Source organism: Panthera tigris, chromosome E3, assembly GCF_018350195.1.
Source record: "Panthera tigris isolate Pti1 chromosome E3, P.tigris_Pti1_mat1.1, whole genome shotgun sequence".
NCBI classification, from domain to species: domain Eukaryota; kingdom Metazoa; phylum Chordata; class Mammalia; order Carnivora; family Felidae; genus Panthera; species Panthera tigris.
The window spans coordinates 9,101,329-9,169,718 of record NC_056675.1 but is presented as its reverse complement, the minus strand read 5'-3'; the positions used below and the strand labels follow the sequence as shown (position 1 = coordinate 9,169,718).

Sequence of the window (68,390 nt, the reverse complement as noted above, 5' to 3'; positions counted from 1 at the left end):
CAATAGGTGGCCTTTTGTGTTGGCTTCTTTAACTTAGCGTAGTTTTTAAGGCTCACCCATGTTATAGCACGTATCGGTACTTTATTCTCTTTCTAAATTTTATGTACATATGTATTTAAATATTTATTTCCATATCATCATTTTTTCTTTCTTTAAAAAAAATTTTTTTTTACCATTTATTCATTTTAGAGACACGGAGGGTGAGCGGGGGAGGGGCAGAGAGAGAGGTTCTAGGCTCTGAGCCGTCAGCACAGAGCCCGACGCAGGGCTCGAACTCATGAGCTGTGGGATAGTGACCTGAGCCACAGTCAGACGCTTAATGACTAGGAGCCACCCAGGTGCCTCTCTTTCTTTCTTTTTTAAGTAGGTTTCATGCCCAGTGTGGAGCCCAATGCGGGACCTGAACTCACAACCCTGAGATCAAGACCCAAGCTGAGACCAAGAGTCGGATGCTTAACTGACTGAGCCACCCAGGTGCCCCACATATCATCATTTTTTAAAAACGATGGAGTACATTTTTTTAAGTTTATTTATTTAATTTATTTTGAGAGAGCACAAGTTGAGGAGAGGCAGAGAGAGAGGCAGGGAGAGACAGAGCAGAGAATCCCAAGAAGGCTCTGCACTGTAAGTGATGTGGGGCTCAAACTCACTAACCGTGAGATCATGACCTGAGCTGAAGTTGGACACTTAACCGACTGAGCCCCGCAAGCGCCCCTGGATGGACTACATTTTATTTATCCAGTGAAGTCATTCTTTCTGTTCTTTTTCTTGCATCTGGCCATCAGCATCCATTTCATCAGAAAGTCTTTTCAACCTTGCATTCAAAATATATCCAGAACCCAGCCCCTTCCTACCTCCTCCATGCCAACTCCAGTACTGCCATACATTTCTCAACGGGCTGATTTTGCCCAAAGGGGCATTTGGCAACTTTTATTTTTTTTAAGTGTTTATTTATTTATTTTGAGAAAGAGAGAGCACGGGCAAGTGAGCAGGGGGAAGGGCAGAGAGAGAGGGAGAGAGGGAACCCCAAGTGGGCTCTACCCTGTCAGCACAGAGTCCAATGCGGGGCTCGATCTCACAAACCCTGAGATCATGACATGAACCGAAATTAAGAGTCATGTGCTTAACTGACTGAGCCACCCAGGCACCCTGGCATTTGACAAGTTCTAGAAACATTTTTGTTGTCACACTTGGAGAGGGTAGATCTGGGGTTGTCACAACTGGATAGATGCTACTTACGATGCATAGGACAGGCCTTCGCAACAAAGAATTATCTGGGCTAAAATGTCAATGGTGCTGAGCTCGAGAAATCACACGCAGACACACACCTCCATCCTATCTCGCTTGAACTGTGGCAGTAGTAATATCCATCAGTATTAACCAAAGCCCAGACTTCATGTGGTTACTTCCAGTTTTAACATTAATGTCTTTTTTTTTTTTTTTTGTTCCAGGATCCAATCCAGGACCTCACATTGCATTTGGCAAGTGTAATTTTTTTAAGCTTATTTATTTATTTTGAGGGCGAGAGAGCACAAGTGGGGGAGGGGCAGAGAGAGAGAAAGAGAGAATCCCAAGCAGGTCCATACTGTCAGCGCAGAGTCCGACATGGGGCTCCAACTCATGCGCCATGAGATCATGACCTGAGCCAAAGTCGGACACTCAACCAACTGAGCCACCCAGGCCCCCCAGTAAGTGTATTTTTGAATGATTATATATGCATATAATATAACGTCTGGGAAAAATGTCTGGAAGGATCCACCACAAATTGGTAACAATGATTGTGGGTGGGAGGGAGTGGGTTCCATTTTTACTTTAGACTCTTTCCCTTTCTTCCTTCCTTCCTTCCTTCCTTCCTTCCTTCCTTCCTTCCTTCCTTCCTTCCTTCCTTTAAATACTTATTTTTGTAAGGGAGAGAGAGAATGAGAGGGAGAATCCCAAGCAGGGTCCACCCTGTCAACACAGAGCCCTACGCAGGGCTGGGTCCCACAAATTGCAAGATCATGACCTGAGCTGAAATCACGAGTCAGATGCTTAACCAACTGAGCCACCCAGGCACCCCAGACATTTCTTTATTTTTTAAAGGTAATTTTTAATACCCTATAATAAAAAGCCAAAACATGGTACAAAATATCCATTTTCTTTCGCTGTAATCAAGGTCACCTATTGGCTCAAGTGGGCTGTAAATTTTATACATCATTTGACATTTAATAATGAAATAGTGGGGGTGGGGCACCTGGCTGGCTCAGTTGTGGAGCATGTGACTCTTTTCTCAGGGTTGTGAGTTCAAGCCCCATGTTGGGTATAGAGATTACTTTAAAAAAAATCTTTAATAATGAAATAGTGAAAAGTTCCCCCCCACCACCAAAATTCCCCCTTCACTTCACCCCCTGCACAAAAAATGTGCCAAATTCCAGCCCATCAGGATCTCTCGAGTCTGACTAAAGTCTGGCTGCAGAATTAAGCAGTAGAATCAGCAGCATGTGGATATGTGTGTCTGGCAAATTCCAGCTGCCCCACAATTTATGGCTGTTCTTATTCTCTATTACGTATCAGCTATTTTGTCTTCCCAGGGTGACAGGCGGAACGGAGAGTCCTATATTTTTAAAAAGATTTTATTTTATTTTTTTTAAGTAATCTCCACAGCCAACATGGGGCCTGAACCCGCAGCCCCGAGATCAAGAGTCACACACTCCACCTCCTGAGCCAGCCAGGGGCCCCAGGAAAGTCCTGTTTTTTAAGCACCTGCTGAATGTGTACTATAAACTAGTTGGGGAGATGGGCACATCAACCCTAACACTCATTCATATTGGAGTTGTTTATCTGAGCGCATCTCCCCCATATACACACTGGGTGTTATTAACTCTAAAGTATCAGAGAGACAGTAAGGTGTAGACAGAAGAACAGGAACTGGAGTCCAGTAGAGCTGGGATTGAATCTTGGTTTGGCCTTGACTGGCTGTGTGACCTTGGGCACAACTTCTCCGACTGCTTGTTTGCTCATCTGTAAAAATGGGGCCAATAATGCTTCTGTAGATGGGTATGAGGATGAGGGCCCTTAGTCTAGTCCCGGCGTATGGTGAGTCAGTGATAAATGGTAGATTATTGTAGTTATTTTTATCACTTATGCAAATGTCCTAAAAAGTCACTTTTCCTTTCTTAAAAAAATTTTTTTAACATTCATTTATTATTGAGAGACAGAGAGAGACAGAGCATGAGGATGGGAGGGGCAGAGAGAGGAGGAGACACAGAATCCGAAGCAGGTTCCAGGCTCTGAGCTGGCTGACAGCTCAGAGCCCGATGCGGGGCTGGAACTCACAAACCTCGAGATCATGACCTGAGCCGAAGGCGGTCGCTCAACCGGCTTAGCCACCCGGCACTCCAAAAGTCACTTCTCTTAAATGGTGTGTGCTTTTTTTCTTAGGAGGGGGCGGGGGAGGGGAGGGGAGAGTAGTGGGAGTCAGGTTAACAAATACCCCTCCATCTCACTCCGTCCTGAGAGGTTATAGTTCCTTCCACAGATTTTAAAGTTTTGTTCTTACACATTCAGCTCCTCCATTGATCTAGAATTCATTTTTATGTGTGAAGTTGAAATCCAGTTTTTTTCCCCATATGGATAATGACTGTCATAGCTCCTTTTATTAAGTTGTCCATCTGTCCCCTCTGTCATGTGTCATATTTCACATATGCAAGTGGCTGTTTCTGGGCTCACTCATCTATTCCACTGCTGTTGTTTTTCTGTCCTAACAGCACCCCATTTAAATTACCATGGCTCTAGAATATGTCTTCATAGCTGCAAAAGTGTGTCTTTCATATTGTTCTTTTTCTTCAAAAGACTTGATTTCTTTCAGGGTGCCCTGGTGGCTCCATTGGTTGAGCGTCCGACTTCAGCTCAGGTCATGATCTCACGGTCCATGAGTTCGAGCCCCGCATCGGGTTCTGTGCTGACAGCTCAGAGCCTGGAGCCTGCTTTGGAATCTGTCTCCTTCTCTCACACTCCTCCCCTGCTCATGCTCTGTATCTCTCTCTCTCGAAATAAATAATAAAAACAGTTAAAAAAATTTTTTAAAACGTCTTGATTTCTTTGGTCCTTAGCCCTTCCATATAAATTTTAGAATCAGTTTGTCAAGTTCTGTACACCGTACACACACACACACACGCACACTCACACACACACACACACACACACACACACACCTGTTGGGATTTTGATAGAGATTATCGATTAACTTTTGAAGAATTGATATCTTTATGATAAATGTGTTTCCCATTCACAAATATGGAATATCTCTCATTGCATTTTGATATCCTTTGATGACTTTCAATAAAGTTTCATAAAGTCATTCCTCAAAGATCTTGCACGATGGGGTGCCTGGGTGGCTCAGTCATTTAAGCGCCTGACTCTTGATTTCAGCTCAGGTCATGATGTCACAGGTTGTGAGTTCAAGCCCCACATTGGGCTCTGTGCTAACAGTGCAGAGCCTGCTTGGGATTCTCTCTCTCCCTCTCTCTCTGCCCCTCCCCCACTGGTGCATGTGTGCACACACACACACTCTCTCTCTCTCAAAATAAATTTTAAAAAAATTTCAAAAAAGATCTTGCACATTTTTTGTTGGTATGTTTTATGCCCAGTAACCTCACATTTTATTTCAGCAATTGCTTTTGAGAACTAGTTAAAAGCCTTCTTCTGAAATTGGATCCCATTGACTTCTCTTTCCCTTGAAACTGACCTAGAGGGGGCTTATTTTTCACTTTTCATCTTGAAATCCTGTTTACCCTTTACCCTGATTTAGCAAATATGAATATTTTGCTGCATACACTTCTCTGTATCCCTTTATATTTGTATGTGTATATATGTACAAAGACGTGTATACACACATGCACATGCGTGTATACACGCACATATATGTATACACATACAAGGGTATGCACACGCATACATATACATACTTTTCCCCCAAAACCGGGCATCGTCGCCTCACATCAGAAGGCACACGATGTCAGTTTATCCCACTAGTGGGACAATTTTTTTCCCACTAATTGTTAACTTTGACAATGTGGCTAAAGTGGTGTCTGCCATATTTATTCACCATGAAGTAACCACTTATTCCTTTGTAATTAATACAGAATCTTAAGGGAAAAATTTTGAGACTGTGCAAAGCTTCCATCCACTGTTTTTTTTCCCCCGTGTTGTTTTTATTGTGTCAAAATGTACATAAAATTTACCATTTGGGGACACCTGGCTGGCTCAGTCAGTGAGGCATGCAACTCTTGATCTCGGGGTTGTAAGTTGGAGCCCCACATTGGGTATAGAGTTTACTTAAAAATAAAATCTTTCTAGGGGCGCCTGGGTGGCTCAGTGGGTTGAGCGCTCGATCAACACACTCGATCAGAGAGCTCGATCTCATGAAACCCATGAGATTATGATCTGAGCTGAAATCGAGAGTCACCTGACCCACCCAGACGCCCCACTGATGGTCATTTCTAAACTATCATTCTTCTTATGATTGTTAGTTGGCATTCTACTGTAAGGAAGTTACTTCCCTTTTCTGGAAAAATTTTCCCATGTATGTGTATTTATGGATCATCAGAATTGGATGCTCATGGATTCTTACTTTATTCGATGTGGAGTCCCCAATTTGGCCAGTGGGATTCCCCTCCCCCCACCATTCAATTTGGCTTGTATCCTTTTTTAAATTTATTTTTAAATGTTTATTTTTGAGAGAGAGAGAGTGCACGCGTGCACGCACAAGTGGGGGAGGGGTGGAGACAGAGAGGGACAGAGGACGAAGCAGGCTCTGTGATGACAGCAGCAAACCTGATGTGGGGCTCGAACTCACAAACCTCAAGATCATGACCCGAGCCGAAGTTGGATGCTCAACCAACTGAGCCACCCAGGCACCTCCTCGTTTGTGTCCTTTTGACAGGTCCTCATCATTTTGTGAGTTTTTGCCATAACAGGATATTCCAGATTGACCTTGTACTTTGCTGGCTCTAGTCCTGCAATCAGCCAGTCTTTTAAGGAGCCCTAGGTCCCCCTGTTAGAGAGGAATTGTATTTAGGAACCAGTATCTGGGGGTGCCTGGGTGGCTTAGTGAAGTGTCCAGTTTGCGAATCTGAGCCCTGTGTTGGGCTCCGTTCTGACATCATGGAGCCTGCTTGGGATTCTCTCTCTCTGTCCCTCCCCTGCTTGCCCATGCCTGCACTCTCTCTCTCAAAAGACATAAACACTTTTTTTTTTTTTTTTTTTTAAAGAAAAGAAACCAATATCTGGCCTCTACCAAATTGTAAGGAAAATGCTCTGGGCTGGTGGCCGTGCCTTTGGTGAATTCTGGCCACCAGATGGCAGCACTTCTCAGAAAAATGCGAAAGACCCAGAATCTGGACTGGCCACGCTCCCCGCTGGGAATGTTTTTGGTCCTCTTTCTGGAAAGGGAAAACACAACCTTACTACCACCTCATGTGCATACAGACTCCTCACACCCTCACCAATTTCTTTATGTCTTATTTGTTTGTAAACTCTAAGCCCAACGTGGGGGGGCTCCAACCCATGACCCCAAAATCAAGAGTCACATGCTCCACTGAGGCAAGTGCCCTATGTCCTTCTATCCTGAAGCTTTCTAAAAGGGGTTAGCTCCAGGGCAGAGAGGGAGAGGGGACAGATCCCAGGCTTCAGGGAGGCCCTGATCTCTAGTCCCCAGCCCACCCCACCCTATTTCCAGCACAATCCACAAACACAGCTGTGGGCAACAAGCATGGAGAGGCCCCTCCCCCTGAGGGCGCCACTACTAAGACACAATGTCTCCAACTAGCTGTTCCTTGGGGCCTCAGGCTACAGCTGGCTCCCTCCCTCTGGGACTGGGTAGGTAAGTTAAAAAGAAAACTACAGGCCCAAAATGGCACCACTTGTGTTAAGGCAAGACTTATACCTAACCTACCTGCAGTTTCAACCCCTCAGAAAGGTAACCTTTAACCAGCCAACATAGGAATTTCCTGCACTAGTTTAAGTACTCGGAACTTTACTGAAAGACCACCTTCCGTTCACCCTAGGAGGGCAACCTTGACTAAAACAATGAATTCTTTCATAATAATTTCCTTTATGTCACTCCCTCTTTATTTTTTTAAATTATATTTTCTTTAAAAAAATATTTTTAATGTTTACTTCTTTTTTGGGGGGGTGGGGTGGGGAAGGGGCAGAGAGAGAGGGAGACACAGAATCCGAAGCAAGATCCAGGTTTTGAGCTGCCAGCTCAGAGCCCAACACAGGGCTCGAACCTAAAAACCGTGAGATCAAGACCTGAGCCGAAGTCGATGGCTCAACCGACTGAGCCACCCAGGCACCCCCTCCCTCTTTATTTTATTTTTAATTTTATTGGTTTTTGAGAGAGAGAGAGACAGAGCATGAGCCTCAGCACCTTCCATGGCCTCCCTTGCCCACACAGCAAAGTCTGGCATCTTAGCCAGACACTTTCAGGTCTCTGCCCCACCCACCTCCCCAGCCCCCCCAACAGCCACCAGGGATCCGAGGCTCCGGCAACTCTGAGTTCCTAGGCTTTTCTCCCAAGCCTCCCCTGTGCCCTCTCTTCACCTCTGTTCACCCAGCTGCCTCTGCGGGAACGGACCTCCCCTTCTATCACCCATAAAATTGGGCAAGAGCCCCTAAAATTACCTGGTCTTTTTTTTTTTTTTTTTTTTTTTTCCTGGTCTCTTAATGATGCTTCCTGTTCTCTCACTTGGAATAAGCTCCCTGCCACGCCCTGATTAGTTCTCCCGACCCTTCCGGCCATGAAGGCCTTTCTCCTGGTCTCCCCCATCGACCTGGGGCAGCTCTTAACTCCCTCGCAGGGCTGGCAAAAGGATAGACACGTGGGCGTAGGGGCGGGGCAAGACGTGACTGAATAGGCTGCCAGCCCACGCTTCTCAGATTTAACTAGTATACAAATCACTTGGGAAGAGAGTAAAACACCAGATTCTGACTCGGTAGGTCTGGGGTGGGGCTGAGCGGCAGCAGTTCTAACAAGCTCCCAGGTGGTGCTGATGTTTCTAGATGGGGGACTAGCCCACTGATTGGTTGGGGAAGGGAAGCAGGTGGGAGCCCAGGTGCAAGTGGCATCATCCGGGGTATAAGACCACTGGGTGGTGGCTGTAGTTACCAGCGGGAGTGAGCGTAGGCGCCATGGGGCTGAGCTACGGGCTTTTCATCTGCTTTCTGCTTTGGGGAGGCACGGGGCTGTGCTATCCCCCAACCACCGCTGGGGATAAGACCCACCCCTCTTTGCCATCAAGCCCCTCTGTGATTACGGTAGAGTGTCGGCATGCCTGGCTGGTGGTTAACGTCAGCAAAAACCTTTTTGGTACTGGGAGGCTTGTGAGGCCTGCGGACCTCACCCTGGGCCCGGAAAACTGTGAGCCCCTGATCTCTGGGGACTCAGATGATATGGTCAGGTTTGAAGTCGAGCTGCACAAGTGTGGCAACAGCGTGCAGGTGAGACTTGGCCTTCTGGGCGGCGCTGGGGAGGGTGGATGCTGAGTGGATGTCCGGTGAGAGATGGGGCTGGGCCAGATCCCTTTCACTGGGGGCAGGCTGAGGCCTGAAGCTGGGCATTGGTGACACCGGGCTGGGGTGGTTGAAAGCTCTTGCCTCTAGTGGCTGGAATCAGGTCGGGGGTGGGGGGCGGTGGAGTCCAGAGGTGGCAGTGAACTTTGGTCCAGATAGGGCATCCCCCACTCTGATTCCTGAGGATTTGTGAACCCCTGGAGAGCATCCAGGAGAGATGTGGCTGATTTGGGGGCTGTTTATGACCTGCGGGTGGCCCAGCATTTGCAGGAGCCCTAGGAACTTGTGGGGAAGAGGTAAAGCTCGAAGCAATCACAGGGGGGGAAAAAAACCCCTAATGTTGGCCTCCCTCATTCATGTTTAATGCCTCGAAGCCTCGAACTAAAAGAGGGAGGGGGCGAAGGGCATCATAATCCCCTCTGTGTTGAAGATTTTACAGGCACAAACGGGGCAGTCCCAAGTGGGGGATAGGGAAGCTTAATGCAGGAGTCGGGTACAAACAAGGGAAGAGCTGAGTAATTCAGGCTACAAGGAGGGGCTTCCAACAAAGCAGGGCTGGACTGGACACAGGATCCCTAGCTGGTCCACAATTTTCTGGACTGACTTCCTGGTACCCCACTGAGAGCCATCTTCTCTGTCCTCGGCCCCTGCTCCCGCCCACCAGGTCTCAGCTTGGCAAGGGTGGGTACAAGCTCAGCACCTGGAACCCTCCTGGGACTCTGATCTTAGGTGCGTCCCCCCCACCCCCACCCCACCAGGGCTTGCCCCAAGGCCTTCTGGCACTTGCTTCCCCGGGGAGAGGGGAGAGAGACCAGAGAACTGCGGGAGTTATTTGAGGAATTATTCTAGTTGAGTAACCCTCAATCTTTGAGCATTGGAATCACCTGGGGAGCATTTAAAAATTCTGATTCCCACCACCTATGCTAAATCAGACCCCAGAAGTGGGAGCCAGACATCAGGATCTTTAAGGTCCCCAGGTGAGGCCGGTGAGCACAATCTGGCCACGCCTTTCTCCTGGGCAGGGTCTCCCAATCTTGCCGGACAATCACCTACGGCCAGGACCTGTGCTGTCTCCCAGGGCCATGATTGCTTTAACGCCCTGAAATTCTGAACTTCTGAACAAGGGGACCCACAAATTATGCAGCTGGTCCATTTGGGGCCCTCACTAATAGCAAGCTAGGGCTCTCCCCTGAAGATTGAGCGGTTAGGGGCCAGGCAGCCTCACTGTCCCCTTCTGGGTGGCCCACTGGAAGGTGCAGATTTCCCCAGTAGCACCTGCCTGGCTCTTCCTGCCTCAGGCAATCCCTGAACAGTTTCCCCTTCTGTGAAATGGGTGTGAGAATAAGTCCGAAGAGGACGGGCAACTTGAGTGTCCATTGCTGTGGCAACAAGTTAAAGTTCCTGGTAGTTTCTGGCTTCTTCCAGGGAGCTTTTTGGTCCCAGACCTCAGCACCCCCCGAAGGAAGCTGCGTGTGGGGATGGGGGTGGCAGCCTGAGCGGGAGCCCGTGCCCGACACCCCTGGTCACTGGGCACTGCTTAGTGCCAGACATGGAGCTGATCCTGACCCCCTACGGGGGTGTCAGGAGTCAAGTCTGAAAAAACGGAGGTTCCAAGGTGGTACATGTTCAGGCTTTCCCATGGGTCAGCGGTAGGTGAACTTTGGGTCCAGGGCCTGTGGTCCCTCCATCCCCAGTGGGCTGCCCCTCCCTGTACCCTCACATGGGTTGGCAAACCTAGGGCAGGTGATGCCGGTAGGGTCAACCCCGCCCCCTCCCTGCAGGTGACCGAAGATGCCCTGGTGTATAGCACCTTCCTGCTCCACAACCCCCGCCCCGTGGGAAACCTGTCCATCCTGAGGACCAACCGCGCGGAAGTTCCCATCGAGTGCCGCTACCCCAGGTCAGTGTGGGTGGGGGCCTGTCGCGGCCCCTCAGCGAGCGCGTCAGCCTCCCGGCAGCATGACTGCGATAAGGTGGAGGTACTTAAGCCGTGGTCCCTGCTCCCTGTCCCAGCTGGGAGTGGGGAGCCTGTGGAGTCTCCTCTGAGCCTCCGGAATGCATCTGGGCCACAGCTGCCTCTCGGTGGAAGCTGCAGGGCTGCCCAGACCAGGCCTTGGAGTTCAGAGAGCCTCTGAGTAAAGCGAGAAGTTCTAGGCTCCTGTGATCCCTGCTTGCCCTTTGCCCAAGTCTTCCCCCCAGTACCCGAGTGCAGGTGGCGGGAGCCCCTCAAGCCTTAGCCCTAAGGATGTGCCTGTGAACTTGGGCACTGAGGCATGAGGAGAGGGCGACTAGGCTCATAATGACAAGGCCATGATGGCGAGTCTTATGTGGCTGAGTCGAGTGCAGAGTGCATAGGCTTTAATCCTGCCCCTCCATCTGGGAGGAGGTCAGGAAGGTCCGTGCTGCTACCACAAGGGCATGGAGATGAGCCATGGCATAGGCCTGGGGAGGAGTCAAGGTAGAAGCTCCCAGAACAAGATCCTGGGAGGGTACATAAAGGGGCAGGTGGGGGTGAGACCCTCTGGGCAGGGCCACACACTCACGCACACCAGGGAGGGCAGCGTGTCACTAATAGAGGCTGTAGCCCAGGGCCCCTTCAATAAGGGAAGGGGGACAGATAGGTTCTAAAGGCCCAACAGATCCAGAGAAGGTGCTCAGGCTGGCACCTTAGCAGGCACCCCCTGCCACCCCAACCGCTGACCTGTGGCAGCAGGGGTGGAGGGGTGGGCTGGAGGCAGCTCAGCGCCTGACCGGGTAGGGTAGGGGAGACGGAGGAGCCAAGGGCAGGAAGGCTAGCTGCCCCCTCTCTCGCTAGAGAGGCCAAAGCCCTCCTCGGACCACAGCGGTCTTGCTCCAGAAGGTCTCTGCCTGGGACAGACCTGAGAATGTTGGCTTGCCTGGCCCCACGGGGGTGGGCAGTGCAGGGGGCCTGCCACAGGCTGGGGTGCTCGGACTTCCAGATGCCCGAGGCCTGGTTCTCAGATGACCTAGCCTCTTCCTTGAGTCCCGGTGGGGTGACTCCCACTGCTTCCGAGGACCTTCCCGTCCTGGTCTAGGCTCAGACGGTCTCCGTGGCTTCTCAAGGACCTAGCTGTATTTGTATTTCTGAAGGACTGCACTAGATCTCAGCTCAAGAACGCTGAGGGGTACAGAGAGGGAGGGCTGCCTCAGACCCAAAACCTGAGCCCTGATAAGCCCAGCTGGGTCTAAGGGCCAGACTCCTCACTCAGGTGTATCCCATTTTTGTGCCTCCGCCTGGGTCATGGCTGCACGCACACATGCACGCACACATGCACGCACACATGCACGCACACATGCACGCACACATGCACGCACACATGCACGCACACATGCACGCACACATGCACGCACACATGCACGCACACATGCACGCACACATGCACGCACACATGCACGCACACATGCACGCACACATGCACGCACACATGCACGCACACATGCACGCACACATGCACGCACACATGCACGCACACATGCACGCACACATGCACGCACACATGCACGCACACATGCACGCACACATGCACGCACACATGCACGCACACATGCACGCACACATGCACGCACACATGCACGCACACATGCACGCACACATGCACGCACACATGCACGCACACATGCACGCACACATGCACGCACACATGCACGCACACATGCACGCACACATGCACGCACACACACACACGCACGCCTCCTCCCCCACCACCTCCCATTGAAGACTCCCCTGAAGCCAGATGGGGTGAGCTCGGGACAGGTGTGGGCAACTGCTCTTCTCCGTAGGCATAGCAACGTGAGCAGCGAGGCCATCCTGCCCACCTGGGTGCCCTTCAGGACCACAATGCTCTCAGAGGAGAAGCTGGCTTTCTCTCTGCGCCTGATGGAGGGTGAGCACAGGGGGATGGCGGAGGGGGGCTGCAGGGAGCGCTCTGGCGGTCTCTCACCCCTGGCTGTGCCTTTCAGAGGACTGGGGCTCCGAGAAGCAGTCCCCCACTTTCCAGTTGGGAGACCTAGCCCACCTCCAGGCCGAAGTCCACACTGGCCGCCACATACCACTGCGACTGTTTGTGGACTACTGTGTGGCCACGCTGACACCAGACCAGAACGCCTCCCCTTATCACACCATCGTGGACTTCCACGGGTGAGGGCTGGGCCACCTCTGGGGGAGCCCTTGTAACGTGACCTTTACCGCCTTAGCCCCTGACTCCGTTGTCTCCTCCTCTTCAAAGCTGTCTCGTGGATGGTCTCTCTGATGCCTCTTCTGCCTTCAAAGCCCCCAGACCCAGGCCAGAGACTCTCCAGTTCACAGTAGACACCTTCCACTTTGCTAATGACCCCAGAAACATGGTAATAGCCTCTAAAAAAGAAAAAAACACTTTGGGGTACCTGGCTGGCTCAGTTGGTAAAGCATGCAACTCTGATCCCGGGGTTGGGAGTTTAAGCCCCACATTCTGAAGTTTGGAACAGCTGGTCAGGAAGTGATGAAAAATCCCTGTTACCGACTGACTCTACATTAACCCCCTGGAAAGGTCACCTAATACCATATATTTTCACTTAATTGGGGTGGGGGCCTGGCATTACTTCTTGAACATGATTATGGAAATCCTCATAGAATTTTACGGCAAATACCTACACACCTACCATCTAGAGCTCTATTAGACTGGTAAGTGAATGTGAGTAAAGTACTATCCGGTTGTTTTTTGTTTGTTTTTTTTTTTTTTAACGTTTATTTATTTTTGAGACAGAGCATGAACGGGGGAGGGGCAGAGAGAGGGAAACACAGAATCAGAAGCAGGCTCCAGGCTCTGAGCCATCAGCCCAGAGCCCGACGCGGGGCTTGAACTCACGGACTGCGAGATCGTGACCTGAGCTGAAGTCTGACGCTTAACCGACTGAGCCACCCAGGTGCCCCAGTACTATCTGGTTTTACTTGGAAATCCTCAAAAGCTACTTAAGCTCCTAGAGGACTCTAAGCAGCTGGGTTTGCAAGCCACTGAACCCGAGGCTCCTATGGCTGGGGGGGGGAGGGGGTGGGCATTAAGGGGTGAGCACAGTGAATTTGTAGAAGATGATACTGAAGCTACCTGCCCCCACCCCCCGCAGTTCTATTGAACAGGAAGCTTGAAACAGACTGGCAGGTAGCAGGATGGGTATGAATTGAAGACATGTCCTATTGGTGACATGTCCTAAAGCTGATGGTAGGTCCTGGGGTGGGGGATAAAGGAGAGCAGACTGAGAAAGGGTCCTGGTCCCCAGATCAGTGACCTTGTAGGTCCTAGGGTAGAGGAGCCCAGTTGGGGTTGGGAATGCCGTTAACTTCAGAGGCGGTCTGGTGGAGGGGAGGGGGAGAAGTTTTCATATGGGGGGTGGTTCTCAGCGCAGGAGCCACCAGAGCTGGGATCTGTATCTTGCGGGGGGGAGGAGGCAGGGCGGGTGCCAGAGGACAATGAAGAATGAAAGGTAGCCTGAGTTCTGGGAGCGTTCCCCTCAAAGGTGGATAGGATGGTTTGGCTGACTGTGGCCACCGCATGGGGGAGGGGGGGCGGGTGTAAACCCTTATTTATGAGGATCAGGGAACCATTCTACGGTCACGGGCCCCAGTTAACATCAAAAAAAAAAAATGTCCTGGGAGAGAGCTGAGGATAAAAGCAGTACTTTCCTGAAATAAGGATTCTAAGGGACTCTGAAGCCCGTCTCTGCTGGGGCAGATACAAGGCCAGTGGCCAGAAGTGCCTCCCGGCTCGTTGGCGTTTCTGGAGTGGCTTCCTTGCTGGTATACTCAGCCACTAGGTGGTGGCCAAGGCTTGTGGCTTTGCGAAAGGCTTCAGAGAGAAGGTGGTAGAACTTCTCTGCCCTTGTGGGGTTGGCAGGGGGTGTGAAGTGCACTACCTAGAGTATGAAAAGGACCTCTGCCAAATGGGCCAGGGCTGACCTGAGCCCCAGTTTTGTCAAAATCTCCCCTACCCCAGGTGGCAGGGGAAGCCATCGGACAGGGTTGGGGAAAGACAGCAGGGAGTAAAGCTGGTGGGTTTTAGTCCTAGAGTCTGGTCTGCCACTTCCTCCAAAATCTTGGGCAAGTTCACCTCTGACCTTCCATCTGTGAAATGGAACTGAGGGTTAAGAGAGAATTGGCTTCCTGAAGTCATTGGTAGAGCCTAGACCTCCACCCTGTAACGGCTGCTCTTACTTCTAGATCTATATCACCTGCCATCTGAAAGTCACTCCAGCTAGCCGAGTCCCGGACCAGCTAAACAAAGCCTGTTCCTTCATCAAGTCTTCTAACAGGTGAGGCAACAGGTTAGACGTGGCTGGGGTAGAAAGCCTGCCCAGCTTCTCTGGTGTGTAGGTCATCAGCAAGCTGCTTCCTGCTGGCAACCTAGCCGTCCGATCTTTTCGTCTTCCTCTGCTCAGGTGGTTCCCAGTAGAAGGCCCTGCTGACATCTGTAACTGTTGTAACAAAGGTAGCTGTGGCCTTCCAGGCCGCTCCTTGAGGCTGTCCCACCTAGACAGACCGCGGCACAAGATGGCTTCCCGAAATCGCAGGCATGGTATGGCTTAGGACTGCTGCGGGGCTACGGCTCTCCCCTCAGTATAGGGTAACTGCCTTACTGCAGAGGGACATTCCTCCTCTGTCCCCCATTCAAGGCTGCTCACCTCTGGGGCAATGCTGTTCATGGCCTTCCTAACATAGAAGCCTTGGGGCTAATAGGGGGCTCTAACCCCCCATGCCAGTGTCAGCCGGGGGGTCCTGAGTAGGGCATAATGACAATTGTGGGGGGATAATACAGCTGTTAGAATAAAACCTAGTTCAGTCTACTGGAACAGAGCAAAACCCTTTATCTGACCCCAGGTGTCCTGTATCTTTCAGTGACTGAAGAAGTAGATATCACCGTGGGGCCTCTGATCTTCCTGGGAAAGGCTGCCGATCGTGGTGCGGAGGGGTCGACCTCACCTCACACCTCTGTGATGGTGGGCATAGGCCTGGCCACGGTGTTGTCCCTGACTCTGGCTACCATTGTCCTGGGTCTCGCCAGGAGGCATCACACTGCTTCCCGCCCTATGATCTGCCCTGTGTCTGCTTCCCAATAAAAGAAAAAAGCTTTTTGGGTATAGCACAGTGATGTCAGATAGGGGTGAGCTGGAGGAGGGGGGCAACGGTACAACAGTGTCATAGGCTCAGAGGAGCCCAACCCAACAAGGACGGTTGTACTTCCAGTGTGGGGGTGATGTACCAGTGGAGAGGGTGGACTGATTTGTGAGGGCAAGCCTGCATTTTCCTGGCTTTGGACAACGTGGCCTTCCTGGGGCAGGAGTTGGGGTGGGGGGTAGGGGCTCATCTTCCCTGGTGACAGTAATCTCATGCCTCCCAGGAGGCCAGGGTGTAAGCTGTTGGAAGCCAGGCCTCCTCCTGGGCTAGCAAAGGGTTTGTGTCTCTGGACCCCATGCATCTGAATTGGGGGTGGGGGCAGGGAGGAAAGGACTGAGTCTTCTAGGGGCAGCAGGCTAGAGGCCCAGAGGTCAGAGGTGACTAGGTCCAGGGCAGTGGTCTGGACAGTGGTCCCCTTGGGCCTGAAGCTGCTGTAAAGGAGAATGTCATGGCGGGGCGGGAGCGGGAGCTCTGGACAGGTCGCTGGCTTGGGGGTGGGCACCTCAGGAGGGCTGGGACTGCCTGAAACTTCTTGTCACTGACAGGAGCTGTCTTGCTGCCTCTCTTGCTCCCAGGTAGAACTGCCCTCCTCTCCCAGGCCCTGGGAATGTCCAGGAGAGGATGTGGCCCCTTGTCTGAGAGCTGTGGCTCTTGGCTGGTTCCATTCCCCACCCCTCCGCCAGGCCTGGCTCATTTTCCTGAGTGCAAATCACCTTCACCGGGACTCCCCACCTTGCCAGTTACCTGCTGTGAGCCTGAGGGTCCTCGTGGGCAAAATGGAGCTGGTAACTGTTGGGCAGTCCTGTTGGACATAAATTGATTGGAAGCGAAAGGAGCTGTGTGTTTCTGCAGCCTGGGGCCTGGCTGGGGGCAGGGGCTCAAGTGTGTTGATAGAGGCATAGAGGCAGTTGGCCAAAGTCTTGGGATTCTGGGTCTACTGAGAACAGGAAGCCCCTTGACCTTGGCTCTTGCCCCTCTAAGTGTGGCCTGTGAACACTATTAGCATCACCTGGGGATTTGCAGAAAGGCCAAGTTTTGGGTCCCATGCCAGACTGAATCTGCATTTTAAAATCTCCAGGTGATTCAAGTGCACCAGGCCCGGGAGTTTGCATCCCGAAAGAATCCTGCTCCCCCCCTCCCCCAGCAGGTCAGAGTGGGCTGTGTGAGGAAGTAAAAGGCTGGAGGTAAGAGGGGTGGGCCTCCTGGAGCTGGTGACCCTGGAGCAAATCCTTCAAGAGCGGGCAGGCCCTAGCTGGACAAAACGGGATGTGGGTGTGGAGGGAAGAGAGAAAGGGAGAACACTTCTCCCTGGCAGAAGGGAGGGCTTTGATGGTCTATGAGCCGTGGAGTAGAGAGGGAGGCCTCCTAGGGCCGCCAACAATGAAAAGGAGCCACTGCATGGAAGGTCGTGTCAGGAAGACCCATAGGGACAGAGACTGGCCTGGAGGCAGAGAAAGGACCAGCCCGGCTCCCCGCCACTGCTGCCTTGGCAGGCCACTTCATCTGTAACATGCACCGTGAGCGGAGTGGCATCCGGGCTTGGGGACTTGGCCAGAGGGCCTGTGTCCCGTCCCACGCAGCTTGACTCCTCATGAGCATGTTTCCTCCTCCGCGGCATCGTCCCCTTTCAGGAGGTTTGAGTTCTCAACTTCAGCATTCCTGGGAGGGGTAATGTGTTACTTGGGGCCCAGTACAGGGGTTAAGAACAAGCTCCTCCCCACCCCCCCCCCGCAAAGTGTGCTGCTTTGCCTGTAGCTCACGATCACCTCTGTGCCCATCAAGACCCAACAGTTCAAGAGAAATTTTTGCCCCCTTAACTACCTAGAAGAATTGAAGTTGGGCGTCTTTCCCACAATGGGGTTCTTACCAGAGCTAAATCTCCTCTAAGTGATCCATCTGGGGGGGGGAGGGGGGCGGCGCACACATTCACTCTTCCTGGTCTGTGAATCGCCTTCTGTGCCTTTGAAGCCCCAGGCTCTCATCCCTTTTGGTTCAGGAGGGCATATGTACTTCCTTTTAACTTTGGGAACCCCATATTTGTGAGAGATTCGCACAAGCAAAATTAAACCTGCTGTTCTCCTGTTAATCTGTTTCCTGTCAACTTTTAGCCTAACCAGCGTGAGTTTGCTCCTCGGAGAGCCAAGGAGATCATAGGGAATGGCTTCCAAAGCAGTGACTCCCCGAGAGAGACGGCGAATGGGTCCCTTCTGTTTAGGGTTAGGATGGCTATTTAGACAGGGAGGCCTAGGTAGAGGTGGGCGTGATGCATGTGCCTTAAGGAAACACGCCTGTAGAGACCTTGTATGTTATGTAAATGAGGCTGAGGCTCCTCCCTGGGGGAGGGTTTTAGTATTCTAATGAGGTAAACTTAAAGTTGGGTCATTCCAGAGGCCACTCTGTGGTCCATCTGCCCCAGTGCAAGTCAAGTTTAGCTCAAAAGGTCTGGGTGGTCTGGGAGGCCTTGTCAGGGCCTTCGCCATCCCCTGAGGGGTGGTTTCGGATTTCATTTGCCTGAGTTTATTTTTTTATTTAAAAAAATTTTTTTTTTTTTTTATCATTTATTTATCTTTGAGACAGAGACAGAGCATGAACGGGGGAGGGGCAGAGAGGGAGACGCAGAATCGGAAGCAGGCTCCAGGCTCTGGGCCATCCCAGAGCCTGACGCGGGGCTCGAACTCACGGACCGCAAGATTGTGACCTGAGCTGAAGTCGGACGCTCAACCGACTGAGCCACCCAGGGGCCCCTCATTTGCCTGAGTTTAGAGATAAGCTGGAAAGAAGAGTTTAGGGGAAGATGTAAGACAAAGGTTAATGGGTGCAAGCAGGTAGGCAGCAACTGTCGGGTCTTGAGGTCTAGCTGGCGACCAACTTAATTCTTAGACCGGCCAGAAAAACCTGTGGAAGATGAGGCTTTTCCCTCCCCAACACCAGCATGTGTTCAGACAGAACCACACTCTATGAGCTCCGGCTGCTTCCACAACCCCCGGGGGGACTGTCCATCCGCTACTTGCCCTCCTGTTTCTGGGGCTTGCAACATCCTGGGAAGTCCTCTCCAACTTCCGCTGTCCTTGGGAACAGGAAGTGGTTGTAGCTGGTGTGAGGAGGAAGTGTGAGGAGCAGGTCAGCTCCAACCAGTACCAGATGGGCCTCCTCTCTCTGGGTGCCACCGAGAGGCAGCCTCCAGCACTGAGATCCGAGGGCCCTGCCTCCAGTCTCAACTGGAGGCTTGAGCGGGGAAAGGGAGGGAGGTGGCCGGCAGCTGAGGGTCTGGATTTCCATTGCCTACGGCCACCTGTTTCCCTGGTGTTTGGGGCAGCTGCCTATCACATCCCGTGAAACTCTCCGTGGACGAACACTCCATGGGTTTAAAACTTTGTGCTTCCTGGTGGCCAGGGGAAAAAAGGACAATGCGGAGGAAGGGGGGAGCCGGGGAGTAAAATCATGTTTGTACAAATACAAAATGAAAATGTGTCCAAGGTCTTTTTTTTAAGATTATTTTGAGAGCGAGCTCTCGTGTGTGAGAGCGGGGGAGGGGCACAGAGAGAGAGAGAGGGAGAGCGAGAAAATCCCAAGGAGGCTCCCTCCACATGGTCAGCGCAGAGCCCGATGCGGGCTGGAACCCACAAACTATGAGATTCCCCCCCCCCCCGCCCCCCGCCGCGCCCAAAGGTCTTGTTTTAACTCCTTCCTTGAGGGGAACTGCCAGAGGCGAAATGGGTTCAAAGGAGAATCTGAAGATTTACATAAAGTAGTCAGGAATGCAGAAATGAATTTGTTGATAGATGCAAGTTTGGCTTCCTACAAAGGGCAGAAATCCATTACATTTCCCCAGACAAGACTTATTTGCAATAATTTGCACTACTGATTTTCCACAATATACAGAATTGCAAAATATCTTCCGTCAAAGACCAGGAAAGGCAGACTTTTACAGAGTCAGGGTATCTGGAAGGGTGTGAGAGGACATTCCGTAATCTCTTTGTTCATGTCTGTGTCTGAGACTCACGCTTTTTCCTGATGGGTGTTAGATTTATCACGTATTTTTAGCAATCCTAAGCAGCAACTAGGGACTATTGGAAGTTTTCCGGGGGAGGTTGGCTACCACCAGAAAGACAACTTTGTCTCTCGGGGGGCGCCTCTTGCCCTCAGCCTTTAGGCTAAAAGGCCTGCCTTGTCCACGCACAACTGACACCTCTCTTATGTGGATCTCAAACCAGGATGCCAGAGTACTAACTTACAATGAGTAAGTAACTTACAATGGGGTGGAGGGCATAGATCCAGTGAGATTGCCTGGTGTGAAAGCAAACTTCTCGGATGAGTTAACTGTGAGTACACATCAATTATTTCAGACTCGCAGCAAAGGAACCAGCAAAAAGGACAAGCCAGTTCAAAACGTGTTCCAAGGGGCTGGGACTTACATAAGATGACGAACGCTTTTAGGGGCTTCATCCTGGGGCTGCAGAGCCATCACGCTTTTGTTGGCCTTGTAGGTCACACCTGGGTCCTGAGTGGGCACTGTCGCCCAGAGATGCCAGGTGCTGTCTATTAATCAGAAATAATGAGCCAGGCAGCTGTGGCTTCTAATCAGACGGTCCCTCCAGAGCGTCAGATGGAGGCCAATTAGCCGAGTGGCACCAAGCAACAAAATTCTGCCTTTCCAAGCAAAACCTCAGAAAGTGCTTGAGTCCCTGAGCGGTGATGCTGGGCCCCTATGTCATGGATCTTTTCTTGCTCCCGAGTGAGCTGGGGCTGTTCCAGGATCGGAACCTTCGGAAGCAGTAAATCCTGGCACCTGGAATGGAGTCTGAGAACTTTTGGGGGAAAAAAAAAAAGAGTTTCTTTGGCCACCGTCACTCCCCATTCCGTGGCCAACAGCCACATTCTTTCTTGGGCCACGCCATTCATTCTTAGTTGCTAGGGAGCCTTCGGAAGCCTGCGTGCGAGCAAGCTCCATTTGAGACGTTAAAACACACACACAAAGCTCCCCTTCGGGGCAGATGATTTTGTGAGGACAAAGAGCCCATGCCAGGAATGTTTCCGTCCCCGTTCATCCCTATGTGCCCTTTGTGCCAGGCGTACCTAACCTGCCCTACTGTGTGTTCACATTTTCCAAACCAAAACCACAAATAGGTGCATGTTCCCTATGCTGTGAAAGTTTCTTTTTTGCTTAACCATAGACCTTGGCCATTGTTCCCTTAGTACCTGTGCATCTTCCTCATTCTTCTTCACTAGTGTTCCAAGGTCATTTAACCCGCCCTCTCCTAGTTGCTGCGGATCCTTTGCTACTATATTGGTTTCAAGTTCAGTTTGCAAGTGGCCGATCCCGGGCCCCTCATTTCCAGCTTCCTGAGGGCCATCCTGCTGCAGTCTCAGAACACAGCACACTCGCTCTGTCCTGCCTAAAAATTAAAAGTCCGTGCCCCCGCACATGCTCCCTCTTGCTGCTGCCCTATTTTGCTGCTTTTTCACTACCAGAACTCTCTATTTTCCCCAAATAAAAATAGTCTTTCTTTTCAGGTTACAAAAAAGGAAACCATTCATTGGGACACACTCAAATGGGGCAAGAAAAGTACAAAGAAAGTGAAAATCACCTGCTATCCTGCCTCTCAGACTTTACCGTGTTGTCTAGCGCCCTTCCAGGCACACACAGCCATGGGCAACCTTATGTAAGTAGCCTCATTCCACACGTGTGGGTTTATCCTCTCCCGCCCCCCCCCCCCCCCCCCATGCGTGGAACACAAAGACTGTCTTTGGAACCTTCCCAACCTTCCCAAGCACACACACCTGTGTGCATCTCTGTGCTCAGGCCTCTGCTTCTCAACGGAAACCACGAGGGACACACCAGTGGCCTCTGTGTAGTTAAGTTGGAAGTTTGGGGCGTTTCCTGGAGCCCGCGAGGCGAGAGAGCCCAGAGCTGGGAGACAGGAGCCCTCGGTTCTGGTATAGTCTTGCCTCCCGGCCGGCCACCTTGTTGGGCCTCTCAGAAGCGTCTGTCACCACTGAGTACCACCTCCATGGGACACTCCCCTTGATTCTCTGATTCACCAGGCTCGCCCCAGTCCAGCCTCCCTTCAGACACTTCTATGTTTCATCTGTCCTTCAAAAGTCAGTGTTCCTTAGCCTCGGACTAACCTTGCTTATCTTCTGAGGTCTTTCCACGTGATCTCAGTCTCATTGCCGGTGACTCCCCAGCCCTTGCCTCTACCCAGGCGGCTCCAGAACCTCCCATCTGGCTGTTCTTGCCGGTCTCCCTATCTCACCCTCACCTTGTTGACCGGACACCCCCCCGCCACATTTCTAGTGTCCTCTACCTCATGGAAAGGCACCCCGTGCACCCAGCCTTCCAGGTTGTGTCCTTTGTGAAGCTCCTCTACCCTGGCTTTCCCTCTGGTTCCCACACTGGTCCCCAACCTGGGCAGCCCCCTCAAGCCTTCCTCAGCGCTCTGGCTCCTCCTGCTCTCTGAGTTGAGATGTCTTCCCCTCTCCAGAGCCTAGGTTCCAGAACCTTTGCAGCCCGGCCTGCCACCACAGTTCTGTTTGAGCCTGTAGGTGTGTGTGCAGTGGGATTTTTGGACAATATCAGGCAAGCATTTCACTGAGGAAAAAGGAAGCACTTAAGAAAATATCTTTTGAGTGTTGAAAGGCTTTTCTAATGCTTCAGACCGTTTCACCTTGTACCACCCTCCCACCAGCGAGGCCACTCATATAGGGGTGCTCAATCTGGAGTTAGACGCCACCTTGATTTTAAGACCAGCTCTGCCAGTTGCTGGCTGTGTGACCTTAGACACATCGCTTAAACTGTGTCTCAGTGACCCCATCTTTAAAATGGGGATAACGAGGGGGCTGGCTCACTTGGTAGAGCATGCGACTCTCGATCTCAGGGTTGTGAGTTCAAGCCCCACCCCTTCCATGGCATGGAGCCCACTTAAAAAATAAATAACATGGGGAGAATGATAATACCTACCTCATTGAGGGGCTTTAATGAAGTGATGCATGCCAAGGGTTTGGCACATACGAAGTGCTTTAGAAATGTTTGGTGTAGGGGTGTCTGGGTGGCTCAGCCAGCTGAGCGTCTGACTTCAGCTCAGGTCATGATCTCACCATTCATGGGTTCAAGCCTCACATTGGGCTCTGTGCTGACAGCTGAGAGCCTGGACCCTGCTTTGGATTCTGTGTCTCCTTTTCTCTCTGCCCCTTCCCCTGCTTGCATTGTGTCTCTCTCGCTCTCAAAAATAAATAAACAGTAAAAAAATTTTTTAAAAAGAAATGTTTGGTGTAGATGGTTATGGCTGAGAAAACTGATTCTGAAAGAAGAGGGGAAATGTTCGCATCCTAATCTGTAGCCACTGCAGTCACATAGTATAAATCACAACTAGAAAGTTACCCTTCAGTTCTAGAAAGAGGGCTAGCTCTGGGTGTAATTGGGAGAAACTGACTTTGGTGTGTCCCCAAACCAAGGCCTGTGTCCTGTAAGTCAGGTCCTGGGTCATAAAGAGTCCTGGTCTAGGGTACCAGAAGTGGGGCCACAGGCACTCCTTCCCCTCCTCTCTGGGCCTCAGCTTCCTCTTCTATAAAATGAAGTTTTGAACTGAATGATGGGGGAGTTAGGGGAGCGTCTCTTTCTGAAATCCCTGATGAAGTGTGAGGGGCATTAGTGCGAGGGACACTACTCAACTAGAGTCCAAGATTCAGAGAACTCTGAACCCCCTGAACCTGTGTGCAAGATTGTACATGTAACATGTGTGTACGTATGTGTGAGCATGTACATCTGAGCATATTTTGGGAATAGCTTTCTTTAGCTTTGAAAGGGAAGTCTGTGATCCCAGAAGGGCAGTCTCCAACCTGGTTCAGGCCTTGTCACCTTCTATCTGGACTACAGCAATGTCCACCAAACTGGTCTCCTAGCTCTTTTCTCTGTCCCTTTAACCTATCCTCTACCTACCGCACACGGTATCCTTCTACAGTGCAATGCTGACTGTCATCCCCTTGCTTTGAATCTTTCTATTGGTTCCAGCTGCCTAAATTCCTTGCATGGCATTAAAAACGATCATAATCTTACCCAGCCTGCTCCCCACACTCCTGTCCTGACACACCCTAATCTATTTTCTCTGTCCTCAGCCCCTCCATATACCCTTTTCCCTGACCACAGAGAACATTTCACTGCTTCCCGATTGTGTCAGGCACTTTCACACGTCTCCTCCTTTGCAAGAACTTCTCTGTACTCCATCTGGCAAACCCCTATATATGCTTCAAAATCCAATTCATGCAACACCCCTTTGTGATGTCTTCCTGACACCCCCTCTCAAATTAAGCACACCCTTCTGCGCTCCAACTCCTGTGTTCAAACTCCCATTTATCCCACTGTACTGTAATTCTATGTTTGAGTATCTGTCTCCCCAAATAGATACGAAGCTCTCCCAGGAGAAAAACCAAGTTCATAACTCACGTTTTAATCCCCGGTACCCAGCACAGGGCCTGACATCACCTACGTATCGGTAAAAAGTACCTAAAACGAGTCAGTAAGTTAACGAAGTCAGTGAGTGAACAGACTGAGGAGGAATAGATACACCTGAACAGGTGCGCGACGGGTTGGGCCCCGCCCCGCCCCCAACCCACGGAACTACATTTCCCAGAAGGCCCCGCGTCCTGGGCATGCGCACCGGGGCGCTAGGAAGCTGCGACGCCGAGTTTCACTCTGGCTGCCTCCTCAGAGTCGGAGCTTCAGCGGGAGCGGTGCCCAGGCCGAACCCCAGCTGTAGCCCGAGCGCGGCGGTGCCCTCAGCCTGCCCCCTCGCCTTCCTCAGCCTCGGTGAGAGGGGCGGGCAGGCCACCTGCTTGTCGTCAGGGCTGGGGTCCCGGGGACGCGGGGCGGGGTGGGGGGAGGACGGGGGGCGAGCCGAGCTGGGACCGGAAGGGGGCGGGCGTGCGAGTGAGGGAGGGCCGGGCCGGGGAAGAGCCCCGGGGTGAGGTCCGGGGGGGATTGGGAGGACGGGCCGCCGCGTCGGGGAAATCGGAGGCGCGGGCAGCTTAGGACAGGACTGGGTGCCGGGTGCGAGGGTGAACGCCGGGTGGAAGCCGAAGGGCTAGCAGGGGGAGGGGCGCAGACCCTGGGAGTTTGGGGCCGTCGCGAGGTGGGTACCCCTCCCCACAGGACCGGGAGGAGGCGGGGGTGGCCTTGTCACCGGGCTTCGCGGTGAGGGCGTGGATTCTCCCGGGGTCCGGGGTCTGCCTTCAGGTGGACGACTTCGCTGGAGCCCGGGGCCGTACTTTGAAAGAGTTTTTGCCCCGTAACTCTGCTTCCCTCGCCTCAAGTAGGGGTCGCCCTCCAGGAAACAGGAGTTTGCTGGGGCCCTGGGTTACTTTTGAGGGGTGCATAATGTATGTGGAGGAGGATTTAGAAGACCTTCTTTTCTGAAGCTGGCCTTCCGCCCGCCCCCCTCCCCTCAAGCCAGCTGCTCCCCTCCACACTGGTTCCACTTCCCTAAGTGCCAGTAACAATGGAAATGGTGTGTGCACGGGCGCTTGGCCCCTTAAGAATGAACTCCGAATATTTCTGCCTGCCGTCCTAGCTCCTCTGGAGTTCTGGAAGGTGAACTTTCTGATGAAGCCAACATCAGGCTTTACCATCAGGGTAGCTGTAACTAGGCCCCTTGCTCTTTTGCTGTGTGACCTTGGCCAAACTTCCACCCTCTCTGGTGTGTTAATTTTCTGGATACTTATCACCGCAGAGTGGCTTATGGAGTCCGTTTAGGCCTTTTCGTGAAATTGCTGAGGTGTTTGTTTGTTTGTTTGTTTGTTTGTTTGTTTCCACCGTTCCCTTGATGACTGAGTGGGTGGAGGGAGACCGTTGTACCTTCTGCCCTGCCCAGGCTGTTGGAAAATAAACCTGGTGGTTTCCAGTCCCCAGCCGCAGCACACAGACCCAACATCTGTGCGTTCGCTTTCACTGACTGCTGTTTCTCAATTTAAAACCTGATCATCTTTTTCCTTGTTGGCAAAGGTGCCTTGGAATTTGTGTTGCCGAGTCAGCAGGCCTTTCGGATTTGCTCGGCTTTTGTTGTTTGCGTTTATATCAAGATGGGAACTCAAACAAGTCAGTCCTCCTAAGGATCTACTGTCTCCATCAAGAAGGGACAGTTTGTGCCAGCTCTCCAGAGAGAAAAGGTAAGAGCCCCGGGGATGTTACAATGCTCCCTTCTCAATCTGGTTTTCGGTAGGGGAGGCTGGACTTTGAGGTCTCCGGGATGAAAAGTCAGCCTTGGGAGTTGATAGTTGATTGCCAACTGTCTTCAAATAAATTCAAGTGCTTTCTTGCCAAGGGCTTCTCCTGTTTAACCAGTCTTAGAGGATACTTTCCACGTGGTTTCCATTAGGGCATGCTTTATGGGATGAAGGACACAAGTCATGTTTTCTGCATCTGACCTGGAAAGGTTTATGTCTTTTTTTTTTTTCCTGCACAAACAAAACCGGGTACCTCCTTTGTGTCAAGGCCCATGCCCAGTGCTGGGGTCCACTGGTGGGCAACGGTTCTTTCTGTCACCCGGGAACGCATGGTTTGGTGGAACAGACAGACAAACCACAGATAGTGGCAAGGTGTTGTTGGTGCGATATGTGTGGAGGGGGAGAGGGGGGAGTCGCAGGGCAGAGCCCCAACCCCCCCCCCGACCCCGTTTGTCCAGGAAGGGGTAGGAGGGAAGAGGAAAACTAAGGTGAGTCGTGGAGGAGGAGTAGGATTTGGAAAGGAGGGAAGAAGCCCCACAGAGGAGTTGACGTCTGCAGAGTCCAGAAGTTGCCTGGTGTGCCTGGGCCCCTGTACGGAGCTCCCTGTGGCAGAAGCAACAAGAGACGGGTGTGGGGTAGAGGAGGCTGGTGAAGTAGGCAGAGGGCTGAGCGCGGAGGGTTTTGGGGGCCCTGCCAAGGCTCCGGGGAGCAGGATTTTAGCAGAAGAGGCATTTTGTTTTTTAGTTTATTTTTTATTTTATTTTATTTTATTTTTTTTATTTAAAAAAAAAATTTTTTTTTTTAACGTTTATTTATTTTTGAGACAGAGACAGAGCATGAACGGGGAGGGTCAGAGAGAGGGAGACACAGAATCTGAAACAGGCTCCAGGCTCTGAGCTGTCAGCACAGAGCCCGACGCGGGGCTCGAACTCACAGACCGCGAGATCATGACCTGAGCCGAAGTCGGCCGCTTAACCGACTGAGCCACCCAGGCGCCCCAGAAGAGGCATTTTAGATGAGCACACTGGCTGGAAAGTATGGGATGGATTCGACTGGGTTATTCTCTTTGTGACTGTTTCCTTATGCCATGAGATGTGGCCCCCAGTTTGCTCATAGTCTCCTTGGAGAGATAGAATGGACGTAGAGAACTGTGGAGGGCAGACAGGTGCTGTGGAAGTTGATAAGCGGGTGTTTTCTTTCATTCGGGCACATCGAGGCATCTTGGAGGTGCTGTTTAAATTGGGTCCTGGGGCGCCTGGGTGGCTCAGTCTGTTAAGCGTCCGGCTTCAGCTCTGGTCATGATCTCACGGTTCGTGAGTTCGAGCCCCACGTTGGGCTCTCTGCTGTCAGAGTGATGCCCACCTCTCAGATCTTCTGTCTCCCACTCTTTTTGCCCCTCCCCCAGTGGTGCTTTCTCTCTGCCCCTCTCTCTCTCAAAAATAAATAAACATTAAAAAAATAAAAAATAAATAAATCGGGTCTTGAAAGTATGGGTAAGGTGAGGATGTGTGGCTACGTGGGTGGGATTCTGCACAGAGCCAAGGTATGGAGGTGGGAAAACTGGATGTATATGGGGGTAGCAGGTATGGATTGGGGGAAGGGGAGGCACAGACAAAAGTAAGGTATTGAAGGGAAGCTCCCTGGCAAATACAGTTGATAGGAAGGGACCAGACTGTGATGGGCTTTCAGTGTCAACCTAAGGAACTTGAACTTTATTCCGGAAGTATACTTCGGGAGGCTCAATCTTGCACTTGCCTCTCAGGTGGACCAGAAGGAGAGACAGATTTGGGGAGGCCACTTCAGAGAGAATACTTATCAGGGTGAGAGGCATATAAGTCCCAAGCAACAGGGCCTGAGGAGGGAGGAGAAAAAGGAAGCCGTGGCAGCTGCGGGGCTGGAGGGGAAAGGTTGTGAGGATGTAGAAACCCAGCTTTTTCTCGTAACTGCCTGGGGCCAGGGAATCCAGGGGGAAAGGACAATCAGGAAGGAAGATGAGTCTGGGTTCAGACATATTAAACTAAAAAAAAAAAAAAAAAAAAAAAAGCTTTGTTAATGTTTGTTTATTTTTGAGAGAGAGTGCAAGCAGGGGAGGGGCAGAGAGAGAGGGAGACACAGAGAATCCGAAGCAACTCCAGGCTCTGAGCTGTCAGCACGGAGCCCAACGCAGGGCTCGAACCCACGGACCATGAGATCATGACCTGAGCTGAAGTCGGTTGCTTCACCTTCTGAGCCACCCAGACGCCCCCGGGTTCAGACATATTAAAAGTACCTAAGAGGCCAGCAGGAATGGGGCCATGGGCCACACAGAAACCCTGTGTCAGGGGTAGGGCTTGGTACTTGGGTTAAAATGTGTTGGTTTTCATTTCTACTTTGGGTAAACACAGAGCTAGATTAATACATGCTCATCACTGTTCACGCGTGGCTTGCTTTTACTTATTTCCTAAGTGATTTGTAAGGAATGTAGTAAGTTACCGCGTTCCACCCACCCAGAACAAAAGCTTGAAACGAAAGTTTACCTGTAGTCATTTTATCATTCTCCCCATCCTGAGATAACCATTTTCCCCTCGCTTTCATGCTCATGTAGTTTTATGTGTTTCTGAGGAAAGTAAGAAAACGTTGCTAAGATTTCCCATCTTATCGCATGTCCTCTGATTCATTCGTATTCACTACTGAAGAATCCGTGAACACACCACAGCTTATGCATCTAATCTTCCACTGATGGGCACTTAGTTGTTTCCAGATTTTTGCTGTTGCAAATGTGCTGCTCTGAACATCCCCATACACGTCTGTAGTACAGGTGCAAGAGGTTTTCTCGGGTATGAATTTAGGGGTGATATTTTGCTGGGTCATCCATCATGTGCAACTTTCATAGATGTAGCCAGACTGTTCTCTGAAGTGGTCCTACCAGTATCCACTCCCTCAGCACCAGCGCATGGGACTCAGTTGCTTCACGTTTTTGCCAACACTCACTATAGGCAGACTTCACTTTTCCTGATTGAATGGATATAAAATGGGATCGTTGGGATCTTGATTTCTATGTTCCTGAGCCCTGACATTGAATATCTCTTCATGAGCTTATTGGCATGTGTGTTTCCTGTGAAGTATTTGCTTATGATTTCTGCCAACTTTTTATTATTTACCGGCTGTAAGAGTTCTTTATATATTCTTGATTTCGATCCTTTGTTCATATTGTGATCCTGTGTTCGATTGTCATTTTCTTCCAGCTTGTAATGGGTCATTCTACTTAAAGACGTCTTTTGTTGACCAACCATTCTTTTAAAAAAATTTTTAATGTTTATTTTTGAGAGAGAGAGAGAGAGAGAGACAGAGTGCGAGCAGGGGAGGGGCAGAGAGAGAGAGGGAGACACAGAATCCGAAGCAGGCCCCAAGCTCCAAGCTGTCGGCACAGAGCCCGACGTGGGGCTTGAACTCATGAACCATGAGTTCATGATCTGAGCCGAAGTTGGACGCTTAACCGATTGAGCCACCCAGGTGCCCCATGTTGAACAATCATTCTTAATTTTCACATAGTGAAATGTTTTTGTTTTTTTTTTTCATGTTTGTTTATTTTGAGAGAGAGTGTGTGAGTGGGGGAAGGGCAGAGAGGAGTGATAGAATCCCAAGAAGGCTCGGTGCCGTCAGCACAGAGCCTGACGTGGTGCTTGATCCCATGACTCTGGGATCATGACCTGAGCCAAAATCAAGAGGCAGATGCTTAACTGACCAAGCCACCCAGGCGCCCCCCCACCCTTTTTTTTCTTTTTTGTTTTTGTACTCAGCGTTCTGTATCTTGTTTAAAAAGTCTTTTCCTGACCTTAGTCCTTGCCTTAAGGACCCTATGCTCTAGTAGAGGGCCAGGTAGGTAATTGCACTCAGATATTACATGGACATTGATTGTTACAAGTGGCCTCTTCTGCCAGAGTGGAGGAGTGGGTGTAAGTAAAGATTTCACAGGGTAGAGAGTCTCAAGCTGCCCTCAGGTACTGGGGGAAGACTGGCATGTCGGCAGAGGCCCTTTCCTACTTTCTGATAGAGATGTGGGTTCAGAGAAGTATTTCTCAACTATAGGACGCTGTGAGCACGGCGATGGGTGTTGGGGAAGCTGTACACTGATCACTCTGTGGTTAGTTTGCACATTGTCTGTGGCTGTTTTCACACTGTCGTGGCAGAGTTGCATAGATGCGACAGATGCCTTGTGTTCTGCAAAACCTAAAATATATGTGTACTTTCTGGCCCCTTACAGGAGAAGGTTGCTGACTCCTGCCGGGGGTGGGGGGGGGGGTGTCACGGTAACCGTTGTGACCTGGCGAGAGTGTGTCCCAGCCACCACAGTGGTTTAGTGAGTTGTTGCTGGATGGATAATGAATCTAGGTCAGCGCTGCAAATGTTGCCAACTTTTCTGCTTTCTAAAAGCTGGAAATCTGGAATTTTTTTTTTAATGGTGAATATTCCAATTTTTAAACATCAACTCAGTTTTTAAAAAAATTGAAAACTGTATAGGCCAGGAAAAACACATCTGGCAGGCCGATTTGTCCAGCATCAGTGGACCCCTTCTGTCTCAGTGGACCCTGGGAACAGATTTGGGTTTCTTTATACCCGTGTATTCTTGGGCGGGTTGGTCATCCTTTTCTGCCTCCTCTTCTCGTCTATAAAGTCAGGAGAAGACCCGCCCCAGGACTCATGTGAGTTTCTTAGTGCCTGGTGCCTCGTAAGCTCTTGGTTGGTAGCCATCACTGTTACTCCTGCCACTGCTTCCATTGCTCCCCCATTTTGACCCCTGGGTGGGCCTGGGGACCAGGGCTCTGTCCTGACAGGTCGCCAGTGGTCACATTGCTCCTGGTAGAGAAGGATCAAAGGGATCCTTCGATACAGGGGATCGAAGATTGCTAGTGCCTGCCATCTGCTAGTGCCTGTCGCCTGTGGCTTTCGGTGCCCTATTTGAAGGCTCTGCCCTGACCAGCCCCTGGAGGGCTCAGGTAGGCACAGCTAGAGGAGGAGTTATCACTTCCCTTCCAGCGTGCAAGGGACAGATCATGTATTAGTATCCTTCCATAACTCAGAAACCTAGTAAGTTCTGGGCGGCACCGGCTCGAGCCATCTCTCTTCAAGACAAAAGCCTCGTCTTGCAGTGCCTACCGCTTGCAGTAGTTCAGGCACCTGGGTGGTTGCACCTTTTCTTGCAACTCAGAGATGGGGATGTCTCTTGGCAAAGAGGTGCCATGGTACTCTGACCAGGTCTGTTGTTTGTGAAACCTGCTGGGATAGTCAGTGGCCGTCTAAAGTAACAATGCTAAGTCATGACGGTGGTGCTGGTTTGGTTTCTATTTATGATCTTGTAAAGGTGTTGGGCATATTAAAGAGACGTGTTACTGCTAACAGAAGTAATACTTTCTCACTTTAGAAAATGTGAAGAGTTCAGGTACGTAAGGAAGTTGAACAAAAGGCCTCCTGAGGTTTCTCTAGTCAGTGGCCGCAGCTGTCCCGAACATTTTAGTGTTTCTGTTGAGTTTTCTCTCTGCTTCTCTTTTACCTGGTCAGAATAGTGCTACAGCAAATACCTTTATGTCAAAGGTTTTCTATAATCTCCTTAGATTGTTGGGTCAAAGTGAGTAAGCATTTCTAAACCACTTGATACCTATTACCACACTTTTCTGGAAAGGGTTTATCCTTCCCAGTGGTATGAGGACTCTGTACTCCTGCCAGCACCAAGTATTGAAATTAAGGGGTGTTTGTGTGTGTGTGTGTGTGTGTGTGTGTGTGTTGTTTTTTCTACTATTTTGATAGGCCAAAAAATAATGTTCCGTTGTTTTTAATTTGTATTAAAAACGTTTCTAGTCAGGTAGAACATTTCTTTGCTGGGCTTGTGTGCAGGATTGGACTTTCCCAGGTCTGCGGGAGGGCTTCCTGATGGGACCCGGGGGGCTGGCTGCACTGTGAGAGGTCTGGGAAGGTTATACTCCCTGGGTCAACTGGTGGGTATGGAGTTTCAGGCTGAGCTTCTTGGAAAGGGTCCGAAGAAGAGGTGGAATAGAAAATAGGCCTCCTTGGGGCACCTGGGTGGCTCCGGCGGTTAAGTGTCTTGATCTCTAGGTCGTGAGGTCAAGCCCCGTGTCGGGCCTGGGTGTGGGGCCTACTTAAAAAAAAAAAAAAAAAATAGGCCTCCTGGTTGCCTGCTCTCGCTCATTTCCCATCCATGCCCTTCAGAACTCTTCTGCAGAAGAGCATCCTGGGCGTTTCGAGAAGAAGGAATGAAGACCATTTCTGTGTCAAAAAGAACACCTCGTGTTCCTATATTTTATTCAGTGGGCGGCCTGTGATCACATTTGGAAACAGGTTCCACTGCTTGTAACAGGCTGGCAAACCCATCTGACCGCCTGAGTGGTGGAGTCTACAGACAGGGAAGTGACTGCCCCAAAGTCATCGAGTGTGGAGCACATGTGTGCGCGCGCCGAGGGGGTCCTGACAGATCTCTCCGTTTCCATCTCCTCTCGGGACATTGGGGGGTGTGGGACAGCCACTGTCCCAAGCATGGACTGCAGGGTGAACTGCTGAGCCCGGCACGGGTGGGCTTTGGAGGGATGAAGTGGGGTCCTCACGTGTTGGCAAGGTGGTGATCATCGCTCAGTGTGAGCACTGCTTTAAAAACCACACTCGAAGTCTTCTGCCCAGAGGCCGCAGCTGTGGTGGGATCCCTTCGTGTGGTTCACCCACCTGGAGGCCCACAATTAGGCAGGATGGTTTTCACTCACGTTCTTGTGCCAGCTCAGATCTTGTTCGAAAGCTTTTCTAAATCCTCTGGGGATAGAAAGACTCTGGGACACATGTAACTTTTTTTCTTATGTGTGAAAACTCCTCTCTGGTAGAACAGCAAATTTCCTCTGTGCCTCGCAGCCACAGTACTGTGGACAGGATTTGCAGCTAAATTGCACAAGAAAATGCGAAGGAAAGCAGGAAGGTTTTCTTCGTGGTCAAGGTTGTTGATATTTTTAATTTATTTTTTAAGTTTATTTATTTGGAGACAAGGTGAAAAGGGGAGGGACAGAAAGAGAGAGGGAGAGGATCCCAAGCAGGCTCCGAGTTGCCAATGCATAGCCCAACATGGGGCTTGAATCCATAAACCATGAGATCATGCGCTGAGCTGAAACCAAGAGTCAAACGCTCAATCGATTGAGCCACCCAGGTGCCCCGTTAATATTTTTTAAAATGTTACTTTGGTCTCATAAGAAGTAATATGACCATTGTAGAGCATTTGTATGTACAGAAAGAGGTAAAAAAAAAATCCCATGATCCATCACTCCTATTACCATTTCAGAGATCTTCCTTCCAGTCTTTTTTCTCCTTTCAGCCTTTTTTTTTTTTTTTTTCTAAGTTTATTTATTTTTAGTAATCTCTGCACCCAGCATGGGGCTTGAACTCATGGTGATCAAGAGTCTCAGTCAGGCTCCTCCAACTGAGCCAGCCAGGAGCCCCTTCCTTCCAGCCTTTTAAAAATTAGTTCATGCAGGGCAGAAAGGACATAGGTTTTATGGCATCATAGATTTTGGTAAATTCTTAATTTCTTTTTTTTTTTTTTTAAGATTTTATTTTTAAGTAATCTCTCTATCCAATGAGGAGCTCAAACTCACAATCCTGAGATCAAAAGTCACATGCTCTTCTGACTGAGCCAGCCAGGCACCCCAATTCTTAATTTCTTTTGGCCTCAGTTCTCTCGTCTATAAAATGGGCATAATTCCAGTTGAGGGTTGAGAGCTGGATGACAAGAGCACCAGGCAGAGTGTGTGCCCCGCAGTAGGTGTTCAATAAAGGGCACACCCTCCTGCCTCCCCACCCTAACGGCAGGGCCTGTGCAGTTCCATATCTTGTATTTTTCATTTGTCGTGAACATTATCTTAGGTCTGTAAGCCTTTCTTTTTTTTTAAATGTTTACTTATTTTGAGAGACAGAAATAGAGCGGGAGCAGGGGAGGGACAGAGGGAGAGGGAGAATCTGCTCTGTCAGCGCAGAGCCTGACGTGGGGCTCAAACTCACGAACCGCAAGATCATGATCTTAGCCGAAATCAAGTCAGTTGCTCAACCAACTGAGCCACCCAGGTGCCCCAGGTCTGTAAGCCTTTTGTAAACATTTTTCAACACTTATATTCCATCATTAGAATGTACTGTAACTTATTCAAGAATTCCATTATTGTAGGTGTTCAGGTTACTTCCAGATCGAGGACTATTTCTATGGGCAATTATAATAATTATTATTTTCATAATTAGGGACACCCTAAATAGCCCCCATCATTAGGAGCCGAGACAAATTAGGTTTTTGGACTGCAGCTTTGTGATGGCTGAGGTTGTTGCAGAGAATGGGCGCATTGACATGGCTGTTGGACATGGGTGATTGCTCTGTTCAGGTGCCACGCCAGTGGGCATTTTTGGGCATTGCTTCAAATGTGCCCCAGGCCCCTGGAGCAGAAGGTTCACCTCTCTTCTGTCCGCTGGGGTTTTAGACCCTCTGGGATATTAGGCATTTGAAGAACTGAAGCCCCAGCTTTGGGCCAGCACTAGCTCTGTCCTCAGAGAGTTCCTGTTCCGGTGGGGAGACAGACACCGAGACCAGTGGATGTCGTCGTGTTCGTGTTTGGATAAGTAGGATACACAGTGAAGACTCACAGGTGGGTGGAGTCAGCGCTTTTCTGATGAGGTGTGGGTCAGAGGGCTCAGGAGAGGGGTGCTGTGACTGATTCTGGAAAGATGGGCATGTTTGGGTTCTTGGTGAAGAGAAGACTGGAGTCTGGACACACGTAGCAGCAGGATCTACAGCTGTGAGGAGGTAGGAAATGGCTTGGAATGTTCTGGCACTTGCTAAAGTTTGGTATGGCTGGATGTAAGGTGGAGGCCTTGGTTTGAGGGGGGACCAGCGGCCGTGTCTTCTTCATCTCTGGGTCTTTGGGACCCCAACAGTGCCTGAGGAGGGTGCGCCCTTGGTCGGTGGAGGCCGAACACGTTCAGGAAAAACTTGAGCTGCAGCACTAGCCTGCATTTCTCTGGCTGTTTGGCAAAGTTCTGCGAGTTGGTTCATCCGGGGATGTGCGGACATGCTGGAGCGGACCATGGGTGCTGATCTGTGGGAGGCCCCCGCTGCCTGCCGGGTGAGTGATGCCTGCCAGGAGGTGCCAGGAGGAAAGTCCGGGCCGGGAGTAGCTGGCTCTGAAACCGGTCCTGTGATTTGTACCTGGATGTGGTTACAGAGACTTCTAATTGTAGTCACGGAGCTAATAAGCCAGCCAGCCCAAGGGCATCCCAGGTCTGATCCTCCAGAGTGGGACGTGTGCTCTCGTTGGAGCAGCTGGCGGCTCACTGGCGGCCCTGGCACCCGCGGGCGTGCTCCGCGTTCTTGCAGGCCTGACTCATCGCCCGCGTTCTCGTGCTGTGTAGCCCAGTGCCGCCCCAGGCTGCCGCTCCTCACCCGGACTTGAGGGGTGGGAGGGAGGCCCCGGGGGATGGGGGGCAGGGGTGGGCAGGGAAAGGGAGGGAGGACAGGCTCCGCGGATATCTGCTGTGTGCCAGGTGCTGTGCTGTGTGCTCTGTACCACCTGTCTGTCTGAATGCCCGTGAAAAGCACAGAACATGGATGTTGTTATCATCATTGTCAAGTAGGGGAAAGCAAACTTGGAGAGCTCGGGTACTTCTGTCAGGATGACACAGCGAGTGGAGTAAGTAAGCCTGTGCCTGTTCCTTTCACCTAGGGCTCCAGCTCTGCCTTCCTTGTGGCGGGTGTCGTTGGCCTTCTCGACACCTTGACAGTGCAGTGCACTCGCAGGGACAGCAGCAAAAAGCCCAGGGTCCCACTGTGTAAGCAAGTCCCCACAACTGCCTGGGCCTTGATTTCCTCATCTGCAAAATGGGGAGAAAATTCAGCGTGTTCACTTAAGGGGGTTGTGTAGGAATCCGAACAGATGGTGTGACTGGGAACCGTACTGGCACCGGGGCCCTGGGTGGACGTGCTGTAACTGCTGAGGGTGCTGGGGGACTTGGGACACAGCTTCCTCTCTCCTTCCGCCTTTCTCAGCGCGGCCTGTAAGTGGAGCCCAAGGTGGAGTCAGGCTGAGTTTTCCTCTCTCAGAAATGGACATTAGAGCCGGTTGACCTGGGCTTGTTCTCTGCCGCCACTCAACAGTATTCATGTGACCTTCAATAAGACCTTGACCTCTCTGAGCCTTGTAAAGTGGGAGAAATGCCACCTTGTCAGTCTGTTAGGCGTACACGAGACAGGTATATTTGGCGTTTGCCACTACACTGGTCCTGTTCCTCCTGAACTCCGGGTGCTGGTGCTCCGGGCGCCTGGCGCGGTACGTTCACAGTATAGCGCCCTTCCTCAGACCGCTGCAGGCGGCTTCGCGTTCAGCCGTGTTGTCGACTAGTATGTATACAACACTTAGCACATGACAGGATCTCTGCTGGAGCTGCCGATATGACTGTGGACAAGACAGACTCCCTGGCTCGCTGCCGTCTGGAGGAGCAGAAAAATCTGGAACGTCCTCCTCCTCATACATATATAGAGGCATTAGCATTCTGGCCGGTGCTGCAAGGCAGAAGCTCACGTGAGCCAGGGAAGGGCTCCCTGAACCACACAGGCTGGGCCTCAAGGCTGAGTAGAGTTTACAAGAGAAGAGGATGGGCGAGGGTGGCTGAGAGAAGAGTGTCTCAGGAGCTGGGTGTAAACTCTCTGGGCCTGACTGATGGTCAGCTAGGCCCAGACACGGGTGTGGAGAGGCCGGCCTTCTGCATCTGTGAGATCTTAATGTTTATCTAGGGCGCCCTTCATGGTTAATGAAGTCTCCTGGGTACCCTGGAGACCTGGGCGGAGCTAGGACCAGGCTTTCAGCCCTGCCATTGACCCTCTTGAGGGTCCTTGAGCCCCCAGTCCTTTCTGAGACACAGGTTTTTCCCATCAGGAGCATAGCGGTATCTCCCAAACCTGCGTTGGAAACCATAGAGTGTTCACATAATTGTAAGGGGTCATTGTGGCCTCAGTGCACGAAGGATTTGGGGTGATTCACAAAAACAGTATACAAGGATATACTCAGTAGTTAGGTCAGAGGGAAATGATTGGTAAAAAGAAGCTGGGCTGTTGATTAGCACCCAAAATTCACTCCACAGTATCTTGCTGAACATTTACAGAGGCAGGTACGTTGCTTGATTGACTGAATTCTTCCTGGCTGCCTGAACAAAAAGACAGGATCAGGTACTTGATTCACAATGCTCTTTTCTTTTAGGGAAAAAAGTGATTGTGGGAAAATATTTTTTTTCCCCCTGCATTGAGGCCAACTCTCAGGGACACCGTGTATGTTGATAACTGTTTGTCCTGTTTACAGGTCTGCTGGAAGCACTGGGCAATGAACCCGAGACTTCAGCCCAGAGTGGTCTGAAACCATTTGGGAAGGAAGAGGGAGTCCTGGGGAAGATGGCCATGGCCCCAGGCCCTTCCCTGGCTCAGGTGTACACCAGCCCCGTGGCAGTGGCCGTGTGGGAATGGCAGGACGGGCTGGGCACCTGGCACCCCTACAGTGCCACTGTCTGCAGCTACATCGAGCAGCAGTTTGTCCAGCAGAAGGGCCAGCGCTTCGGGCTGGGGAGTCTGGCCCACAGCATCCCCTTAGGCCAAGCTGACCCCTCGCTGGCCCCTTACATCATTGACCTCCCCAGCTGGACCCAGTTCCGCCAGGACACTGGTAAGACACTTCCTGCCTCTAGTACGTGTTGGAGCACCCGCTTTGGGCCAGGTGCCATGCTGATGGTGGAGTTATATATAGAATTGACTCTCGGCCCTTCATCCTGTCCCCGACAGGTGCTGTGAGTGGTACAGGTACCACAGTATAGGATGTACCTCTTAGTAGTAGGGAGTGCCTTGAGAGCGCAGGGCAGAGGCCCGCCCCGCCCCTTCCCCCCTGTTTCCTAAACCCAAACTGCCTGCTTCCACCTGCAGAAATGGAGGGGCTTGTGGGCAGAGAGGCCAGCACAGAGGAAGAGCGCCGTGCTAGTTAAGAGGGCCTGGTGATGAGTTCTGCTTCCGCTGCACAGTGTCCGTGTGACCTGAGCAGGTTACTTTATTCTCCTGTGTGCTCACATTAGGGTTTGTTGTGTGTTTTGATCAGTATTACTGAGAATGGGACCACCAAGTTCCCCTCGGAGTTGTTCCCCGTCCGTCTAACCCAGTGGTTCTCAACTGGGGGTGTTTTGTCCCCTAGGACATTTGACAACGTTTGGACACATTTTTAATTGTCACAAGTGGGGCAGGGAGCCACTGGCGTCTAGTCAGTAGAGGCCAGGGATGCTGCTAAATGCACGGGACTGGCCCCACGACAAAGAATTCTTGGCCCAGGATGTCACTGGTGGGGAGACTGAGAAACTCTACTCTGATCCCTACGGCAGCGTCCTTGGGTGTGTGAGGACTAAGCCTTCCAATCAGTTGGATACAGAAGAAAGTCCTTGCCTTCCTGATGCTTAGAGTCCACTGAGAAAGGCAGCAAACAAGATATGTAATGTGGAAATTGTGTATTGTGTTAGATGGCAGTAAGTGTTAACCAGGGAATGGAGGTGTTGGGAGAGGTGGAGGTCTGAGCCAGGGTGACCAGGTCACCAGGAAGGGGGTCTAAGACAGACCTGAGGGAGGGGCAGGTTGTCCCTTGAAGGGACTTTGGCTTTGGCTTTTATTCTTTTTTTTATTTTTTATTTTTTTCATGTTTATTTATTTATTTTGAGAGACAGAGAGGGAGAGGGAGAGTACAAGCAGGGGAGGGGCAGAGAGAGAGAATCCTAAGCAGGCTCCGCACCGTCAGCGCGGGGCCCGATGCAGGCCTCGGTCTCACAAACTGTGAGATCATGAGCTGAGCTGAAATCAAGCCAGACGCTCAATTGACTGAGCCACCCAGGCGCCCCTTGGCTTTTATTCTGAAAGGGGGAGCCGTGGGAGGATTTGGGCGGAGGAGTGCTGTAATCTGATTTGGAGGTGAAGAGTATCCCTCTGGCTGCCAAGGATGGAGGCGAGGTGGGGGGTCAGGAGACCAGTAGAAGCAAATTGCAGTGATCATCTTTTGGCAAGTACTCTTGGAAACATGGCCCGAATTAATTTTTCTCTGTAATCATCAGGTTTGGTTTAGTAAGAATATAAGCTAACCACAGGGTATTTCCCAGTAGTTGCTGCTCGAAGAGTCAAAGGGTATGGTACATCCACGTAAGAGACTTACGTAACAATGAATACTGAGTTACGTATAAAATTTTAGAGATGTAAGGAAAACTGATGGCCTAACAGAAGAAAACAGCCCGAAAAGTTTTCAATGTGATTGTCAGCTTCCTAAAAGGACGTGTCTAGAAGATGAGATGGGAAGAAATGCATTGTGATATAAGCTGTGTGGTTAGATTATGGACGGTTTAATTTTCTTAACTTTCCTTTTTTTTTTTTTTTTTTCCAGTTTTTTAAGTGAGGCTACATACGTTTCATCATTAGAAATATTTTGAAAAAGCCTGGAATCTGAGCCATAGCTGTTCTTTGACCTAAGCTCCTGGTATCCCCTACTCCTGCCGAGGAGCACAGATCCCCCTCTGCCATTAGGTCCCTTTGAGCCATAGTTTCTTTACAGAGAGGGAGCTTTCTACCCTTCTACCCTTCGCCCAAAATTTGGAAGGAATAACCAGTACCAGCCTTTAGGTCAGATAGCAACATGACCCTATGTACACTGACCATGTTGGTTTCTTTTGGTTGTAGAAAAAGAATTTTTTTTTTTAATGTTTATTTATTTTTGAGAGAGCATGAGTGGCGGAGGGGCAGAGAGAGGGGGAGACACAGAATCGAAGCAGGCTCAGGCTCTGAGCTGTCAGCACAGAGCCGGACACGGGGCTCGAACTCACAAACCATGCCATGAGATCATGACCTGAACCGAAGTCGGACACTCAACCGACTGAGGCACCCAGGCGCCCCCAAAAATAATTTTTAAGCCCTTTTTGTTTTGGGGGGCTAGCAGATTAGCCATTTACGTGTCCTCCTCCTTTTCAAACAGGTACCATGCGGGCTGTGCGGAGGCATCTGTTCCCCCAACATTCAGCCCCGGGCCGGGGCATCGTCTGGGAGTGGCTGAGTGACGATGGCTCCTGGACAGCATATGAAGCCAGTGTCTGTGACTTCCTGGAGCAGCAGGTGGCCAGGGGCAACCATCTTGTGGACTTGGCTCCCCTGGGGTACAACTATACCGTCAACTACGCCACCCACACGCAGACCAACAAGACTTCGAGCTTCTGCCGTAGTGTGCGGCGCCAAGCAGGACCCCCATACCCGGTGACCACCATCATTGCCCCACCGGGCCACACGGGAGTCGCCTGCTCTTGCCATCAGTGCCTCAGTGGTGGTGGAACTGGCCCCGTGTCGGGCCGCTACCGCCACTCCATGACCAACCTCCCGGCTTACCCTGTCCCCCAGCCCCCCCACAGGACCGCCATTGTCTTTGGGACCCACCAGGCCTTTGCCCCGTACAATAAGCCCTCACTCTCTGGGGCTAGGTCTGCACCCAGGCTGAACACCACCAACCCCTGGGGTGGGGCACCGCCCTCCTTGGGGAACCAGCCCCTCTACCGCTCCAGCCTCTCCCACCTGGGACCGCAGCACCAGCCCCCAGGATTGTCCACTGCCGGCGGAGCCAGGTATCATGTGTTTTTGAGGGTCATTTTGTCTACCTCTGTGCCCTGTCAGCAGGCTTGGGTTTCTGCTTTTACTTAGCTGGGAAGATGTGCCCAAATACCTACAGACCTGGCCCCTGCCTCCTTGTCTCTGCGTCGTCTCCTTTGCATGTGCCACCTGGTGCCCAGGTGCTGGCCTTCCACAGCCTTGCAATGCATGGAGCCTCCCTGACCTCTGGTGCTTGAGCGCTGGTCGTTGCCACATGGGTTAAAAACAGTAATGCCTGCAGCCACCCAGGAGAATCAGGTTCTCTGTAGAGCAGGTAAAGGTGTGCCTGGGTGCCACATCGCTCGTGCCGTGCACCTGAGAATGTTTCGTTGATTCCTCCTCTGTGCCAGGCACTGAAGACACAGACGTGGGACATTCTCTCCCACAAGCCCACAGTCTGGTCCAGGGGGAGGCTGTGAGCCCAGTTTTGGTGCTTAACAGTCGGTTGAGGAGAGAACAAAACACTGGGTGTGTGGCAGGTGGCATCAGGTGACAGGACGGCTTCCATGCTGGTGTAGTCTGGCCCAGTGCCTCCTAGAGCTCTCTGCTCCTTGAGGGGGATGATGAAATGTGCCCCATCTGGACCAGGGGGCACCTAAAAGTCAGGAAACCTCTTGGAGTGGCCAGTGGGGGCTGCTCTCTGGGTGCTTGGAGACCTGTCACTGACAAGGGGCCTTGTCAGTGATCATTACTGAGGGTGTTGGGCTTGGAGAACATTTAGAGAATTCCAAATGGGAGCTGGGATGGGGGGCTGGTTTCTGAGATGGTGACCGGAGAGGGTGGGTAGTGACTGGATGTGTGGGCCTGTAGCGGGCCTGTGACTGCCCTGCCCCCCAAGGGGGTCAACATCTTGTTGGTTTGGACTGACGTTGGCCAGTCAGCTTCTTGGTTCTGCCTTGCTCATCACCCAGCCGCATCCCTGCCTCCTTGACCATGGTGAGTGAGGGCTTCCCAGTGTGGACAACACTTTCTCAGCGGCTTCCTGGACCTCTAGCTAATTTTTTTTTCCCAATGTTTATTTAATTTTTAGAGAGGCAGAGAGCGAACAGGGCAGGGGTGCAGAGAGGGAGACACAGAATCTGAAGCAGGCTGTAGGCTCTGAACTGTCAGCAAAGAGCCTGACGGGGGGCTCAAACCCACGAACCTTGAGATCATGACTTGAGTTGAAATCTGACGCTTAACCAACTGAGCCACCCAGGCACTCCTAGCATTTTTTAAAGCTAGGTTTCAGAGGACCCTGCCAGCTTCTGTAAGACAGGGTGACAGCTGCCATTCACTGAGCACACATTGCCAGGCCCTATCGAGCAGGCTGTGTGAATGATGTAAGTAATCCTTATAGTGACCATATGGTAAGTGGTGTCCTCAGCTTACGGGTGAGCACACCGAGGTTGACAAGGTTGGCAGCATAGCCAGCAAGTGGTAGAGTTGGGGTTAAACCAGGCCCCACAGCAGGCTGTAAGGGACACGTGGAGTTCTTGAAGCTGTCTTAAAGGCAGAGTAATAGGAAGGCAGCGGTATCTTGAGGGATGACTTTGGGGAGTCCATAGACAGGAGGAGAATGGGTCAGGGCATCTTCTGGGGGCATCTCCTTCAGGGAGTGGGAGCAGGTGGACCTGAGTTCTTTCTGGGAATGGGGCTACAGGAGCTTTCACTTGGCCTTCTCCCCGGATTTTCACGTGGGCGTTAGCGAACGGGGCTCTGGGCTGTCCCAGCCCCACCCAGCGTGCTGTGAGGCCCCCTATAGTAAGTGGGTCAGAATCTTTCAGGGAAAAGTGTGCTGTCTGCCAGCACAGAATGGTTATCAGCATGACCAGAGCCTCTTCTACTAGGTCAGTTCTGCTGAGCCTCCTGGGGCTTCTTAAGTTCTTACAGATTATTTTGAGGCACATTTCTAGATAGCTCTAGAACTGGGATTCTGGGATTGAGCCAAGTGATTTGATTGATGGGCTTTGTTGCTCTGTCCTGGTACAGGGTTCCCATTGGTCTCTCCTGATATTTCTCTGGCGTCCCCCCTCCCCAGTCTGAGGGCCCGAGAGACTGCCACAGGGGGCCCCCTAGTACAGGCCAGGCAAGTTACAGAAGGGAAGGTCTTACCTTTGCTTCTGGGCCTGCGTGTTGCTACTTGCCGTGCTTGCCTTGGTTGTAAGCCAGGAAGGGGACCAGGCCAGCCAGCTCTGTTAGTTGAAACCGCCTCGAAGGAGCCTTCCTCCTGAGGTGGGTGTTCATCTTTATCTCCTCCAGCTTTTCAGGAGCTGGGAGAGGCACAGTTCACTTGCATGGGCCTATCCTTGTTTGGAAAAACAGGATTTCTCCCACGTCTTATTTGCATCGATGCTCTTTAGTTCACCCCCTTCCGGTGGGTGTCGTAGAGCTGGCTGGAAGGGGTGTAACAAATACCTGGTGTCTTGACCCAGCAGGGCTAGGATGATCGAAAACACTTGACCCCTTGGTCGACCTCCTTGGGGGCTGTGGTCTGGTTCTCCAAGGTGAATGATTGTCAACTACATTCACTGAAAATTCCCCAGAGAGTGGCAGGCTGGCGGCACCATGGGCTGGGGAAGCCTGAGAACCAGCTGTACTTACTGGTAGCCGCTGGAAAGAACATGTGAATGAGTGGAATCAAAATTCACGGAACCCATGTGGTTTTTATTTGGGAACCCGTGTGGTTTCACATCGCTTCTTGCTCAACCTGGGTAAAACCTTGGCCGACTGACTTCCTTGTGGGAGGCTTTCTGAGTAGGCAATAATACATTGAGAAGGGACTTCGTCTGTCTGTCACTGAGCTGCTGGGTTTAAGAAAATTTCCTAGTAGCTGAACTTTATCCCTTTAAGCACCAAAACTTGTGTTTTAATGATGTGGGGTGGAAAACTTTCCAAAATGTGTCACATGCACACTCTCGTCTTCTTTAATAGGGGGTGTGGTGGCTTAACGTTTTGATGACTTCTGGTAGTGATCGTGACCTGCAGTCTGTTGCAGCTTTGGTGTGGCTGAGCCCCGGGGCGCCTTGCCTTTGCACTAAATGGCCCTTGGAAATGGCTCTGCCGGTTTGCTTTCATCTGCTCTGTTCTTGCTACTGCTGTTCTCCCAGCCTCTAAAGGCACTCCCACCTGCTGTCAGCCTGGCCTGGGTGCTCGGGGGTCCTGGGTCCCAGGGGGACCTTCCTCCCGACTGGCTGTAGGCCCTTGGGTCAGCTCTGTTCCCTTTCCACGTCCCTCCTTTCCCCTCTTAAGATTAAGGAGTTGGGCTGGGAAGTGTGACATTTCCTTTTGCTCCAGTATTACAGTTTTCAAGGTTTCAGGGGAGCCCTGCAGGAAGGTACCCGGCGGCTCCTCAGCTTTCCTGTGTCCCCTTTGCTCCTCTGAGAACAGGGGAACAGTGGACATTTGTACTGGGCTGTGGATTGAGCCTCACAACCACCCCAGGGGCCTTTTAGAATTGTTCTCATCTTATGAATAGAAAAATTGAAGCTCAGAAAGGGTACTCGACCTGGCCAAGGGCACACAGCTTTAAGCTGGAGCGGGTGCTGTTAGCGGGGTCTCCAGAGCCCCCCGCCCCGAGCCGTGTCACATTCCCCATACTGCAAGTGCTGCCCGGGGTTGCTGATTAGTGCTGGCTCACCCTGTGGGGAGCTGGTAGGAGGCTATGCATTTCCTTGGTCCAGCCTCCCAGCCTTGCCCTTTGCCCAGGGGCTGTCCAATCTCGCCTTCACAGAAGAGTAGAAATCCTGGGGATAGTCCCAGACAAGAGAGCCAGGTTGGGCCTTGTAGGTAGACCCAGGAACAGGGGAGGTACCCGAAGGTTGCCTGAGCCCATGACTAGAAGGGCTCTACCTTCTGGAATTCCTTCACTTCTAGAACCTAAGAATTGCAAAGACCGTCAGAGATTATCTGCCTTCCTTTAAAAAACCCAAATGGGAGGCGCCTGGGTGGCTCAGTCGGTTAAGCAGCTGACTTCGGCTCAGGTCATGATCTCGCGGTCTGTGAGTTCGAGCTCCGCGTCGGGCTCTGTGCTGACAGCTCGGAGCCTGGAGCCTGTTTCGGATTCTGTGTCTCCCTCTCTCTGACCCTCCCCTGTTCATGCTCTGTCTCAAAAATAAATAAAACGTTAAAAAAAAATTAAAAAAAAAATAAATAAAAATAAAAAAAATAAAAAACCCAAATGGAGAAACAGGCCCAGGAAGGGGGTGGTGGTTGCTCCAAATCAGTTTAGTGGGACCAAACCCTAGCGCGGGTGGTCTGAATGCCTGGCTCTTCCCCTGCATTATCAGAGCACTCCGGAGCCAGGTCCCTTGTTCCCTCAGGCTTGAGTGTAGCTGAGGCGGGGGCCACGATGTGAGTAGTGTGGCCACACGGGTTATTCTCTTTGGGGAGAACAATCAAGAAATGAAAACAAAACAACCTCTTTCTTCACTCAGACAAATACCGAAGTGCCTGCTGGGCTCTGAACCCTGTGCGGGGCCCTTGGCAGCTTCAGGACCAGCCGAGTGAGAGGTTCTGGTTTGGAGCAGGACCAGCCAGCTCCATGTGGCTTTCCACCAGTGGGATCTGTGACCCAGGGCAGTGGTAGGGAAGGATCTGTGGCAGCTTCCAGGAGCACTGTGGGAACCAGGCAGGTTGTTGGTTCTCTGGCAGCTGTAAGGGCAGCACAGTAGATGGGAACTGTCCGACATTTCCTGAGCGCCTTCCCAGCCCCAGGCCAGGCCCTGTGGAACAGACAATACGACCTGACCCTGTCTTTGGGGATTCTGGGATTCTGCAGGGACTGTGCAGAAGTTTCGGAACCCTTCTGGTGTGGTCATCTTTAACGTGGGCAGGATGGGCTGGAAGACGCGGGAATTGGGCCGGGGTGGGGGGGGGGTGGATTGTCAGGCGTTTCGGGCCATCTCCGCCAACCGGTCTCCAGTGTGGGGCTCTTCCCAAACCAGAGTCGTGTAGATTTATTAACACTTGAGAAATAGAATGTCTTAGAACCAGATAAATGACTCAAACATAGTTACTGTGGGAAGCAAGACCCCCATTAAAAAAAAAAAAAAATCCAAAAAGAAATTCTTCTATTTTGAACTGGTTTTAGGTTTATAGAAAAGTTAAGAAATAGTGAAGAGAGTTACCATATCTCCCTTCCTTGACTCCTCTCATAAACATCTTTCATAACCATGCTGCAGTCTTCAGAACCCGGGAATGGCCATGGGTGCGTTCCTGTCAACTAAGGACTTTTCTCGATTTTCACCGGTTTTTCACCACTGTTTCCATTCTGTCCCAGGATCCTGGGGGACCCCACTTTGCATCCAGTTTTGCTTTCTTCTTCCTTTCCTCCCTTCAGTAGGAGTTCCTCCTTTATCTCCCATAACCTTGACACTTTTAAAGAGTTACTTTGTCGAATGTCCCTTAATTTGGGCTTGTCTGTTGGTTTCTCATGCTTGAGGTTATGCACTTTTGGCAGGAACCACAAAAATGGTGTTCTGTCCCTCTCAGAGCACCATTTCTGGGGTTCCTGGTGTTGATTGGCCCTATTACTGGTGATACTGGTCTTGAGTACTTGTTAGAGCGGGTTGCTGCCAGATTTCCCCTCTTCAGGTACCATAGAGCTCTTATTCTGACAAAGTGAGTGAGCTCAGAATTCTTTTAGGATTGTCTTCAGAGTCTGAATTGCCCAGGAAAACATTTTTTTTGTTGTTGACAGTTTATGCTTCCTTCTTGATCGCTTGTAAAAAGCGGAGGCTCACCGCCAGCCCCCCCCCCCCCCGCCCCTGTTCTCTCCCATCACTGCTCTGGCCCTGCCAGTCGATGCTCCCCCCACTCGATGCCTGGGTTGGAGTTTGACGTCCCCACTTGATTTTTGCGGCGGTGGTGGGGCTGGCTCTGGGCTTCACATCCTCAGCAGTCAGATTCTGTAGGTTAGTTTGGGTCTAAGAGTGCTGAAATTCAGATTTCTTTGATTCTCTTTCCAGACATCAGGATCTTTTTAATTAAAAGAAAACCCAGAAATCCTCACTCACACAGAAGCAGCCATGCAGAGTGAAACTGCGAAGTGGCCCCGGCAACACCAGCGAATTCCTACCTTGGTCTTTCTCTGGCTCTTGTTCCTGCTAAATCGGCTCCTACGTTAAGCTTTGTTCTCTCCTCTCCCCTAGTGCCTCCCTCCCCAGCGGTCCTGCCAGCAGCCCTGGGAGCGTCCCTGCCGCTGTGCCTGTGCAGATGCCGAAGCCCAGCCGGGTCCAGCAAGCCCTCGCAGGTAGGCACCCTGCTGGGTTCCGGGTTCCAGAACAGACCACCTGGCAGGGGGCAGGATGTGGAGGTGGTGGGAGAATGCGTGGTTGAGGGAGGAGATGGTGGGGTGGGGGTGCCGTTACCTTGTTTCTTCTCACGGAAAGCCGCAGCCGCTCCCTAGGGGGCGGTGCCTCTTTTGGGTGACGGGTGACAGTGTACGTACCCTCAGCGAGTGGGCCTGGGGCCGCTCCTCCTCTGTCTCTCCAGGGGAGTCCTGCTTGGTATCAGTGGGAACCATGGTGTGGACCTTTCCATCTTTTACATTTTCACGTCACTTCAATTATGGTTTGAGTCACTGTTCTGTCCTGAGATGCTTTAGGCATTTCCCTAAAGGGGCCCTTTGGGGGAACTTGCAGCTATTTTGGCTGCAGTTACGTTTTGAATTAAGTGGCTTTGTGTCCAACTGGATCATTTGTTAACCATACATCTTTGAACTGTTTTTTAGATTCCTTTTATAGTTTAGGGAGCTACTGAAAGTTACTTTTTAACTAATGGGAAATGCAATGTGTTTTGGAAAGCTAGAGGGGAGGAGTGTAGTGAGGTTGAAGCAGGGGAATAAGATAACCCGAGTCTGTGTGTTAGGGTGAGTCACCGTAGTAGACAGTGGGAGTTCGAGGGGACAGGCCCGGGGCAGGGAGACCCGTGTGGAGCCCGACAAGATGGCTCAGGGGAGCCGTGGCAGTCGTGGAGGTAAGAGCGTCTGACTTGGTGACTGGGCGCGCCGCGAGAGAGAAGGAATAGAAGGAGGCCCGGTGTGAGGCTGCTGATGTGGTGCTGTAACACGTCATGATCGTTCTTGAGGATCATGTAGGGGCTTTGCATGTGTCTTCCTTCACTTCTTCCCAGTAACGGCTCTGTGAGGTATGAACTTCTATTCCTATTTCCTACTTGGGGAAATAGCCTCAGAGAATTCCAGACACTTCCCAAGATGAGCCAGTCAGCCCTTGGTAGAGCTGGGACTCAGCCCCAGGCATTCTAGGCCTCAGCACCTGGGTTCTTAGCCATTACACTGTGCCGATCCGGAGTCTGGTGGGAGCGCGGGGAGAGGTGGGGGGTGCTGGCTGTGGTTGTGGCCCGGCGCATCTGTCCTGGGGGCAGTGGGAGTTTGGGTGTGCGGTTCAGAAGAACATTCTGGAGTGGAATGGGGTGGCCTCTGCCCCCGTGGGGGGATCATATGAGCTCACAGAGACTGTAAGTGGGATTCTGGGAAGAGCCCTTGAAGGAAATGGAGGGACCAATCAGAAAAGTGGTAGAAGACAGGAGAGGGGGCCCCTCTGGAGCCTGCTTCAGCTGCTCAGCCATCAGCCTTCTGTGGGGACAAAGAGAACAGTGAGCAAAGATGTGGTGACTGGAAAGTTCCTCCTGAGTTTAGGTCTTCTTGTGGCATCAGATGCCATAGGTGAGTCAGACCTCTGTGTGTGTGTGTGTGTGTGTGTGTGTGTGTGTGTGTGTGTGTGCGTGCGCGTGCGCATGTGTGTGGTGGTGGTCTTATTGGAGAACGGTTGTAGGTGAATAGGCCTGGCCTGCATATGGCCCAGCTCCATTCAGCACTGTAATCACTAAGGTTTGAATACAGATGTTATAATAACTTTTCTAATATTTTTAAGTTTATTTATTTTGAGAGAGAGAGAGAGAGAGAGAGAGAATGAGTGGAGGAGGGGCAGAGAGAGAGGGGGACAGAGGATTCATAGCGGGCTCCATGCAGACAGCAGAGAGCATGATGCGGGCCTCGAACTCACGGACTGTGAGATCATAACCTGAGCCAAAGTCGGATGCTTAACCAACTGAGCCACCCGGGCGCCCCCGTAATAACTTTTCTAAACGCGTCTCAGAAGTGGTCTGGGGATTGAGTAGCACTTGCTCCCTTTCCGCTGCTCTTGAGGCTGAGGACCTTCTCTGGTCTGTATCCCAGATTGTCTCCAATGTCCCCTATCACCTTGGCTCTCAGATCGATGCAGGAGGTAGGTAGGTCTTTTAACCTCCATTTTACTCACTGGGGAAACATCAAAGATTTAGGAACTCGGTCCCAGCGAGCACGGAGTGGAGACTCAAGCCACTGGTCAGATGCCACCTCCTCTGAACACAGCCTCTGGCTTGTAGTTGTGGGTGGGACCCTAGTCTAAAGTGTCAGGGAAGGAGAGATCCTGAGCCAGCCTCCAGGAAGTAGGGTCTGGAGAACAGAGTGCTGTCTTTCCTGCACTGAGCGCTCTGTGGGTAGGTTTACAAGCAAGTGGTCATCTACACTGGGACAGGAGGTCCACCAAGGAGCCACCTCCAGGTCAGGCCTTAGTGCCTCAGGTGACAGCTTCCCTGGCTGCAGCATGGCCCAGCCCTCTCCTTGGAGTTTTCTGCTTTCACAGCCTGCCCAAGCCCAGACAGCCAGGAGGAGTGGGGCTGGCCGGGCAAGGCCAGAGTCAGGACGGGCTTGGACCTGAGCCCCGGTCACTAGACAAAGGGCCGACCCCTGGTGTCAGAAAGAAAGTGATTGTACATCTGACCGCGACAGGGACTGCTCTCTCGGGGGCTCTGACAGATAAGCGGAAATCCTCTCAGAAGAGTGGAGAAGCTGTGGCCGTTCAAGCTGCTACAATTATTTGGGGATGTGAGGAGTTTGGGGGGTTGTCCCTGAGCTCTGCTGTTGGGAAGATGTGATGGCCCCCTCTGGGTGTCTCCCCACCTCATCCTGTCCAGTGGATGTTGCTTTCGCGAAGTGTGGGTGTGGGGTGGTTCTCGCAGGTTCTTGCAAGAAGGCAGGCCACAGAGCAGGGGCTGCTTCTCCGCAGGCTTTTAAGTTGAGACTTCTGTGTCTGTGACTTGAATTCAGGGGAGGGGGTCCTGCATTGACCGGAGCAGAAGTGTTGTTCATGCTGGCCTCACAGCAGCCACCCAGCAGCATTTGGGGGTATCTTGGTTCCCCAGCAGACAGGTGCTGTGAACACCTCCTGTGACCGGGCCCTGCCCTGGGTGTTCAGTGCAGGGAAGACAGCAGTCCCCAAAACAGGTATGCGAGTCCTTTCAGGTAACACTAAGTCGGGTAAAGGAGGCAGAGATGGAGGGGACGTGGCTCTTGTAGATGGGGTGGTCAGGGCAGGGCTGCCTCCTAGGAGACACTTGGGGAGAGGTCTGGTAGAAGTGAGGCAGTGGATGTTGGGGGAGGAGGTCATGGTCAGCACAGAGGCCCAGGGCTCTACTAAGGCATCATTCCCGTCCCCTCCATCGTTCTGTCCCCATGCCTGCTTGTCATTATTCCGTCCACCGGACGGTTAGGTTCAGACTCACATCTGAGCTCAGAAGCACTCAACCCTAAGACGCTGGTGGCATTGCATTACCTGACAAGCGAGCGCCTGGGGTGCAGCCGTGGTCTTCTGACGTGCACTTTTGTGTCTCTTGCAAGTGGCTGCCACGGCACCCCCTGCCTGCCTCTGCTGTGCTGCCCATGCCCAGGCTGCTGGCTGGCCTCTGCTTCTGTCCCTGACTGGGCATGTTTGCCACATCGAGTCTTTGTTCTGTAGAGGCCACAGTGGCTGGCCCAGCCAGGTCCTAGGGCCGGGTTTCCCCTCACCCATCTGCGTTGCCCCTGGAGTGGGCAGCACCAGCTGTGGGATCTCCACTTCCTATCCCAGGCTGCCCGCAGGGAAGGTGGCAGAGCGGAACCCAGAGCTCTCCTGGGGAGGAGGTGGTTTTGAGCTAGACAGAGGGCAGGGGGGACTGGGTAGGGGTGCTGTGGACAGCAAGGTAGGCTGAGGGTGTAGTAGGACTACAGACTGCAGCAGGAGGACAGGCCATGTTCCACGATGTGTCAGGTCCTCAGGGAGCGGTGAGGGGGGAGAGTCCGGCGAGGGTGTGTGTGGAGCACCAGGCTGAGGAGTGAGGCCTTTCCCCCGTGGGTATGCCCACCCTGCTCCGTCTGGGGCAGAGGGGCTGTTTGAGCCCTGACCGAGGGCACGAGAGGAGGAGACCACGGCCCGGGACCCTTGCTGCTCCAGAGGAGCAAGGGCCTTGGGGGTGCCTCGGTGGGAGAGCAGGTCCCGGGGCTAGCATTCCTGCCCGCCCACCCTAGCAATGGCGCTGAAAACACCTAGACAGGCCAGATGGGGGACAGGAGGCAGACAGCACCCCACTGGAGGCAAGGTGACCAGGAGCCAAGAGGGCACAGCCGGGGGAGCGCAGGGGGTGGACTGGGAGCTCGAGACCCCGTCCACATCTCCATAGCTTGGCCGCATCCTTCCGTGTCACCGCCTGCTCTCCTTGCTCCTAGCACAGGGAGACCCCACCCGGAACTGCTTAGGAGGCTTCCTGGGATGGCTTCCTGCCCTCTGCCCTCCTGAAGCAAGCAGCCTCGCCCCACCGCCTTCCCCGCATGCTGTGAGCGCGGGCTGGGTGGTTGCTTGTACAGTTAGCTGTGGAACTTGGGGCCGGGGCTCCGATGAGCCGGGTGTTTCACTGGTTCCTGGCCTGGAGCTTAGCCCAGCGCGCCCGAGTAGGCCCTGGCAGCCTCGAGCGGCTGAGTCCTCAGGGAGATCGGTGGGTCCTGCTGGCCGTTGACAGTGCCACCTGGACTCAGCCAGGGTTTGTGGACGTCACATGCTGAATGACTCCTTCTAACGTTTCTCCCCTCTCTGCATGTCTGATCTCGCACCCCGTGTAGGCATGACGAGTATTCTGATGTCAGCCATTGGACTCCCTGTGTGTCTTAGCCGCGCACCCCAGCCCGCCAGCCCTCCCGCCTCCTGTCTGGCCTCTAAAAGTCACAGCTCAGTTAAGAGATTGAGGAAAATGTCCATGAAAGGTAGTTCCTGCTCACAAATGCTCTCTGGCCTCTGCTAAGCCTCCAAGTCTTGCTGCCTCTGACTCTCCTGCATCGACTGCTCTTCTTTGACTCCTACGGCCCTTCTCTGCTTCCTTTACCCCCCAGGGGAGGGGCTCAGTGGCCCTTCTCCCTGCTCTCAGCACAGAGGTGGCCCCCAGAATCTACTTAACACTCAAGACCCAGAGTGCAGCTTCTATCTTCCTGGCACAGTTGGAGCATGAGGGGCCTGTTCTTGAGGACTCTGTGACTCTATATGGGGTGAGGCCGGCTCAGGATGGGGGTGACTCTGTCCCTCCCACCGGGGCCAGCATGTGTCTCAGGAAAGGCCCCCAGCCCTATTTGGCCTACTTCCGAGGGGTCTCCCACTGAGCACCGTGCTGCCCATCACACGGCTGGGGAGGAAGGGGTTTCAGAACCGTGGAAGGTGCAGTGAGTTTTAAGCAGACTTACATGAAGGAGCCTGTGGGTAGTAGGTTCTAAAGCTGCCATTTCTAAAGCTGATTGCGGCTCTGCCTCCAGCTTTGGGCTGGAGACGCACAGACTGCTGAAAGCCCAGTGACCTTCAGGACGGTGGGGTGAGCAGGGAGCATGGCTCTGGCTCAGCCAGTCTTGGGTTCCAGTCGTGGCTTCTGTGCTCACTGCTTTAGGATCTCACGCCCGCGTCTCCATTCATGAGCCAGTACCTCCCACTTAGCAGATTGGTCGTGGGAGGAATAGGAAATCCACACGTGGGGTGCCTGGCACAGAGTGATGGGGGCTGCTCTGACCCTGGCCCACCATCTGTCTAACCCTGAACCCGCAGGTGGCACGGAGGCCCAGGGAGCGGCAGGGCTTCATACCCAGTCCCCCGCCTCACCCGGGTCCCCGAAGTCAGGCAGGCCTCGGATGTCCTGACCCACTCCCCTTTTCCTCTGCCTTGGAGGTAGAGGCAGGTCTGCGGGCAGGGCAGGCCAGGAGTTTCCTGAGATACTTGGGCTTCCCCGGGAAGGACACACGTTCTTGGCAGACCCTCTGGCCTTTCTGGGCTCAGGTGTCCCTTTCTTGGGGTTGGTGGTCACCTGGCTGGCCCCCTTTGAGAAACACGGCTCATGGGAAGCTACCTTCGGTTCTAAAAGGCTGCCCGGGCAAAGGCGAGTGGTGGGCAAATGGGATGCGGAGCTGAGCCAGAGGTGGGCCCAAGGCTGGTCCTGGCAGACGGGGTCCTGGGATCCTTCTAGAGACTGACTTGCAGCCACCAGGCTTTTCTAAAACGCCTCTTCCCTAAGTCCAAGTAGAGTCGCAGCTACGAGGACGGCCACTGGTGCCGGTGGTCATTGTGCTTTGGCCTGACTTTCTTACCAGTGACCAGTCAGTGGCTTAGAAATCTGTGTATGTGTCTGTATGTGTACTGGGTGGGGGAGAGGGGTGTGTGTGTGTGTGACAGAGTGTGGGGTGCATGTGTGTGTGTGGATGTATGTGGGGTACATGTGTGAGGGGGTGTGGGTGTATATTGTATATGTGAGGGGGTGGGGGTATATTTGTATGAGGGGGTGGGAGATGCGTTTGTGTGTAAGGGTGTGTGGGGAATGTGTGTGTGTGGGGGGTATGGGGTATGTTTGTAGGGGGTGGGGTGTGTGTGTGTGGAGCAGGGGGAGAGAGGGATGGGGTATGTGTGTGAGGGGGTGTGGGATATGTTTGTGGGGGATGGTGGTATGTTTGTGTGTGTGAGGGGGGTGGGGAGTGTGTGTGTGTGTGTGTGTGTGTGTGTGTGTGTGTGGAAGAGAGGGTGATATTCCTTTGCCAGTCGCTGCCTTTTAGGTATTAGCGGTTCATGCCTTCACAGCAATCACAGTTTTGGTCAGGGTTAGGTTTCTGTTTTTAGGTGAGGGAACTGAGATTCAGGTGACATGATTTGGTCCCAGCACAAGAGCCAGAATCAAGCCTGACGTCGCCTGCTCCCAGCCTCTGCTCCCTTCATAGCTGACCCCTAGCCTTCTCTGGTTTTGAGGCCGCTTGGCTGTGGAGCCGTCAGGCTCGTATGTCCTTGCGGCCATAGGCTGGTGGCTATGAGTTTGAGTTCAAACCGGGTCCTTCGGGACTCAGAGGCTAGGACCAGGAGCTGCCTGGTGACCTGGAGGCAGGATGTGGAGCCCTGCCGGGGTTGCTTTCCCAGGCCACATTGGTCTCCCTGGTCCCTCCTTTCTGCCCCTGCACGGCTTTGCTGCCATTCTCTGTGATTCTGCCACTGCCTCTGGCTGGAGAGCCACCCCCCCCTACCCGCACCCCACCCCGGGCCTGGCCGGATCTCTCGCCCGCTGCGGGAGTTTCTTGTTTTGGGGGCATGGGGGCCGGTGCTTGTGCAGGTGCAGCGTCATGCACATGTGCACAGAAGAGTGGGGTGGCCAGGGTGCCCCTCCTGCTGCTCCTCGGCTCCTTCCCAGAGTTGGGGTGTCACTGAGACCCCACAGTCCAGGGACAGGCGAGAGAAAACCGGGGTTTGTCATGACCCTGTCAGCGTGGCCGTCATCCGCAGTCAGTGGGCATCTGTGTGCCGCGGGGGTGGGCACCCGCTGCACGTTCGGCTCCTGAAACTTCTCCTGCCTTGGCTTTTGCACCAGAGTGATGACAGTTGAGTGAAACAGCGCTGCCGGGACACTCCCCACAGTAGTTTGTTTTAGAAGCTGCTGTTTGGCTTTTCTGTGTGTCCTCCTGAGGAGCCTGGATCCGTCTAGCTTCCTGACTGAACGTGCACAGGGACGTGGTGGAGGCCCAGCACGCGGCTCCTGGGGGCTGTGACCGGCAGCCGTCTCTGGTCCTCGTCCTGGTGGGGCCAGAGGGGGCTGTGCCCAGCAGGGCTCTGAATGGCCGAGTCGGGCCCCCCACCCTGTCTCTTCCTGCACGCTCACCCTCCTGCCCTGGCCTCTCTGAATGTCCCTCCTGGCGGCTTGTCCTCTTCCTCTCTGGATCCAGCATCCCCAGTTCGTACTCCTTGGGACACTGCTTCTGTCCTTCTCTCTTCTAGGAGGGACTCCAAAGCCAGAGCCAGAACAGGTGATAAAAAACTATACCGAAGAGCTGAAGATAGCCCCAGATGAGGTATGTGTCACGGGAGCCATGTTGCCTTTGGTTTCGTTTGGAGACCAGGAGTAGCTCCAGAGAAGGATACCAGCCCTTCCTGTGCTGCGGGGGGTACTTCCCACAGTGCCTCTGGGTGCTGGCCGTGCTCCAGGTGCTTGGGTTTAATCTCCCAGCCTCTCATAGGAGGCTGGCCCTACCAAGAGGAGGCAGCCTGCACTTCAGAGGCCTGGATTCTGATCCTAGCTTTGCCGCCAGTGAGCAGAGCTCCTACACAGGCCTCTGGGTGCTCCTGTCCCTGTGCCGTCCTGGTGCCTGGAAGTCCTGGAGGCCAAGGATGGGAGAGCCTGCCGCACTCCCCACGGGCTGAGTGGCTTTGTCCCCATAGCAGTCCTGCCCCTCTGGCTACTGGGAAAGCCAGCCAGCCTTCCTGTAATTACAGGGCCTGCCAGACCCTCATAGCTGCTTGGGCAGGACTGGAGCCTCTGTGCTGAGCCTTGTTTCAGGGGCCACAGCGCCACTTGTCTGTGATTTGAATGGGGTGTCCTGGGGACTCTGGACAGTGGGTTAAAGGGCAGTCATGCCCGTGCGGAACCGAGGGCTCTGCCCTGCCTCTCCCCTGCAGCTCTGGCTGGTAAAGCTTTAGACAGTGACCTGGAGGCCGTCTTCGTGTCTCCCACTTGACAGCATACGTCTGTGTCCTTGTCTTTGCCCTTGTGCTCACCCGGCATCACTGGGCCGCTCTGTGCCAGCCTCCTGCCCTCCAAGCTGCCACCTGTACAGCCTGCACGCAGCTGTGGTCCTGGTGGTGCCCCCACTGTAGAGCACCTCAGCAGGGTCCCCTGACGTGTGAGACGAAGCCCAGCTCTGAGCTTAGCCATCAGAACCTTCCGGGACCTGGTCCTGTCCCACCGGTCTCTTACACCCTACTCACCCCTTGCCCCCTGCAATTACCACCACCCTCCCCAAACTCTATGCTGGTTCCTGCTTCAGAACATCCTCTTCCCTTTCTCTGGAATGCCCGTTCCTGTGCTTATCTACCCGACAAGGTCCTTTCCCCTGTGACACCCAGCTTGGGGGGCACCTCTAAGGAGCCTGCCCTGTTCTGCCCCCTCTCCCTGCCCGTGCCCTGTTACTGCCAAGGCCCCCATGTCCCCCATGCTCACTGCTGCCTGTTGTCTTCTGTACTACGGTGAGCCCTCTGAGGGCGCAGAATCTGGGGACTCCTCTGTGTTCCCAGCTATGTTCCCAGCTGTAGAATTGTCCGTAATCCTGGCGTTTCAGCAGACAAAGGCTTTTTCTTTCCCTTCTCCCCTTTTGGCGCAGTGGGCCCTTGGTGAGCGTGCCCTGTGTTGGTCTCCTTCTAGGACTGCATCATCTGTATGGAGAAACTGTCCGTGGTGTCCGGGTACAGCGACGTGACCGACAGCAAGACCATTGGGCCAGTAGCCGTGGGCCGCCTCGTCAAGTGCAGCCATGCCTTCCACCTGCTCTGTCTGCTGGCCATGTACTGCAATGGGAACAAGGTGCCCACACGTCTGACCCCAGGGTGGGGGTCGGGGCAACCTGCCCATAGTCCTGTCCCAGTCCTGTTGCATCTGAGCTGGTGACTGCTGCTGCCATGTGAGCCCCAGGGCACTCAGAGGCGACCTTAGGCTCTGTAGGCCTTGGCCTCACAGCAGGATAGGGGTTGGCCGCCGGGGTTGCCGAGGGTGACAGGTGATACTTGGCTGCTTCCCTTCAGTGGAGTTCAGCCGGAATGGACAGGTTGGGAGGACAGAGAGAACTGAGTCACGTGGCAGACCTTCGGGCCCGGCTTGGCCTCTCTGCAGATCGCTGTGCCACCCCTGTACCAGCCAGGGTGCCAGCACAGTCAGTTGAGAGGTCACGGGGTTTTTTGTTTGATTTTAAACATGTTAGATCGTGGAGACTTTTGCTCATAAACCTGATTTTCCTACTTGATGCTCGCCTCCTGGTACCTCTCCCCTTGGATGGAAATGGCTTGAGGAGTTTCTGGTGTAGGACATCTTCACAGGGATGCTCTCAGGATCGGGTTTCTGTGCAAGGAGGGACCTGCTGTGTGACAGCGGGCCGAGCTGAGCCCCTGTGGGCTCTTCCCCACCTCGACAGCCAGACAGCGTGCCTGGGTGCTCTCTCGGCACCGGCTGAGACTAGGTGCTCTGCTCTGCCTCAGGACGGGAGTTTGCAGTGTCCTTCCTGCAAAACCATCTACGGAGAGAAAACCGGGACCCAGCCCCAGGGAAAGATGGAGGTGTTCAAGTTCCAGGTGTCCCTCCCTGGCCATGAGGACTGTGGGACGATACTTATAGTTTACAACATTCCTCACGGCATCCAGGTAAGGGCCCCAGCACAGGAGGAGCCTCCTCAGACCGTTCTGGACTCGGTCCCTCTCGCTCTGGGACACACTTCTTCCTACCCTGCCCCTCTCCCTGTAGTCTGCCTTCCCCCCCCCCCCCCCCCGCCCCCTACCCCAGGCACTCAGGATGCCGGGGCTTCCCAAGTTCAGGCTCTCAGGAACCGGGGGCACTGGTGTCTGGAGGTGGAACAAGCTCTTAGGGCTGTGGAAGCAAAGAGATGGCCTCCGGCCCTTTCCTGACGCAGGGAGGGCATCCTGGAGGCAGAGACATCCTGGCTGGACTTGTGCTGGGCGGGAGGCCAAGTGTATAAGCAGGAAGAACACTTGTGTTGAAGGTCTGGATAGTGGAAGAACCCAGAGGGCAGGGAGGTGCCAACACTGAGGACTGTCCTTGAGAGACCAGCTCGGTGGCCAGATCCAGGCCTGTGGCAGGGCTGTGTCCGATGTCAAGAGCAAGACAGGAGCCCGAGCAGAAGGTCGCAGTAGAGACCCAGACAGGAGCCCTGGACCCTTAGGCCTCCTGCTTGGGCCAGGACTGACCTCAGAGCTGGTGGCGGGTGGGGAAGATACAGGGCTGTGGAGGCCAGGACCCAGGTGGCCTGTCTGTGACAGATGGAGAGTCCCTCTTTCGTTTAACCATACACTTTTCCCTGGTTTCCCTCCATTTCTTCTCAGTGGGTTGTAGTGAATTTTAAAAACATTCCAGACAGCCCCAGAACCACAGAGCAGGAGGGGAGTGTGGAGTATATGTGGCGTGTCTCTGAGTGGCAGAGGGCACGGGCAAGGATCCCCCACTGTTCCAGCCGCCCACCCTTCCGTCCAGTTTGCTGCCACTGTCTCCGGCCCTGCCATGGCACCATCTCGAGCAAGGAGCGAGGGTGTCAGGAAGGGAGGCCTGGCCTTCTAGGCCAAAGAGCCCAGTGCCCAGCGGAATGGGAGCCCCAGCCTTTGATGAATTCCAGTCTCATCAGGACATTTGCAGGAGCGTGTGATGCCAAGCCGAATGGTGTGGGGTCAGGGAAGGTGGTCGCCGGAGGCAGGCCACGTCATGTTGGGTCTCTGAGGGGCAAGATTTGAGACAGCGATCTGTTTGGTCACTTGAGTGCAGACAAATCTCCGGCTAGGGAGGTGAAGGGCGGGCCGGGCTGTGAGGGCCTCTGCAGCTGCTGGGCCCCTCTCAGGGTACCCTGCCTCCTTGTGTCTGTGTTCCTCCTGCAGGGCCCAGAGCACCCCAACCCCGGGAAGCCATTCACTGCCAGGGGCTTTCCCCGTCAGTGCTACCTTCCGGACAATGCCCAGGGCCGCAAGGTAAGGCCCCACCACCCTGGGGGCACCCCCCGCCCTCTGCTGGCGGGGCTTGGCCTGGCTGCTCGTGGGCTGTTCGAGCAGGTGGGATGGGGAGGGCCCAGCTTGGTGGCCATACCTGCTCTGCCCTGTTCACCTTCTTCTGGGGCTGGCTGGGGTGCTGGCCACTCCTTCCCGGGGCTGCCTGCTATCTGTAAGGCATCCTTGACCAGGAGAGACGACCAGCAGGGAGAGACGACCAGCAGGGAGGGGAGGCCACTTCTAGCAACCTCTCTGGCCGGGTCACCTGCTCTTGAGTCAGGCTAGTGTGATGCGTTGGGCAGAGTGGGGACAGGGGAACAGGACTGGGTGACCGTGATGGCCTGCAAGCAACCTCTGTATTGCAACCCAGGAGAGCATTCTGGTCAGAGGAGCAGCTTGAGTGGCAGCTTTGAGAGTCGCAGAGGTGGGCTGGGCTGGAGGGTGTGAGGCGTCTGGGGAGGATCAGATCCGAGGGAGGGAGGGAGGGAGGGAGGGAGGGAGGGAGGGAGGGAGGGAGGGAGAGAGAGAGAGAGAGAGAGAGAGAGAGAGAGAGAGAGAGAGAGAGAGTGTGTGTGTGTGTGTGTGTGTGTGTGTGTGTGTGTGTGTGTGTCGGGGGGCAGTGAGGTGTCGGGCGCCCTCTGGCTGCTGTGAGCCTGGCCTGGGGAGAGGCTGACTTGGAAGTAGGGCAGAGTTAGCCTGGCCCCGGGTGTGGCTTGAGCGGCAGCAGAGCAGTGGATGGCGGCGCCCTCTGAGGTGGGGGGTCCTCCTGGGCAGTCAGGTCAGCACATGGAGTTCCGGGGGGTGGGGGGGAGTGGTCAAGACTGGGGCTGGAGGCTGAGGATCCCGACAGATGGCGCCCCGGCCCGGGACTGCGGATGAGATCGCTTGGGAGAGCGGCCCAACCTCAGCCTGCCAGTGGCTCGCAGTAAAGGCCAAAGGGACAGAGAGCCTCGCCCCTCAGTGTGCCCCACCCTGCAGCTGGCATTTGGTGGGTGGCTGCTCCTGCCGTCCTGGCCCTCACTGCTGGGGAGATCAGACCAGGGAAGGAGGGGGAGCCGCAGATGCTCTCACCCTGTCACCTGGCCACCCACCTCTCCAGAGTGAAAAACCCAGGCCCAGGTTTGCACTTGTTCACCAGGCCCTCCCTCCTTTCCCCTCCCCCCTTTCCTCGAGGGCAGGTCCTGGAGCTGCTGAAAGTGGCCTGGAAGAGGCGACTGATCTTCACGGTAGGGACATCCAGCACCACGGGAGAGACCGACACAGTGGTGTGGAACGAGATCCACCACAAGACAGAGATGGACCGCAATGTGACAGGCCATGGCTACCCCGACCCCAACTACCTGCAGAATGTGCTGGCTGAGCTGGCCGCCCAGGGGGTGACCGAGGACTGCCTGGAGCAGCAGTGAGCCCCGGGCCTGGCCGGCCCCATCCCGCCCCGCCGCGCCTGCCTCCGGCAGCCAGCTGCCCTCTCCCCCTGCTGCCGGCTGGGCTGCCCCGGGATGGGCAGGCGGGAAGGTGCCTTTCCTCAGAGGCTGCGAGGTTTGTGGGGGCCCGCCTTCTGCCCCCATCCTCCCCTCCAGGCCCAGATCTACAGGCGAATCAGGCAGGCCTGGGGAGTTGTACTTGTGGGGGCTTAAGATGCAGCTACCTCAGTGCGTGGGGCCCCCTGCCGCTGGCGGGCTGCTTCGGGGCCGTAGTGCCGGGGGCCTGGCGTGGGGTGAGGCGAGACTGCCCCGTCCCCCATCGTAGCCAGGGCAGGCGTGGGTTCTGGGTCAGCTTCTCATACCTCAGATGTTCTGTTTGCAATAAATGCCCTATAGCCAAAGTCAGCAGGCCCTGGTGTGTTTTTGGTGGAGAGGTTTTTGTGTGTGTGTGTGTGTGTGTGTTCTGATGTGAGAAGGCAGCACACACATACGTGCCCTGCTGCATCAGGGCAGGAGGGAGCTCACACGCTGCCCGTCCAACTCTCATTTTCCCCAGTGACGAAACTGAGGCCGCAGAGAGGGCCCAAGAGCCCGAGCACTGACCTTGCTGCTTCCCCGTCCCCGACTCCAGTTCTCGCCGTGTGCGGTCCAGCAGCTCCGCCAGGCCCACCGTCCCGTTCACTACCACAGTAAAGCGCCACTCACATGTGGCTGGTGCCGCTGTCTTCCCTGTTATGGATGAGGAAACGGTCACGGATGCAGTGACCCGCCCCAGGTCGAAGGCTCATAGTAGGGCGTAGAGCCGGGGCTGGAATTGGGCCAGGATTGGTTTGACGTCATCCTTGAAGTCCTAATTCTTCCCAGCCCTCTCAGGAACATCAAATACCCCAGCTTGCTGTCTGCCTGGGGGCGGTGATTGGGGCCTGGGGCTGCAGGGCCCCCGGGTGGGGGGGGGGTTGGGGGGAGGGGGCAGGGTGGCACATCCTGAGTGGGCCAGGGATACTTTTGCCTCCTTGAGGTCCTTTTCTCCATAAGAAAAAAAAATTAAGTTCTATTTCATGATGTGTTGGTTTAAAGCTGAGTGTATTATATATTAGAGCATTTTCTTCCATCGAAAAGTTTGAGTGTCTTGTGGCACTTGGCTCGCTCAGTTGGCAAAGCATGCAACTCTAGATCTCGGGGTCGCGAGTTTGAGCCCCACAGCAGGTGTAGAGATTACTTACAAATAAAATATTAAAAAAAAGAAAGAAGGCAGTTACCCTGTGACTCAGCAATTCCACCCCAGGTGTGTATCCGAGAACGGAAAACAGGTCCACACAAAACTTGGGCATGAGCGCGCTTGACAGCCTTACTTACAGAAGCCAAATGGCTTACAGAAGCGGGAATGGGTGTCAGCGGAGGAGCCGGTGAATAAAATGCCTGGTTTCCATCCGGCGGGATGAAAGTTCCGCAGCCCTGAGAAGAACGAACTCCCGCCTCGTGCTATTGCGTGGATGAACCTGGACAACAGGATGCTAGGTGACAGAGACCAGACGCAAGATGCCACGTGTGTGATTCCGTTGCTGTGAAATGTCCGGCACAGGCAAGTCTGTAGAGGCAGAGAGCAGGTGCGAGGTTGCCAGGGGAGCCGGGAATGGGGAGTGACTTTCAATGGGTACAGACTGTCCTCTTGGGGTGTTGCAAATGTGCTGACCTTGGTGATGCTTGCACAACCTTGTGAAAACCCACTGAGCTGTACGCTTTAAAAGGATGAAGTTTATACCGTGTGAATTATATCTTCTTTTGAATTATGTCTTAATTGAAAAAAAATAGAGCCAAAGGGAGTAAAGTAAGTGGAGGCTTGTCAGCTGTCAGAGGTCCTTCGTCTGACTCCAGATTCTTCCTTCAGACAAGAATGTGGCCTTGTGGAGGGAGGGCAGGGCGCAGAGATGGCAGCAGGACCAGAGGGGCTGTGGTGGGGCTGGAGCTGGACAGGTCGGGACCTCTGCTCTGTTCCCCACTCCCTGGGTGGGGATGGAAGGCCAGAGGGAGGCTCCTGGCACCTGGGGTGTGGGAATCTCAGGCATGTGGCCCTGAGCCCATGTTTCCAGAGACTGGGTCCTCTCCAGGGCTGGGAGGCTGGGTGGGACCCCTGTTCAGACATGGGAGTCTCTGGCCTCCTGGCTGGCATCTGGGGGTCCGGTGGCATCCGCCTCCCTCCCGGCAGTGGGGCCTGGCACTGGCCTGCCCCACCCTGCAGCCCTGCCTAGCTCCCTCCTCATGGTAGGCTGGGCCAGTGGGAGGGGTGGGGTGCATTTACATTTTCAGGTCTTTCCAGCCCTCGGCCAGCCTGGAAGCCTGACTAACCAGCTCCTCCAGGGTCAAGGTGTTGGGGGGAGGGGGTGCAGCAGGAGGTGGCCAGATCGCCCTGGGCTGTGGATGTGGAAGAAGCCCCAGCTTGGGCAGCCATCATGGGGCTCTCCCAGAGGCAGCCTGGCCCATTGCTGTCTCTCCTCCTCATGGGGGCGCTGGTCTGGCCCCCGCCCTGTATGAGCCTGGGTGAGTGGGGGTCCTGGGATGAATTCACAGACCCTGGGAGCCCACTCCTCCAACTGGGAAAGGCAGGCCCAGGGAAGGCAGGCCCCAGGACCCTCATGCTTATCTCTGTGACTACAGAGCTGATCCCCTACACGCCGCAGATCACAGCCTGGGACCTGGAAGGGAAGGTCACAGCCACCACGTTCTCCCTGGAGCAGCCACGCTGTGTCCTGGATGGGCATGCCCCTGTTGCCAACACCATCTGGCTGGTGGTGGCCTTCAGCAACGGTGCGTCATGGTGCGGGTCTGGGGCTGAGGAGAGCTGCAGGGAGGCGGACTGGGCGTGGGGCTTTATCCTAGGGGGCTCCGGGAGGGTAACAAAGTGACCTGATTTGTGTCTGGAGGGAGCCTCTGGGCCCGAAGGCATGGACAGCCAGGGTGGGAGGCCTTGGACCCAGCCTGGGGCTATGCCCTCTAGCCCCATCCGTCTGTCCCTTTCTCCCGCAGCCTCCAGGGACTTCCGGAACCCACAGACGCTGGCTGAGATCCCAGCCTTCCCACGGCTGCTGACCGATGGCCACTATATGACGCTGCCCCTGTCCCTGGACCAGCTGCCCTGTGAGGACCCCGTGGGGGGCGGCAGGGGCATCCCACTGCTTCGGGTGGGCAATGACCCTGGCTGCCTTGCTGACCTCCGTGAGCCACCCTTCTGCAACACCCCCCTCCCCAGCCCTGGACCTTACAGGTGAGTCATTCTGCCTGGGTCCTGGGACAGGGCCTGTACTGGGGGAGAAGGGGCCTGGGGGAACAGGGCTGCCCTCCCTAGCCTCCCCCCAGGGCCCCATCCTGGCGGCAGGCTCCTCCCCTTCACAAGCCTTGCGGGGGGGGGGGGGGGGACAGGGAGCAACGCTCATCCAAGCTGGGGGGCAGGCAGAATGTGGCCTTTCCAGGAGACCTGCCCACGAGGAAGTGGGCACCACAGGGCTTGTGGGGGCAGGGTGGGGTCTCAGGCCCAGGGTCAGGGGTGGGGAGCTGCTGGGCTGCAGCCACTAGCCCCGGGGTAGATCTGGTAGGAATCTGAGCCCAGGGCTGAGTCCAGACCCAATCAGTGGGTACAAGACAGGGGAACAGGAAATAAGCCTACTGCTCACTTTTACAGGTGAAGAAACAGAGCCACAGGGCACCAAGGGCTTGTCAGGGTCACGGGAGGAGCCAGAGTGAGAGAGCAGGTGTCCAGATGAGGGCCACCTGGGCCACAGGACAGGACCAGGTGTCCTCAGGGAGACCAAGTCCAGCCGAGAGAACCAGCATGGGGCGCAGGGAAGGTGGGGCTTGGTGTGGGCTGGACCGGCCCCTCCGTTAACCGCCTCCCTCTGCCCTCTCCCCGGGCCCGGCCCTGACAGAACCGCCTTCCTACCTCCCCCCATGCCCACTTCCTGGCTCAGCCTCATCTTAACCTCCTGCCCCCATTCCTAGCAGCCACCAGCGCTGGCTGCCCTCCACACCAGCCTGCCTGGGCCCCTCCATGCTCAGACATCTGCCAAGCCCCCCACCTGGCACAAAGATACAACCTGAGCTCCTCTGCATGGCCTCTGGTGCCCTTGGGTCTCAGCCTGCCTCTCCTTGTGATCCCAGGCTCTTGAACACCCCTCTCCTCCCTGTGCTTTTGCTTAGGGTGCCTGACCCTACTGGGGAGACTTCTATGGCTTTCTAGATGTCACTTGGCCAGCTGTTCTCTACGAGGCCCGGGGCCCCCAGCCCCATCTGACTCCCTGAGGCACTCTGTATGGGACAGTGATGGAGGCCCCCTAAACCTGATGGGGAGTCTGGAGAGCAATGGCTCAGGTGGACTGGGGCTGCTGGCAGAGGTCACTGTGGCCAGAGAGGTCTTGGGGGATTCTCAGAGCAGGACCAGGCCATGGCTGGCCCTGACAGGCCCTACAAGAGCCCAGCCCAGAACTGCCTGGGGCTTGGCTGCTTTGGTCACCGGGCCCAGGGCAGTTCAGGCTCTGAGCCCCACTCCTTCTCCTCTCCCCAGGGTGAAGTTCCTCCTGATGGACGCCAGCGGCTCACCCCAGGCCGAGACCAGGTGGTCTGACCCCATTACTCTCCACCAAGGTAGCGTAGGGGGGCGGGGCGTGCTCTGGCTCCAGTCTGCCCCTGTGGACGAGTCACCCTCTGCCCAGTGGTCCTGCTCAGCCGGCCCCTCCCCCTGCTGCCGTGAGACTGGGGGCCTGGAGGAAGTCTCCAAGTCCAGCCCATCCCCCAAAAAGAACCTCATGCTGGGGGCAAGGAGGCACTGGGTCAGCCTCACTGGCAGAGACACCAGCTGTGTCCATCCACATCAACACAACCTCGGGTGCCCAGGTCGCAGCCCAGTTGTGGGCAGAAACAGTCTTCCCCTCCAATGGGGAGCCAGCCCTGGCCCAAGCGCTGCCAGGTGAAGAAGGGCCAGGGCACAAAGAGGCTGGGGTCAGAGTCAGGGCCGCAGGTTCTGGGAGACTTCCCTCAGCGGGGCCCTAAAGGGCTGGTGATGGACCAGGCCGAGGAAACTGCATGTAGGAAGGCCAGTGTCCCGGGGTGAGGGACACCTGGGAGACGGGCTGTAGAGGCTGGGTGTTGGCGGGGGTGGAGGGTCTTGTCATCTGAAGGCCTTGAATGCCACGCTCCAGGAAACGAGGCGGCCACCGGTTGGTCCTGAGGTCGGCCGCAGCTCTGCCCACTGTGGGCAGTGCAGTGGGGTGGGCGTGTTGGCAAGAACAGCCTAGAAAGTGAGACTAAGAAAAAAGGCTGGAGCGGTGGTGGGTGGTCCGGGCTGGGAGGGCACTGATGCCCCGCTGGGATGGACAAATGGGGTGGGCTCAGGGGGGGCTGTCTTGGGGCTCGAGGCAGTCAGGCCTTGAGCGTGAGTCTGGAGGGGGAAGTGACTGCCCTGGGCTGGAGGGGCAGCCTCTGAGCGTACGCTGTGTGCAGGGAAGGCCCCAGGCTCTATCGACACGTGGCCAGGGCGGCGAAGCGGTGACATGATTGTCATCGCCTCCATCCTCTCCTCTCTGGCCGGCCTCCTGCTCCTGGCCTTCCTGGCTGCGTCCACCGTGCGCTTGTGAGTGCTGACATCCCCCTGGGCCCCTCTTCCACCCAGAGCCCCTTCCCTCTCACTGGTCCCAGCACCTGAAAGCCCTCCAGGAACACTGCGGCTGAGTTGGCGGTTCCCCTTCCAGGGGTGTGCGGGAAATTTCCGCCCTGAGTATCTCTCGCCTGGACAGCAGGGAGGTGGGCCAGAGGCTCCTCTGATGACAGGTTCAGAGAAGGGGCCACCTTGCTCTGCCCTGTCCTTCAGCGTGTCCTTGGCCCCAGCCTTACTCCTCCCAGGCCGTGTTTTCTCTCCAAGGAGGCTTCAGTGAACTGAAACCAGGGTATTCGGGGCAACCACCTGGAGGAGGTGGGCCAGAAGCAGGTTCTGGAAGGAAGGAAAGGGAGAGGCTGCGGGAGGAGGCCCTGACTTGGCAGATGGCTCCCCACAGCAGGGACCCAGTCTGGTCTCCTCTCCCCATCCAGCTCCAGCCTGTGGTGGCCGGAGGAAGTCCCGGAGCAGCTGCGGATTGGCTCCTTCAAGGGGAAGCGCTACATGACCCACCACATCCCACCCACTGAGGCCGCCACCCTGCCCGTGGGCTATGAGCCTGGCCTGGACCCCCTCCCCAGCCTCAGCCCCTAGCCTGGTGGAAGGGGCTGGGGCGGGGCCCTGGGAAGTTGGGGGCCACGTACGCAGTGCGCATTCCCAGCTCCTGCGCCCACATGCCCCTCCCCCATTGCGCCGCCCCACCCGCCCGGTGTCCCACCACCTGCAGCCCTGCCTTTGCCTTTCCCATTCTGCCCTCTCCAGGCAACTGAAGTTGCATCAAGTCTGGGGGGAGGGCCATGGTCAGGCCAGCATGCAGCCCCCACTTCCACCCCTACCTCTGTGAGAGGTAACGTGGAGAGGCCACACTGACCAGAAGCTTCCAGGCTCCAGGAGGGGCCCAGTGGGGGGCCTTGCTCTGCCCTGTGCAGGGGACTGGGCCAGGCCCATCACCGGGTGCATGAAGTCCGAGCCTCCGTCTGTCTCTCTGTCCCACCTTCCAGTGGCTGGGGCTGCAGTGAAGCCTTCAGAGGCACCTCCATTGTCCCCCAGGCGGGGGCACTTTCTGAGGGTGGCCAGAAGTTCAGAGCGTAGAGGCACATTGTGGCCGTCTGACCACTGATTCCACCACTTCCAACCCTATTGCACACACAGGTGGCTTACTCATTCTCGCTCCACCAACATTTATTAAGCACCTGCTGTATGCCACTGCCAGTGTTAGACATGGAGCCTCAGGAGGAACCAGTCCTGAACTTGGGGAGCTCACTCACCACTCTGGACCTGAGGTGACCACGTGTCCAGATGTGACCTGTTACTGTTAGGGCTGTCAGATTGTCACATACCCTCGGGTTCAAGCTCCTTAGATGTTCACCCCAATGGGCTCTCTGAGGCCCCGGAGCCCCCCACCATCAGGCAGTACACACTTTAGACTTCCCCCTAGCGTCCGACTTCTCGCAGGGCCGGTGGGTCCAGCTTTGGCCACACGGTGGCGCCGGTGCGCCGCAGCCGTCCGGCCCCGCGCACGCGCACTCGTATTCACAGACCTGCCTGAGGCAATTGACTGGCAGGTTCCAGCGGTGACCTGATGCTGAGGAGCCGTCGCCACTTTCTGGAGGTCAGGACTCCAGACTTCATCTGGGTCAAGCCAGAGGGATGAGCAGTCACGCACTCGCTTGAGGGCCGTCCAGTCTACACAACCGCCACCATTTTCTAGATGGAGAAACTGAGGCTGGGCGACTTGTCCTCCACGCTCTGCCCACTGCCTCCCCCCCCCCCCCCCCCGCCCACCACCACGCCCCTCTTGTCCCCGGGCATCTCCCATCTTATTCGGTGGGACCGCGGCTCCCAGCATGCAGGCCCCCCCGCCCCTGCACGGCGCCCGGCCGTGACCCATGTGTACCCGCCCTCCTCAGAGGTGAATAAACGCGGTCTCCGTCCCCCTAGCGGTGCCCGCGCTGGTGTGGGGAAAGGGGCATCTGCGCCCGGGGCCCAGCCCCGCTTCACCCCTTCCACCCCGGGGTCTGCCCCGAGCCTGTCCTTTTGACGCACAGCCCTAACTGCATTTTCGAGGTGCCCCATCTCCTAATAGACCCCAGGGAAACCCATCCTTGCATTTCAGGGCCAAGAGGCCACCGCTAATGCAGCTTCCGCGGATTTAGCAGTACTGTCTCCCAGGCAAACACTTCAGGGAGGTTTTGCTTTCAAAACCCATGAAGCCCTGGTCCCTAGTGGTTTATCCTCCATCCTACTTGCAGCCCCTTCGGCCGCAATACCTCCAGGTGCAGGCAGAAGCCGATTCAAATGCAGTCAGGAGCTCAGGCTCCGGTGTCCTGGGTGACATCTGGCCATGGGAGCCAGCCGCTTTGGGCAGCCGCTTTTGAAATGCTGCTGCTGTGGAACCTAGGTCCCTCTTGGCCTCTAAGCGTTCCAAGTGCCTCCCACCCTCACCAGCTGTGTCCAACAGCGCCTGTCTCACGCTGTCCTGTCCAGGCCTGGCTCCAGCACCAGATGGAGAGGCCCTCTGGGCCCAGACACCCAGCTCGGGTATGGCGAGGAGGAAAAGGGTTCCACTGGTGTTGGCTGAGTGAAAACATGAACGAACCAGCTCAGGGCCGGAAGATCAGGCAGCAGCAGGAATTGCCCTGAGCTCCTGTGTGTCCCAGGGCCCTCTTGTGGCTTATTCTTAGTGCCGGAACCTGTGCTGATCCCAGGCACAGCCCCAGCGATGTCCCCTGTGTGTGCAGGGCACCCCGGAGCCCTGTGAGGAGCTGTGCTTGCCCCATCCGACCATGTGGGGCTTGACTGTGAAGACGGGCCCAAAACAGACACTACAGCACAGTAGGTGAAGCGTGGC

The 68,390-nt window shown here is 54.1% G+C and overlaps 3 protein-coding genes across 5 annotated transcripts; all 3 read left to right on the top strand.

Moving 5' to 3' along the window:
• Positions 1–7,982: 7,982 nt before the first annotated feature.
• On the top strand, positions 7,983–15,660 carry ZP3 (zona pellucida glycoprotein 3). The gene is made up of 8 exons (XM_007073897.2): positions 7,983–8,481; positions 10,335–10,453; positions 12,355–12,458; positions 12,535–12,712; positions 12,801–12,918; positions 14,765–14,856; positions 14,983–15,119; positions 15,440–15,660. Exons 1-8 carry the CDS (start codon positions 8,173–8,175, stop codon positions 15,658–15,660), a joined length of 1,278 nt encoding a protein of 425 aa, XP_007073959.2. The 5' UTR covers positions 7,983–8,172.
• Positions 15,661–24,391: 8,731 nt separating this feature from the next.
• Positions 24,392–60,299, top strand: DTX2 (deltex E3 ubiquitin ligase 2). Of its 3 annotated transcripts, none has more exons than XM_007073894.3 (11): positions 24,392–24,524; positions 25,716–25,879; positions 37,297–37,653; positions 39,979–40,615; positions 46,772–46,872; positions 51,556–51,696; positions 54,719–54,792; positions 56,139–56,297; positions 56,966–57,127; positions 58,367–58,456; positions 59,653–60,299. In XM_007073894.3, the coding sequence occupies exons 3-11, from the start codon at positions 37,386–37,388 to the stop codon at positions 59,878–59,880; spliced, it is 1,860 nt and encodes a 619-aa protein (XP_007073956.1). In that variant the 5' UTR covers positions 24,392–24,524; positions 25,716–25,879; positions 37,297–37,385; the 3' UTR covers positions 59,881–60,299. The 3 variants fall into 3 exon arrangements, with proteins under 3 accessions (XP_007073956.1, XP_007073958.1, XP_007073957.1); XM_007073895.3 differs by lacking the exon at positions 24,392–24,524 and adding an exon at positions 24,728–24,846; XM_007073896.3 differs by lacking the exon at positions 51,556–51,696.
• A 1,876-nt stretch (positions 60,300–62,175) lies between these two features.
• On the top strand, positions 62,176–67,302 carry UPK3B (uroplakin 3B). The gene is made up of 6 exons (XM_007073893.3): positions 62,176–62,436; positions 62,554–62,703; positions 62,923–63,160; positions 64,454–64,533; positions 65,389–65,518; positions 65,974–67,302. The coding sequence occupies exons 1-6, from the start codon at positions 62,349–62,351 to the stop codon at positions 66,131–66,133; spliced, it is 846 nt and encodes a 281-aa protein (XP_007073955.1). The 5' UTR covers positions 62,176–62,348; the 3' UTR covers positions 66,134–67,302.
• Positions 67,303–68,390: the final 1,088 nt, after the last annotated feature.

What these genes read in the sequence shown, in the direction of transcription:
- DTX2 (XM_007073894.3), top strand. Translation starts at nt 37,386, where the DNA reads ATGGCCATGGCCCCAGGCCCTTCCCTGGCTCAGGTGTACACCAGCCCC. An exon ending in CCAGTTCCGCCAGGACACTG is followed by an intron (nt 37,654 to 39,978) that starts GTAAGACACTTC and finishes CTTTTCAAACAG; the next exon opens with GTACCATGCGGGCTGTGCGG. An exon ending in GAGGAAAATGTCCATGAAAG is followed by an intron (nt 51,697 to 54,718) that starts GTAGTTCCTGCT and finishes TCTCTCTTCTAG; the next exon opens with GAGGGACTCCAAAGCCAGAG.
- ZP3 (XM_007073897.2), top strand. Translation starts at nt 8,173, where the DNA reads ATGGGGCTGAGCTACGGGCTTTTCATCTGCTTTCTGCTTTGGGGAGGC. An exon ending in ATCGAGTGCCGCTACCCCAG is followed by an intron (nt 10,454 to 12,354) that starts GTCAGTGTGGGT and finishes TCTTCTCCGTAG; the next exon opens with GCATAGCAACGTGAGCAGCG. An exon ending in TTCCCGAAATCGCAGGCATG is followed by an intron (nt 15,120 to 15,439) that starts GTATGGCTTAGG and finishes TGTATCTTTCAG; the next exon opens with TGACTGAAGAAGTAGATATC.
- UPK3B (XM_007073893.3), top strand. Translation starts at nt 62,349, where the DNA reads ATGGGGCTCTCCCAGAGGCAGCCTGGCCCATTGCTGTCTCTCCTCCTC. An exon ending in CCCAGCCCTGGACCTTACAG is followed by an intron (nt 63,161 to 64,453) that starts GTGAGTCATTCT and finishes TCCTCTCCCCAG; the next exon opens with GGTGAAGTTCCTCCTGATGG. An exon ending in GCTGCGTCCACCGTGCGCTT is followed by an intron (nt 65,519 to 65,973) that starts GTGAGTGCTGAC and finishes CTCCCCATCCAG; the next exon opens with CTCCAGCCTGTGGTGGCCGG.